Here is a 71,186-nt window from a genome sequence, read left to right as displayed (position 1 = left end):
TTGGAGTTTTGAATCTCGAGGTTCAAAATAAAGTTGTACTGCTCATAAACCTTCACAGGCTGAGTTCTGCTTCGGTACACTCCTACCAACACTCGTTGAAAAAGGGGCTTCAGTCCCGGTCCATTTGGACCTTCAGTCCCGGTTTCCAAACCGGGACCAACCAGGCAGGTCCCCCTTTAGTCTCGGTTCAAATGTGCACCGGATCCAAAGGGGGCTGCCACGTGGTGCGGCCAGCAGGCTCGTGGTCGAGGACCTTTGGTCCCGGTTCGAGATACGAACCGGGACTGGAGGGTCTCTGCCGCGGCAGACAAAATGACCGTTTCTCTGCCGCGGCAGAGGTTTAGGGTGGAGCAGCGTTTCTCTACCGCGGCAGAGAAACTGGCCGTTTCTCTGTCGCGGCAGAGTTTCAGGGTTTTATATTATTCATTCAATTCTGCAATGCATACATCATTCAAGAAACCACAAACATCGTCATGAATATATAGACATCGTCATGAAATACAGTACACGTAATGAATGTTTACAATATAAAGTCGGACATCTTTACTATATCTATCTCATATATGCCTAACGACGATGTCGATCAAGATCTATGAACTTCCGATAGTATTCTCCAGTTGGGGCAAGGGCCTCGTTAAGAAAGAATCCCGTGAGTTTCTCTTGAATTGCTCGTATGCGATCCTCCGTTATGAGAGTGTCCCGCAGACGTATCATCTATATTAAAAAAAAATCAATATATATGAATGGAACTCAATACAGTTGATGGTAATAAAATAAGATTAATTGTGAAAAATTGTTCACGTACACGAGTGGCGTGTATAGCCTCGTCCGGATCCCTGTGACAGGCCATCTGACGAATGAACTCGCAGACGTAGTATTATTCCCGGGTTCCTGCTTCAAACACTTTACGAAAAAATAGTTCGATCAAACTAATTAATAATCAAGCATCGTATTGAAAGAAAATATCAAAGAGATTCACGGACATAGCTATTCTGCTATTCTCGAACCGGTTCGAGAATACCCTTTCTGAACTTTCGGGTGTTTTCCTAGTGAACTTCTCGACGGAATACCAGAATTGCATGTTCGTGCAAACAGTATTTTCATAATGATTTTCAAACCGCTTATCGGATTGATGCGTATAATATACCGTTGGATTCGCACGGAAATTTCACAACTTTTTCGTATTCATTGTTTTCCCAAATTCTATATTGATTAAAACTAATTTGAAATATACAAAACGACGTTTTCGCGGATTTCTCTATTTATGTACAGTTTTGGGGTTCCAGTTTTCAAACCGTTTATCGGAATGATGCTTATGATATGCCGTTGGAAAGGTGCTGACTAGGCGCACCTTTTTCATGAAGAACACTTTTCTAAATTCTTTATAGTTTAAGAGCAGATTTGAAAATACGTGATTACGTTTTTCGAACTTCTCGGTTTTTCGAACTGTTTTTGGGCTTATTTCTGAACCACTTATCGGAATGTTCCAAATGAGATTGCGTTGAAAAGATATTGATTAGGCGAATCTTTTTCATGTTGAATGTTTTTCCAAATTCTAAATGGTTTTAGTTTAATTTCAGAAATACATAAAGTGAAGATAACGCCGACACAAGAACATTTTGAAATTGGCTCATCTAGATTGATTAGGTGTGGCATTGCGATATGTTGGATTATTAGTAGAGTTATATTAGTGCTAATTGTAGGTTGAGTTGGTCGATTTGCGCAATCGGTGGTTGTACGGACGATTTCTATGCGTATGATTTCCGTCCAGAAAAACAGAGTGCATGAGGTGCTCGAATATAGAAGTGAACTTCCTTATATCTATTAGTGAACTTCCGATCGCGGTATAAAAGTTTCAGGCATGTAATAAAATTATAGCGAACTTCTGTGGATGTGAACTTCTTCTCACCTGAATCTGAACTTCCCGACGGACTTCAATATTGTACAGGGCGAACTTCCGAAACTTTTTCATGTTCATTATTTTCCCAAATTATATAGTGTTTAAAACTAATTTTCAAATATACAAAACAATGTTTTCGCGAACTTCTCTGTTTTCGTGCAGTTTTGGGGGTTTAATTTTCAAACGGTTTATCGGATTGATGCATATTATATGTCGTTGGAAAGCTGTTGAATAGGCGCAACTTTTTCATGTAGAACATTTTTCCAAATTCTTTATAGTTTAAGAGCAGATTTGAAAATACGTGATTATATTTTCCGAACTTCTCTATTTTTCGTGTTGTTTTTTGTGCCTTATTTTCGAACCACCTGTTGGATTGTTTCAAATGCTATTTTGCTGAAAAGATATTGATTAGGCGCAACTTTTTCATATTGAAGTTTTTTAAAATTCTAAACAGTTTAAGTTTAATTTCAGAAATACGTGAAAGCGGACATAACGTCGACACGAGAAGATTTTGAAATAGGCTCATCTAGATTAATTAGTTCTGGGATTGCATTGTGTTGGAGTATTAATAGAGTTATATTAGTGCTAATTGTACGTGGCGCTGATCGATTTTCGCAATAAAAGGCCGCAGGAATGATTTCTATGTGTTTGATTTCCGCCTAGAAAAATAGAGTACATAAGCTGCTCGGCTATAGAAGTGAACTTCTTGATTTCTATTCGTGAACTTCCGATCGCGACATAAAAGTTGCAGGCACGTTTAAAATGAACTTCCTACATGTTGAAAATGAATTTTAGCCCCGAAACGAAGTTAAGTTTGATAAAAGCAATTTTTGGCATGTTCATGGCGAACTTCCTCTACGTTCAAAGTTCATATTTGACAAAAACTAAATTTTCAAACTTGTTTAAAGTGAGTTGTCGCTTGGTCCAAATTAAACTTTGCCCCGACCAAAGTGAATTTCGACAAAGAGTAAATTTTCATAATCATAAAGGTGAACTCCCACATGATACAAGGTGAACTTCCGTTCCGACAAAAGTTATTTTTTCTATCATGGCCGAAGTTAATTTTTTCCACACAGTAAAAAGTACATTGTCACATTTTCGCTCCAATCAAAGTAAATGCTGGCATGTGAAAGGTGAACTTCCACGCAGTACAAGGTGTACTATCAAAAAAAATGTGAACTTGAGGGGGACTGATTTTTCCAAATTCTTGTTGCATGAACGAGTGAACTTCCTCTTCTAGACGAATTGAAAATACGAAATAAAATAGTTAACCACTATAGTCTGCTGAACGAACTCTAGATAATAAAAGAAAATGTGAGTTTTCAAACAATTGAAGTGAATTTACACATAAATGTTCCACCGATACCAAACAAGTGTACTTTGCAAGCTTTTTGCATGTAAATAAACGAAGCATTTCCTAATGCCCTAGGAGACAAAACCATTGATGACCGGACCACCACCAGGGTTCATGGTAGTCCACCAGTCCATCCTTTTTTGCATGGAGCTGACATCCAACCGCTGCTACCTTGTCTTGGAAGTCCACCCCCCTGCTTCACATAAATGACAGAATTATAAGACATCAAATTTATTAGGCCAAAATTAGGCTACTTCAAACAAATAGAAAGGTGAACTGTAAAAAAAACTGTTTTGAGACCAGAAACTTGAGAGAATGTCCATGGTGTTAGAAAGTCGAAACATAACGTAAACTTTCTTTGTAAGCAAACTGAACTTCTACCTTGTTATAGCCAGAAACGCATCAACACGTACATACTAGTAAGACTGAATCCCCAGTCCAGGCATCGTGAACTACCCTGTATTGGAAGTAAATAACAAGTGCACTGTCTAAACTGAAACGAATGAACTTCCTAAAACTAACAAAGGTCCCAACTTTAGGCATGCTTACAAAATACACATCAATTAAATTCCCATTCATTCACCTGGAGACCAAGACTAGATGGACAAAAGAAGAGAACTCATGTAACTGAAGTAGTCAACAAAGGTGAACTTTCGTAACAATAAAAAGGTAATCCTTCGACCGCATATCAAAATTTATGAGATATGGGCTGCCCCAAAAGTCTCAACACCTGTATTTTCCAACAATAAAAGAAAACAGTTTGAATTTACGGGATTTTAAAACTGAACTTCGCGACGAGGACTAGTTTGAGAGGTCCTTCTTATATTACTCTCTCTCTATATATATATCTCTCTCTCTGTAGTAAACAAGAGAACACACATTAGGAACATGTTCTAGAAAAACTCACTTCAAAAGTAACAGAAAGGGGCGAGGATCTTAGAGAGACTAAGATAAAGAGAACAACCAATTTTTTAGAGAGAGGTTCAGGAGCCAAGCGCGACGCAGTTCCGTGCGCGACGACACTGCTAGTGGGCCTGCGGTCGTGCTTGTTAACTCCTGCAGCATTCGTTAGTAAACCATCAAGCGGTGAAGCAAGGCTGCTCGCTGTTGCTCGGTTGCTCTGTTGCTTATCCATCCAAATATCCCACATAAGCATCTTTTAATCTAATGAAGAGAAAGAAAAGTACCAACACTTAGCGTGGCATCAACAACATGAATTAGTTTAGTAGCTACAGTAGAAGCACCCACAACCAGACAGGCCTCACAATCCTATATTGACTCCTGCTGCTTGACAAATTGCTATTACTTACAACTTTTCGCACCAACAAATTAAGTTGATTACTGAAGAAACAAGTTAACTTCCAAAATTTGCCAAAAAATTTAATCTTACAAAAATGAACTTCGTGCAAGTACCAAGTGAGCTTCCGAACGAAGTTTAGGTGAAGTTAAAAAATATTTTCACGAAATGGGCTTCATATATGTATAAATAGAACTTCCGCGAAATTAAAGTTCAAGTACTCTTAGTGAATTAATATTCAGAATAGTACCTTGATCATATAGTAATCATAAGAGCTAGAAAGCTACCTCGAGAATCAGAATAGTACCCATGACCTGCGGGTGCTGCGCTTCAAGGTGGACTCCCGCCACGGCTCCTGGCGAACTCTAGCGATGAGCGCTAGTGAACTCCCCATAGGTGTCATAAGTGCACTGCCTGTAATTAATTTTAGAGATGATTTATTTGTAACATAAAATAAATAAACATTGCACAGCCCCGCAGGTAAAATGTCATCAAACATTATACTTAGTTCCTGAAATGCATGCTCTGCAACACATGTCTACACACTGAACTTCCTAACACGAAATTGTGGGTGCACTTTCTAGATAATTCAGAAGAAAACGTAATTCATTTTTGGAAAAAAAATGGACTCCAAATGTGTGCAAACTAAACTTCTGAACTGTTGGCAAATCAATTAGGGAAGCTAACCAGGAGGATCAATTAGCATAAAAAATGAGATATATTAACTTTGTACTACATACCCCACATCAGTTTAACAATAAGAGGCATGTCAGGTTGTTTACCGAGTGGACTTACTGAGTCGAACGAGTGAACTGGCCCAAAATAAACAAGTGTAGTACGGGTGAAAATTTTGCGAACTGACCAAAACAAACAAGGTCACTACCGTCTTTCGCGGCTAAAGTAAGTGAACGTCTAGAACATTAGATTCGAACTTCCGGAAAATAAAGAAGGCAAGAAAATGTGAAACTTTTTCACGCCAGCGAAGTGAATGTCCTGAATAGGATAGTTAAACTTTTCGCCTAACATTTAGACAAAATAAGAAAATGTCCCAGTGAACTGCAGTAACAAATAAAGTGTGCTCCTTAATTGAATTGTTTAACTTCACCTACCAATGTTTTTCTACTGAAACATCATATGTGAACAAAGTGAACATCCCAATGAAATAATAATTTCTCATTCAGACAAAGTGAACCTTCCGACAAAATAAATGAACTCCACATAGCAAATGTACTGCTTATTTTACAATCCATGGCTGCTCCGTTTGCTAAAGATTTAATTTGTAAAGCATAAAGTCATAAATTGAGTACCTCATCACCCAGATGCTTCAGCCCCTATATAGCTTGTTCCTTACAAAATAAATTAGTCCGGCCCTCATGCATGAAAAGGGGAATCAAAAAATGATAGTCAGTATCATACGCATAAAAACTAGGTTTGGCAATACTAGGGAATTCCTGTGCATGGGTACACTAAACTGGAATATTGAAATAGACCATGTACACTACAGAGGAGATTTACCATAGCATACTCATCCATATCGGACACTATTATAAATGGTGAATTAATCTGAAAGAAATTCAGTCATATATGGTCGAACATAATAGTTTGTAATTGCAAGCTACTTTGCACATATTATCATTGCTTCCAGAATAAATGAGATCAACACTTCAATCAGCAAATGCTACTGTGTTGACATCAGACTGAAATGTAAAATAACTCATAGCGGAAGCAAGCAAGGATTTTATTACAATGTTGCAATGAGAAGCAGGGGGAAAACCTTTGCTTCCCATGTACTACCTGTGTAGGTGTGGTTGAGGCTGCCAGCGGAGGAGGGCCAGACGCCCAGGTGACCAGTTCCCTAGCAGCGACGAGGGCACTGGGGCGAGGAGGCCTGGCGCAGGCTCCGCTGGACTACAGCAGTAGGCATTGCGAACCAAGTGAGCTTCCGAAAGAAGTTGAGGTGAACTTCCAAACTATTTTTTCCATAAAAATGGAGCTCACATATGTACAAATAGATCTTCCCTGAAATCAAAGTTTAAGAATTCTCCGAAATACACAAGTGTACTGCCCAAATCCGTCTAATAAAGTGAACTCACCTGTAAAAAGAAATGAAACCTCAGTTACAAACAAAGTCACACCCAAAGATCAACAGATTTTTTGAAACACAAATTTACTTGCCAAAAAAACTCCTAAAAAATGAACTTCAACGACCGATGTAGTGCACTTCTCGACAAATTTAAACTCGCACTTCAATAAACAAAAGAAACCAAACTTGCAGAATGTCATGATTTTGGAATCGTTTTTGGTTATTTCCGTTTCTTTGTTTGAGTGAACTGCAAGAAGAAATGAACCTCCCATGCGCCCAAAGCAAACTTCCAGTTGAGTTTCGGCGAGCTTCTAAAAAAAAATATATTCCGGCAAACGTCGATAAACCTCTAGACAAAAGTTTTTTTTTCTGTATGAGACAAAGTGCACTTCTGTGTTAACCAAACTCGAATTGTCTGAACCGACCAAGCAACTTCTTCACATAACCAACAATTTGTCAGAATAAGGGTGCACATGGTTCAACCGCATGAGAAGTGAAGTACACAAGAAAATGAAGTATACTTCATACGCCACAATGTTTGTTATTGAGAGTTAGGAAGTCCATGGTAGTGTAAAGCGGCAATGTTACTACCAATATAGTACTCGCAAGAACTAGCTTTGGATATAAAAAGCCATCGACCAACAATGAAAGCTTATAGTAAAGTAATAGGTGTTGCTTCACAAACAGAATTATATTCAGAAGATAAAAACAATCTGAGACCTTCGGGCAGGCAAAATGAACTCCCTGGAAACTCACACGATACAAGCATTTCCAAACCAAGACAAGACTAAAAAAAAATTACAGAGAACTTCGCAGTCTCTATTTGATGAACTGTTCAACTCTGCTATTATGCAGTTCTGAACTACACATTTTTCCGTTTGTGAACTTCAAAATTCAGTTAACAAAGAATTTCAAAATTGGAAAGACTAATTCACCAAGCAGGAATATCTAAAATGAAGTACCAGGAGATGTGAACTTCACCAAATAGGAAGCAGTCAAGGAACTGAAAAGGATTATTAGTGTTTGATCAGATACAGAAATCTCTGCAGGTATAACTGTTTTTAGTCCACTCGCAACTCCCAGTTTGACCCCATCTTAATGTAAATATGCGATGCATCCCCCCAAAATTAGAACAAGATCGAACTGCTTTTTCTGCTGATTCCACAGAATCAGAACTAGAAGAAACCAAGGGATTGAAAAGGACCATTAGCGTTCGATCAGGACCATACGTGTCCTTGATACCAATTACTGATGACTACCGATACAACAAAGAAATCTCTGCAGGTATAACTGCTTCTAGTCCATTCGCAACTCCCAGTGCCCTCCAAGCCGAACAAACCAAGCCAAAGAAAAAGAAACAGGCACATCCTATAACTAACTAACTAACGGATTCCATCGAAAAACCAACCAACTAACGGACGAAACGAAACGAAGCGAGATGAGACGAGACACTGACCAAGGGGTGGATAGGCCTGCCGTCCTCGCTCTGGTCTAGCCATACATGATCGAAAGGCACGCTGTGGTTGTTGACCATGATCTTGTACTGATCCTGCGGGCGCGGGGTGGTGGGATCGTGGAAGGTGACCCTGGGCTTGGCCCCCGGCGACTTGTCGTAGGCGCCGTAGGCGGCGGGCACCCTCGAGGACCCGGCGCCGGAACTGGAGCCGCCGTCTTGGGCAGCGGGCAACTTGCTCTTGTCCCCGCGAGCGCCCTGGGACCCGTCCTCCGCCGCGGCCCCCTCGCTCGGGGCCTTGGACCCGTCCATGGGGGAGCGGGTGAGCTGGTCGTCGAGGCCGCGCCGCGGGGATGGGCAAGGGTCTGGCGTCCCCTGCGCCAAAGGGGGCGGCGCCTCCGACATGTGGTGGGGGCAGTGGCGGCCGTGCGCGCGGCGCGTGGTGGGGCGGCGGCGGCCGGCGCGCGGCGCGTGGTGGGGCGGCGGCGGCCGGCGCGCGCGGCGCGTGGTGGGGTTGCGGCGGCCGGCGCGCGGCGCGTGGTGGGCGGCGGCGGCCGGCGCGCGGCGCGTGGTGGGGCGGCGGCAGCCGGGCGCACGGCGGGTGGTGGGGGTGGCGGTGGCCGTGGCGCGCGGCGGGTGGTGGGGCGGCGGCGGCGGGCGCACGGTGGGTGGTGGATGCGGCTGTCGCGGGCACGCATCGGGTGAGGAGCAGGCGGTGAGATGCGGGGTGGGGAGCGGAGTCGCGGAGACCGAGCAGAAGGTAGGTGGTGGGACTCGGGAGTGGTTGGAACTTTTTCTCGGGCGTTCACATGTGTCGATTTCGGGATAAGAAACTAAAGCGGGAATAGGGGGTTCGAGAATAAGTATTCTAGAACCACTCTTAAGGGGGTTCGAGAATAGTTGGGCTCTATATATATATATATATATATATATATATATATATATATATATATATATATATATATATATATATATATACTATTCTGAAACCGGTGCTCAGAATATTATTCTGAGCACCACCGGTTCTATAAGGGGGCGATTCGCGAGAAAAAACTAGAAACGAAATCGAACCACCTTATCCCCACCTCCCACGAAAGCTGGCACGACCCATCCTCTCCCCTCCCAAACTTCCGCGCCCCCACGAGCTCCCTGCACCGCGCAACGATGAACTCCCTCCGCCGCGCCGCTGGAGCTGCCGCCGCGCCCCCTGGTGTTGCCGCCGCCGCGCCCCTGGGCGCTCCCGGCGCTCCGCCTTCCCCACCGTCGGCAGTCCGCCCGCCCGTTTTCTCCTCCGCCGGAAGGTCCACCTTCCCCTTCGCGAGCACTCCTCCCCCTCCTACTTCGTGCTCAGCCGCCGTGGCACGCGACCCTCAGGCCGGAGCCCTTCCCCGCCCCAGGAGCTAGCCTCGACGGCCCCACCAGACCCCGTCGGCCTCGTCCTGTCCCCTGCCGCCACCAGCCGGCTCATGGCGCCTGCAGGAAAACCGCCGCCCCGACGAGCTCCCTCCGCCTGCAGGTCAACCGCCGCCGCCGCCGCTTGGAGGCCTTGTGCGTTGCCGCCTAGGAGGCCCCGCGCGCCGGCCTCCCTTTTGTCCACTGGTTCTTGAGAGAAAGGGCCGGCGCGACTGAAGTTGCAGACATGAAGTCTGAACTTGTTTGATTCACTCCGTGAAGAACGTGCTGGGGCTGCTTCTCTCTGCCTCGCTGCTGTAGTTGCTGCCCATCTCTCTGTAAAACTGCAGCTGCCTCTCTCTATCTCTGTAAAACTGCAGCTGCTACGCGTGCACTCCCTTTCTCTCAATCTGAACCGCTGCTGCTGCTCCTCTCTGTCTCTGCAGCGGCTCTCTCTTTCTCTCGCTCTATAAAGTGGCGTTTCAGCAAAAAGTAGGTAGTCGCTCTGCTTGATTTCTTTGCTATGGAAAAATAATTGCGTGATGGCTAGATTTGTACAAGTGTTTTTATAGCGTGGGCATCACATGCAGTACACTTATTTATATAGTGAAACTAACTTATTCTATTAAGAAATGAACTTAATTTAGGAGCAAAATCCTGAATTCATAGTCATGTACAAGCGTAAATTGGACAGTACACATATTTGATTTAGGCAGTTCATCCATCCGCCGTGGGCAGTACAAATAACAAATAAGAAATTATAGTCCAGCTTGCAGTGCATAAAAATGAATAAAGTTTTCAAATTGGTAACTACGGGAAGTACAAAGTGTGCAAAGAAAATCCCAAAGAAGTTAGAAAAAATATTAATGACCTATTAAAATTTAACATCGTGTGAGAAGTACAAGACATCGGGTTTAGGAAGTACACAAATTCGTTCTGAAAAGTACAAGACATCAAATTTAGTTCTTGGAAGTACATGATCTTCCCTTTGGCGCATAAAAAGTAGAAAAGTCATAAAATTATTTTTATCTCTCAGGAAGTACAAGCGACGTTGGGGAGTTCAAATATTAATATCCCTCTAAGAAGTATATATACGGTTTTCCATGTAGTGCATAGAAATAATAAAAATCATCAAAAGAAATCCCATGGGAAGTGCAAGCCATGGTTACAAGAAGTACAAGATGTGACTACGGGAAGTTCTTCGTGACGTGCAAGAGAAATGATGGGATATCGGAACTAGTTCACATAGAGATGTTGGGAAGTTCAAATATTAAGATCCACGAGGTAGCCATGATCAATGGTAAGAAGTATATGGTTTTCCATGAAGTGCATAAAAATAATAAAAATCATTTAATTATTCCAAAACACACATGTTTAATTATTGCAAAACACACTAGTATCGAAACATTTCCGGAAGTACAACCACGAGGGCCAAGAAGTATTGGGACATGTCGCGAGAAGTTCAGATGCGCGTGGTTATGTTGCACATTTTGTGTGGTGAAAATTATAGCTCTGCTTTACTGAACACTTTCATGAAATCGCACCAAGAAGTACAACCGCATTTCCCGATAAGTACAAGGTCATGTTGAGGGAAGTTCAGTGCTATGTTTTTATGGGGCGGAAATCTATTGTCCAAATCTTATCGGTTTGATCACCAACCACTTCAATCATTGTCACCAAAAGCTTTATATGATAGAGTATTTGTCTAATTTTATTACCTACAACATTTTACAACCAATGTAGAAAACCAATGTAGAAAAAACAAAATAATCTTGTTATCCAGGAGGAAGTTCACCTACTTGATGCTGAGAAGTACAAGTATTCGACACGAGCAGTACACCTGCTTAATATATGAAGTACAAGAAAACCGAGAAAATCCAAATGTACAAAAAAATATAATCCGATCATCCGCGAGGAAGTTCAAATGCTAGACACAGATAAGTACAACCATTTAACACGAGCAGTACAAGTAGTTATTATAGGAAGTAAAAGAAAACCAACAAAATCCAAATCTAGAAAAAACATAAAAAAATCCCGTCATCCGTGAGGAAGTTCAAATAGTTGATGCGGAGAAGTGCAACCATTCAACACGAGCAGTCCACCCGCTTAATATAGGAAGTACAAGAAAACCGACAAAATCCAAATGTACAAAAAACAAAAATAATCCCGTCACCCGCGACGAAGTTCATATACTTCAAAACGAGAAGCACAACCATTCGGCACGAGCAGTACACCCACTTAATATAGAAAAGTACAATAAAACCGACAAAGTCCAAATGTAGAAAAAAAAAAATAATCCCATCATCTGCGAGGAAGTACGTGCAGTATTCCGAGAAGTACAGGCGGAGACAACAAGAAGTACAAGCGGTAATTACATGAATTAAAAGTGTTCAAAGAAAAATACTCCCACCTATGTTCACATAGGAAAAACAATAATAATCCCATCACCCGTAAAGAAGTTCATATACTTGACAATGAGAAGTACAACCATTCAACACGAGCAATACACCCACTTAATATAGGAAGTATAAGAAACCCGGCAAAGTCCAAATGTAGAAAAAACAAAATAATCCTGTCATCTGCAAAGAAGTACGAGCAGTGATTCTGAAAAGTACAAGCGGAGACAACAGTAAGTACAAGCGGTAATTACATGAAGAAAATACCCCCACATAAGTTCACATAGCAACATTGTGAAGTTCAAATATTAAGATCCGGGAAGTGGAGAATCTCTTAAAATAGAATATAGGGACAATCTAACAATATCATGTTGAAGCACACATGCTAGTTTTTGTAAAAGACACTGGTATCAAAATATTTCCAGGAAGTACAACCACGAAGGCCAAGCAGTACAAGGACATGTCGTGGGAAGTTCAGATGCGCGTGGTTGTGCTGAGCATTTTGTGTGGCCATGGACCTCAAACGAACACCGTATGAGAAACTTAGAGTCATTTTACTGAACACTTTCGTGAAACAGCGCCGAGAAGTACAACCGTATTTCCCTAGAAGTGCAAGTTCGTGTCAAGGGAAGTTCAACGCTCTGTTTTTACGGGGCGGAAATCTATTATTCAAATCTCATCGATTTGATCACCAACCACTTCAATCATTGTCACCAAAAGCTTTATATGTTAGAGTATATGTCTAATTTCATTACCTACAACATTTTACAACAAATAAATGGATCTAATCTATTAAATTCAAATTGTAATCCCACAAAATATACCGGAAACATGATTTCAAAACTTCTAAAATTACTTTCAAATCGTTTGGAGTTGGCAAAAATGGTAGATACGAAAAAGATGCGCCATTTTGAGACCTTTCCAACCGTATATCATTTCCATTGTTTAAATATACCGCATGGAAATCGCGGGGAAAATCATTCGGTTACCGTCACATAAAAAAGGCGGACAGTAATTCGTGTTATTCTATTAAACTGTAAGGAATTAGAGAAAACAATTGGAATAAGAAAGTTGCGCCTAGTCCATAGCTTTCCAACGCCATATCATTTGCATTATTCCGATATACGGTTGAAACAAATCATCCAAATTAATGTCCGCTTGTTTTTTGAGTACGTCCGAATTTCGGTATTTTCAAAATTGTTCAAAAACTGTGAGGATTTTGAAAAAACATAAAACACGAAAAAGTTGTGCAATTTCATTATCTTTCCAACGGTATATCATTTGCACAGTTTCGATAAGCGATTCAAAAACTGAACTAAAAGTTCGTTTTCTGGCCATATAGAAGCGTTTTCGTATTTTTAAAATTAAATTTAAACCGTGCAAAATCTGTGAAAAGTGTGAACATGAAAAAGTTGCGGTTTTTCATTATCTATCCAACGGTATATCATTTGCATAGTTCTGACAAATGGTTGAGAAACACGAAGTAGAATCAGTAGCTCTGAAGAAAACGGGAAGTTCAGGTAAGTTACCCGGAACAGTATTGATGAACCATTTCCAAGCCCTGCCCGGCGAAGAAAAAAATAAGTAAATGAGTTATTGATTAGTTGATGATATCGTCGAATGAAAACAGATGAAGATGCTGATACAAAATTGATTGAAGTTACCTCTGGAGCATGGCAGCCATGTTCGCCCATTCCGCATATTCTTTATGTTTTGAGTCTATGAAAAGAACGACTCCTTTATTAAGCTCAATGATTAGGAGAATAAAGTGGAAGCTGCACAAGCATAGATCAATGATTAAGAGAATAAAAGTGGAAGTTGCACAAGTATAATGTATGTTATAACACTCACTTGAAGTTGTAAGGAAAGAATATATCCCCTTTATTTGCTTGCTTCTGTAAAAACATTAGCATGTTGTCCTCTGTGTCCTTGACTCCTTGGCGTACTGTTGAACCGTAACTTCATGAATGGTGTTTGGGTCAATGAACCCGATGTCATAGAGCTTGCCTCTTTTGGATTCGAGCTTCTTCATTCTGCATAATATATAGCGTACAAAAAGAATATAGTGAGGATAATTGTTGGTGCAAATGAATGAGTTGAGCTACAGACTTAATTATTACATAAATAAATCACTTAAGGCAGTAGCAACTGATGATAGATTTGTCGAGGGCGTCTTGATTGAATAACTGAAATAGTTCTTCTAACTCAAGGTTTATCTCCTCCTTGCCCCGAAAGTAATGCTCATCTCTAAGATACACCGTGAGGTAGCGATCACCCCTTCGACAGGCTTGCAAGTACCATTCATGCAACATTCGCATCTGAGTCCCTAGACGCACGAGCTGGCCAGGTTTGACGAGATCATGTTCGTATCTATACTTGTTACCGATGACTTCAGCCGTAGGAAAGTAATCTTCGTAGGGAACATCTGCTCCATGTCCTCTAGCTTCCCGTTCGATCATTGATGCCGTCTTTGGATCATCATAGGAATGCACGACGAAGTTGGGTACCGACTGATTATCCTGTTGTCCAATCTGGGAAATTTTTCTCTCTTTTCTCGCTCTAGAGGACTTTCCAAGAGAGCGGTCGTAATCACTTGACAACTCAGCTTTCTTTGCTCTCGTCTCGGCAAAGTGCTTCACTGTATGCGGTGGTATAAACATCTTTGGAGGAGGCTTCTTCGGCGTCAAAAACGCCTTCAGCTGGGCGTCTGCGATTGCGTCGGTTTGATTATCAGTCTTATCATATGGTAACAACTCTGGAGTCTTGGACCTCTTCGGAGCTGAGGATCTCTTCGGAGCTGTAGGAGGTGCCGCGGTTTGATTATCACTTATCCTATATATATATAGGATAAATACTTCCTACTCTGGGTGTAACTACACCCACGTCTCATATACTACCATACGGAAGTATATCACGTCTCCTGGGTGTAACTATATATATATATAGTACTACTTACAGGGTAATCTTTAAATGTAAGCCCCGGTTTCCATTTACCCGGAACAGTATTGATGAACCATTTCCAAGCCCTGCCCGGCGAAGAAAAAAATAAGTAAATGAGTTATTGATTAGTTGATGATATCATCGAATGAAAACAGATGAAGATGCTGATGCAAAATTGATTGAAGTTACCTCTGGAGCATGGCAGCCATGTTGGCCCATTCCGCATATTCTTTATGTTTTGAGTCTATGAAAAGAACGACTCCTTTCTTAAGCTCAATGATTAGGAGAATAAAGTGGAAGCTGCACAAGCATAGATCAATGATTAAGAGAATAAAAGTGGAAGTTGCACAAGTATAATGTATGTTATAACACTCACTTGAAGTTGTAAGGAAAGAATATATTCCCTTTATTTGCTTGCTTCTGTAAAAACATTAGCATGTTGTCCTCTGTGTCCTTGACTCCTTGGCGTACTGTTGAACCGTAACTTCATGAATGGTGTTTGGGTCAATGAACCCGATGTCATAGAGCTTGCCTCTTTTGGATTCGAGCTTCTTCATTCTGCATAATATATAGCGTACAAAAAGAATATAGTGAGGATAATTGTTGGTGCAAATGAATGAGTTGAGCTACAGACTTAATTATTACATAAATAAATCACTTAAGGCAGTAGCAACTGATGATAGATTTGTCGAGGGCGTCTTGATTGAATAACTGAAATAGTTCTTCTAACTCAAGGTTTATCTCCTCCTTCCCCTGAAAGTAATGCTCATCTCTAAGATACACCGTGAGGTAGCGATCACCCCTTCGACAGGCTTGCAAGTACCATTCATGCAACATTCGCATCTGAGTCCCTAGACGCGCGAGCTGGCCAGGTTTGACGAGATCATGTTCGTATCTATACTTGTTACCGATGACTTCAGCCGTGGGAAAGTAATCTTCGTAGGGAACATCTGCTCCATGTCCTCTAGCTTCCCGTTCGATCATTGATGCCGTCTTTGGATCATCATAGGAATGCACGACGAAGTTGGGTACCGACTGATTATCCTGTTGTCCAAGCTGGGAAATTTTTCTCTCTTTTCTCGCTCTAGAGGACTTTCCAAGAGAGCGGTCGTAATCACTTGACAACTCAGCTTTCTTTGCTCTCGTCTCGGCAAAGTGCTTCACTGTATGCGGTGGTATAAACATCTTTGGAGGAGGCTTCTTCGGCGTCAAAAACGCCTTCAGCTGGGCGTCTGCGATTGCGTCAGTTTGATTATCAGTCTTATCATATGGTAACAACTCTGGAGTCTTGGACCTCTTCGGAGCTGAGGATCTCTTCGGAGCTGTAAGAGGTGCCGTGGTTAGCTTCCTCTTTTGCTTAGGTGGAGGCGGCGGAGTCTCCTGACGAGGAGGAGGAGGCGGCGGAGTATTCTCACGTGGAGAAGACAGCGAAGCCCGAGGAGACTGCTCATGCACAGGAGAATCATCACGCGGAGGAGACTGCGCAGGCGACGGAGGAGGCAGAGAACGATATGGAGGTGGCCTGCTTGGTGGCTTCTCACCTGGAAACACAATGTTCTCCTTCCACCATTGAACGGTGGTTCTACGGGCTTCTCCCAGTTCTTTGATTTCCCCATCTTCACCTGCAGGTTGCTCAAGGACCAACTACTCATAATCTCTCATCACTTCATCCACCATCACAACAGCAAAGTCGTCTTGGACTAGACGGTAATGGTAAGTCCTTGTAGGTCAGAGAATGCCGACCGCCGCCTTGAAGGATAGGTTGAAACATTTAACATACAGCTCACAAGGACATCTCTCAGTGAGTGGAAGCCACACTGCTCTTCCGGTGTTGAGATTGCAGCGGGACGATAGCATCGAGCAATGCAGGATCTACATGTTTCCCCTGAGCCATCTGGGATGTAAGTACTTGGGTTACTAGGGCAACTTGGGCTTTCATGGCGCTCATAGAATCCTCTAAGGACACTATGCGGTCTGTTTCCATTGCCTTTCTCCTCTCATGGCTTTTATCAGGAAATCTCTTCCTTTCCGCAGGAAAGCCATACTTCCACAGAACGGAGCCTTCTGTGCCCCGTGTTCCTCCGTCGTGTTCTTTGTTCCCAAGTGCGTGTGTCAGCTCATCGTTCTCTCTTTCGGGCTGGAACACTTCCCTGTTTCTGGGTCCAACTTTCCCCAATCCTGTAGAACCACTCATTCGACCGTTCGGTCCAACCGTGTGTCCCTAATCTGATCCCTTTCCTGATCAGTTCCGCCTCAACTGCCTGCCACTTAGGACGGTTAGCCCTGTATCCACCTGGACCCATAACTTGGTGATATTTCTTCAACGCATCATTTGCCTTATTTGTTGCCGACCTTTTCTTAAATTCTTCCGACTCCGTGTTGTACTTCACGAATTCGCCCCAGTGATTTTTTACCTTCTCAATGCCCGGAGTCTTCTTTTTCTTGATAAGGCCGTGCAATATTTTCTTGTGGTGCTTGAATAGTTCGTCCATCTTCTTCAAAGCAAAGTCATGGACTGCCTTCTCCATCTTTGCCTTTTCATCGGCATCCCCCTCTGGAGGTACTATGTTGAAATATGCCATGAGCTTGGTCAGAATGCTTCTTTTGGCTACATCATCGATATAAAGACCTTAAGATGCTTCCTCTGCAGACAACTCTAGCCCCTTCGGCTTGTGCCATTCTCGAACGGTGATTGGGATGCAGTCCCTAACAAGCACTCCGCATTGACTTATAATTTTTTTTGTAGACTTCTCGGGAGCAGTCGGTCGGCCACTTTGATCGATTTCGAGGATGTCGTGCCTAACACCGTTGGCCAACGATTTGGCCGGGCCTCGCTTCGACTTTACAGAAGAATTGCTCGATCTGAAGGGCTAAAAAGAAATAATTCATCGTTAATATATATATTAGTTAATGCATCTAGTCAGCAACGACTTAATTTATATAACTCGGTGATAACTACGGTTCCATCACCGGAGCCATTATGATATTATTCCTCACCGGAGCCATTATGATGTTCTTCCTCACCGGAGCCATATTCTCTTCGGTCAATATTCTCCGCTCCCTCACCGGAGTCATTCAAAAAAGTTGCGGTGACATCGTCACCGCCATCATCCGGAATACCGTCGTCGCCATCATCCAGAGTACCGTTGGCTATGAGGTTATCCATGAATTCTTCTTGGGCTTCGTCTCTGTGTCTCTCCATTCTTTCTACAACGACTTGCAAGTTATAGGAACCATCATATGATCAAATTAAGAATAATGTAGAAAACTGAAATTGGAGTTACATATATAGTTATTAATTAAGGATCGATAATGTAGTGCTGAAAGTAGATAGTGCAGTTACATGCATACATAGCTGGAGTCCATGTTTATAATTTAACCCTAATACATCACTACTAGAACCTCTCAACGGCGCCGACCGAGTCCTGAGCCGCGCCGGCTGAACACCCAAAGCCACAGAACAATAACAGGATCATAGCTAATGTGAGATCCCTGCATAACTGCCCATCCGCCCGTATACCTAGTGTCTAGAGCATACATGTAACGGCGAACGTGCTCGTCCTCCTCTCTAATGCGTTGAGCTACCACCTCCTACGGGGCCGGCACCCTCTGAAACAACCGTGGCCCACACGACCTCTACCAGAGAATATCCGGGTCGACGACGGGACCCGGATTCCGCACCAAGGTGCGCGCCCCGGAAGCTAAGACCTCCCGATGCCAGTCCCGAACCTCTCCCATCAGCAGCATCTGCTCCAGAATGGACCCTCCACGGCACGGTGGCTGGCGCAACATCGTAGCTATGAAACCAAATCTTTTATATATGTACTAACATAAATAAAAAATCATAATATTGTGCTAAATAAAATAATTTCACTATTTTTTTACTAACAACTATTTCTAACATATAATTTCACTACTTTTTGTTCTAACAATTATTTCTAAGTCGGCGCCTAGGAAGCATGGCGACTAGGAAGCATGCCGTCTTGGCTGCGCTCACGCGGGCTCGCTGTCGGCGCCTCCATCGACCCAAACTAAAGTGGATCGCGAGGAGGGACAGCCCGCCTCGCGAGGAGGACGACGCTAACAATTATTTGCTAAGAGCATCTCCACCGGTGCCCCCCCAAATATGCGCCGGCAGGGGCGCCGACACTACCGTATGGGAGGCGCCGGCACAACATCCTCTATTCGGTTTCTCAAGAAGAGCATGTTGATGTGGATTTTATTAAAAACAACAATTTCAACAACAATGCTTATATGAATAATTTTGGTAGCAACAATTATATGCCATATCCTTCTAATAATGGTAATACTTATGGAAATTCTTATGGTAGTTCCTACAACAACAATAAAAGTGCACCCTCTGATCTTGAAGTCATGCTCAAGGAATTTATTAGTAAACAAATTGCTTTCAATAAAACTGTTGAGAAAAAGCTTGGAAAAATTGATATTCTTGCTTCTAAAGTTGATAGCCTTACTCATGATGTTGATTTTCTCAAATTAAAAGTGTTGCCTCATGATGTTAAAGAAAGTAAAACTTTGAATGCCATTCAAGTTAAAAATTGCTGAAAATGTTAGGATGTTGGCGGAATTGCATGCTAGGTGGGAAAGAGAAGATGAAATTGCTAGAAACAATAATTTGACTAAAGTTTATACTATCACCACCACCAGTGGTAATGAAGTTTAAAATGCTAGCCACTCTCTTACTATTAATAATAAAGTAAATGGTGTAGGAAAAGTCTCCGCTCCTTCTACAAAATTTCCTAAAACAACTGAAACTGCTCCTGATAAGTGTGCTGAAATTTTTCGGAGTACGGGAGACAAGAGTCCTTTTACCTTTGATAATAATGAATTTGATTTTGATGATTGCAATATATCTGAAGTAATTAAGTTCTTAAAAAATCTTGCTAGAAGTCCTAATGCTAGTACTATAAATATGGCTTTTACAAAGCACATTACAAATGCCCTTATGCAAATGAGAGAGGGGAAATTAATACGCGAAGCCTCTATTACTAAAACGTTAGAAGATGGCTGGGAGCCCATCATTAAGATGAAAATATATGTCTTTGATTGCAATGCTTTATGTGATCTTGGTGCAAGTATTTCTGTTATGCCTAAAAAAATCTATGATATGCCTGAATTATCACCGTTGGAAAAATATTATTTGAATGTTCATCTTGTTGATATTGCTGAAAAGAAACCTTTGGGGAAAGTTGATAATGTTATTATTATGGTTAACAATAACCTGGTCCCCGTTGATTTTGTTGTTTTGGATATTGAATGCAATGCTTCTTGTCCAATTATATTGGGAAGACCATTTTTTAGAACAATTGGTGCTGCTATTGATATGAGAGATGAGATTATTAATATCAATTCCCACTCAAGAAAGGTATTGGAATACTTCCCTAGAAAAAGAAAAAAGTCATCTTATGACTCTATTATTAGAATAAATTATGATGTTGATGCTTCTTCACTTGATAATACTTGATGCTCGCATTTTTCTGCGCCTAGTTGAAAGGCGTTAAAGAAAAGCGCTTATGGGAGACAACCCATGTTTTATTTACAGTAATTTTTCTTTTTTTTTGAGTCTTGAAAGTTATTACTCTGTAATAACCTCTCCTTATCATTTTTATTTCGTTTTTGTGCCAACAATAGCCTCTAATAGGAAGAAAGTAATGTTTGGGGAAGTTGCTGTCCTGAAAATAGATTCTTTTCTGTTACCATAAAAATTCGTAAAAATAGCCAGAGCGTAATTTTGAGCTGTTATTGTATATGAATATGCCCCAGATTATTATATAACTTTCTTTAGTTGACCACCTTTTGAGATAAGCAAAAGAGTATTTTCATGATCTTTACATGCTGTTCTGTTTTGATAGATTTTTGCACTATTTGCATTTGCCCCTTAAATCTCTTTATTTTTGAGTTTTTTTGATCAAAAATATTTTTAAAAGCTTGCTACAGTGGCTTATACTTTAATTGATGTTTGAAATATGTTAGTACTAAAACCAAGTGGATTTATTTATTTTGATTGTACTAATGCTGCTAATGAAGAATTGTGTTAAGTTTTGTGTGAAGGAAGTTTTCAAGTGTAGGGAAAGAAGAATGATGTGATGATATGAAGAATGGACAAAAACTCAAGCTTGAGGATTCCACTGCACCCCAAGACATATTCAAGAGGTACACGCGTCAAAGCTTGGGGATGCCCAAGGTATCCCCTCTTCATCAACAAAGCAATAAGTCATCTCTCTATGCGCTATATTTTTATTGCTTCATACGCTATGTGTTGTTCTTGGAGCGTCTTTATTTTTTCGTTTAGTTTTGTTTTGTTTGCTGTAGCATATGTTGGATCCCGGCACATTTGTTTTGGAGACAGACCCACTCCTTTTTAATTGCATAGAACACTCTAGTTTGCGCTGTTATTGTCCTGCGAGTGTTCTAATTTTCTGGTACTGTGTTTAACTCTTGTTCTTTCACTTAAATTTTGTTTAGAGAACGTTAGTATTCTTTATTTGTGTATGATTAGCTCTCTGGTCCATAATGTATTTCATCTCTGAGAGTTATTTCAAATAAGTTGATTGGTGTTGGATAGGAGTAAAATATGTCATGACTATAGTGATGCAAAAGGAAGCTTGTCTAGACTGTGGCATAGACTTTGGCATGTCATGTTGGATGTTATTGTCAACACCCGGATTTTTAAGTCCAAATGCCTATTATGCCATACATCGCAATCCCAGGAATATTGTTTTTGCGAGACATAATAGATTGATATCACAACACATCATTCATTACATACCATAATCGTCTTACAAATAGAGGATCACATGATCTAGTCTTACAACATAGTGGATCTAGAGATCCAATTACAAAACACATAGCGGAAGCGAAGTAGCGGTTGTGGTCCATCTGTTTCACAGGCAACTGTTGACGTCAGGAGTAGTCCTAGTTATCGTAGACGTCCTGCTGTCCATCTTCATGGTTCTGGTACTCCTCTTCATAGTCTGGCCATTTGAATTGCCAGGGACAAAGCCATGAGTAGGAGCACTATGCATAGCACATGATGTAATAAAAGTTTTTGTTGGTTCTCATTTTTGGAAATAGGGAAATTCATCTCCTCTTTGTTCGAAAATTTGGGATGTTACAAACCCTTCCCCCTTAAACAAATCTCGTCCCGAGATTTTAAGAAAAGTTAGGTTCCTAAGAGAGATTGGGAATTTGGATTAACATGAAAACATACTTGGCATGGCCTGAGGTGCTTCCTGTGCTTCTGTTGCATTCATGTGGTAGAGGCGGCCGTTGCGGTTGTTCGGGTTCCTTTTAGCTGCGAAACGGCGCTGTTGCTGGGCAGGTGCAGCAGTATTGGGGGCAGTCTTGGCTAACCTTTTGGGACACTCATTGGAGTAGTGACCCACAGTTCCACATTCATAACAAGTGATGGTTGACTTGTCCTTGGGGGTAACGGGAACGGCGTTGCTTCTAGTCCTTGGGGCAGTATTGGGGTTTTTGTTGTTACTATTGGGGTGGTTGTTGTTGTTGTTGTTGTGGTTGCTGTTGTTGTTGTTGTGGCCTCCGGGCTTCGGGTGTCCTCCATTATTGGTGGAGTAGTTTGGGCGGTATGTCTGAGCAGGGGGCTTGTTGTGTCTTGGGGTAAATCCTCCAGAGGAGTTGTTGCGGTACTTCTCGGCATTGTTGGGTCCATTCTGGTTCATCATTCTCCCAGGAATATTGTTTTTGCGAGACATAATAGATTGATATCACAACACATCATTCATTACATACCATAATCGTCTTACAAATAGAGGATCACATGATCTAGTCTTACAACATAGTGGATCTAGAGATCCAATTACAAAACACATAGCGGAAGCGAAGTATCGGTTGTGGTCCATCTGTTCCGTCCACAGGCAACTGTTGACGTCAGGAGTAGTCCTAGTTATCGTAGACATCCTGCTGTCCATCTTCATGGTTCTGGTACTCCTCTTCATAGTCTGGCCATTTGAATAGCCAGGGACAAAGCCATGAGTACTTTAAAGTACTCGCAAACTAATACTAATGTAATTACTATCAACTATGGTAAGGGGGTGCTAAGCTCTAGGTTCATTTGCATAAAGCTAGTTTTATTTCATAAGCAATTTGGTAATAAAAGACTATCAATTGTCTAACTAAACTCAAGTGGGAACATTAGTGTCATTCCCACAACTCTGTTGTGATCAATTCAAATTCACCTTTCAAGTTCAAGTCACAAGTCACCAGTCATGTGTCACATTTTGAAAATGGTCTGATGACGGAACAGTATGGCCTTTCCAATCGTCCATAACCGTGGACACGACTATTCGAATAGTTTTACACTCTGCAGAGGTCGCACACTTTTGACACAACATTTGCAATAATCCGTCAGGGTTAACTGGCCCAGATTTATCACACTCCGTGTGCGGACTACCAACCATAACCTTTCACTTACATACCCTAGTATAGGCACCTCTCCCCATGAGCTTGGCCTCCCAGTGAAGACAAACCGTCAGCCTGGGAACTGCACAGGGCTTGGGTAGGACATTCACCTCATTTCACGTCATTTCACATCAGTTCACATTTCAATGGAGGCAGCCTCGGCATAACCCCTATGACGCTTGTTTAGAGGGAACCCATACTAAATCACATAAATTTCCAGTTAAGCCCTTACCCATGTTGGGTATTGTGGGGGTACTTTCAAATTGGAATGGTATCGCATCCGAACCCAACCATCCGTTTTTCGTAAAATTCACCAAGTCATTCACAAGTCACATTCATCTTCAAAATCTTTCAATAGAATGACTCATCATTCCAAGGTTTTCAAAGTCATTGGTTTTCACATGTTCCCATCTAGAGTAGTCACTTTTAGTTTTAGCACTAGCAACTAGTCATGAGGGGTGATAATTAGCTTGTATTGCTCTAGGCTAAATTTGATGCTCTTGTACCACTATATATCTAGACCAAGTGAATCATGAATCAAAAGGTAAGCTTTGATAAACCAAAGTCAAAAACTTGTAAGGTAAAAACTTGGGATAGGATCCTTAAGCATAAAGTAAGATGTAATGGTGCCTTGCTCTTGTAGAGCTTTGCACTTGGGTAACTTGCAAGAATATTAGCTTGCCAAAAATATAGCTTGCATTAGTCTAGCTTGCCTTGGTTGGTGTAGTGATCAAAGTTCTCTTCTTCTTCTTCTTCTTCAAGATAGACATCCTCTTCTTGGTAGTCTCCGGTACTAGCGTCTATAAACGAATACGAGGGTAACAATCACCAATCAATACTTAAGGGGACTACTTAGCCTTAATGGCTCACTCAAGATGATCTATCATCATCACAATCATTACTTAACAACAACTAGGTTTTTCCATTTAGTGGTAGGAAATAATTTCCTCTCATTGAATATTTATTATGGTTTCTATTTATTATCCTTGAGAAATAATTTACTCTCATTGAATCTTGTTAGGATTTAATCTCCTCAACTAATAAGGTATGAGTACATGTTGACCAAGGTCAACACTTCATATTTATCATTTGGGGAAAATGATTTAAATGAGATACTTCACCTCATGCAATTTAAATACTACTATGGACATGATTTAATATTCTCAAATAATAACATATGGGGTCATGAGGACTAATGTCATCACCTCTCATTGAATTACTTAAAGAAATGATTTAAATGAGATGCTACATCTCATAGAATTTAAATACTAGTTTTTGAAATAATTTAAATGCACTAGAAATGGTCACATAGCCACTATTTGAATCTAGCCCATGATCATATAAAGCAACCATGTCATATTTTTACATAAACAATTAGAATATTTGAAATGTGAATTATGAGAATTTGAATCACCTCAAAATTCATCATGGTTGATTTTTAATAATTATTTGAAGTTTGAAAACCTACTGCCTTGTTATTTTTATCACATCCATTCTATAAAGAATCTAGGGTTGAGACCATTGGGGTTCGATAGATAATTTCACAAGCTTTCCAAATATATAAATTTCATCAAATTTGGATCAGTGTATTTGAAGTTATTCAATTTTTATCAAAGCACTATTATTGAAATTCACTAAAACAAATTAATTCGAATTTGAAATAAATGGGCTAGGCGGGAAAGCTTAACGGGCCAAAGGGGGAAAAAGGGATGGGCCAGCCCAACTACGCGCAGGTGCGCCGTGGGCTGCCTGACATTGAGGGCCCCAGCTGTCAGCCTGTCTTAAAACCCGAAATGGTATGGTTCAATGTGGATCGCTGGATTAGAGTGGGAACGCGAGGCGTCGTCGTCTCCGGTGAGAGGAGACCTTACTGGCGGTGACGGTGGGGGGTGGGAGAGCTCACCGGCGCTCCGGCGATGGTCGGCGGGGTGCAGGAGGAGGTTGTCGAGGACAAGGAAGCTCCTGGTACCGGCGGCGTAGACGGAGGTGGCTCCAATCAACGGCGGCGTCTGCAGCGGCTCCACGGGACTCCGGCGTGCAATTGGGTGGCTACCGGCGACAGTGTGGAGGAGCAAGGGTGCGAGGATGATCAGGGAGGAGAGGAGGGCGAGCTGGTGTGAAGATTGGAGGCCCGGGAGTTCTCCTTTTATAGGGGCGAGGAGGTCTGCGGGGGTGCACGTCGGGTCGATCATGGCGACGGCGAAGGGGCAAGGCGAGGTGGGCGTGCGGTTGCCTACATCATGGTGGTGCTCGAGAGCTTGCTGGCGCAGAAAAAGAAGGAGGGGACAGCTCGGGATGCTGCAGGTTCTGCGGCGGTGCTGGCGGCGATCTCTGCAAAGGGGCGACGGCGACAGGGCTCCCGCGTGCATTCGAGCATGTCTACGGGGTAGCTGGTGGCGCGGTGAAGCTCGATGCAGAGGGAGAGGCGTAGGGGTGGACGGAGGAGACGGGACTTGGCGGCGCACTAGCGCGTCCAGTGCGTGTCTGGGCGTGTCCTGGCATGGTCTAGGCGCGTCTGGGCGCGTACGGGCGTGTCGCGTTCCAGGCGCTGGCGTGCGCGTCTTCACCCAGGGATGGTTCAAGCGTGCTGGAGGGAGTGTGGGCTAGCCAGGAGACATGGTGGTGTGGACCAGAGAGAGAGGGAAAAGATGAGTGGCATGAGAGGGGCATGGTGTTCGGCATGGATGAAAAGGGAGCGTGTCTCCACTGAAAAAGGGGTTGCAAAGTCTTGGCTTGATGCAGAGGAAGTACCAGGGTGTTGATGATCACAAAGCAAAAGAGGTTTAGGCAAGAATCTGTTGGATAAAAGCATGTATGTGCAAATTTGATTCCTGCCTGCCATGTGTTCGACCAAATGGCCGCATGAACATTTTGTTTGAATTTTGCAATTCTTTTTGGTGAGGTTGATTCAAATAATATTTGGAGTAGAATGGTGGTGGTGGTGTGAAAAATTGAATTGGTTTGTGAAATTTCAAAATGTATAGAATCTAGAATCTGATTCAATGTCACCACTTTGCTTGATGATATTTTGAAATCTAGAAAGAATTTGCAGAGGTGTTCTTTACCAAAGTTGTTCACCTTGATGAGGTCTTGGATGAGGTGCAAAGAGTTGCAAAAGTATAGTTTAGAAATCTCTTAGTACAAGGACTCAAAGTGGGTAACATTTTATTATGGGTAGATTTGACCATTATCACATGTCACTTGAATTTGAATTTTTCTTTGATTTGATTTGAGTTTCTTTGGTTAGAAAGTGATTCTTATTAGTTTAGAAACATTTCCAAACCATTGAAACAATTCCAAAAGGCCTAGTTCAAATATTTGCAAAAATGACCATAAACACATATGTGGTGCTATTTGCATTTTTCTTATTCTTCTCTTTTGTTTCACCTTTGATTTTGTTGGTAAGTGATAGGTTGGGTTTGTTGAGGTCTTTCAAATCATCCAACAAGGTAGAACATGGCCTAGTTCATTATTTGCAAAGATAGCCATAGGCTTACATATGCCTTTTCTTATTTAATTTCTTTTTATTTTGTTTTATCTTGGAGAGTGAAAAGAAAGCAAATTTAGGGTTTTAGGAACATTTGATAAGCATACCATCAACTATCATGGCAATAGCACAAGAATTAAGTAGGAGCACTATGCATAGCACATGATGTAATAAAAGTTTTTGTTGGTTCTCATTTTTGGAAATAGGGAAATTCATTTTCTCTTTGTTCGAAAATTTGGGATGTTACAGTTATTCTTGCCATATTCTTAGTATTTATTGTTGTAACATGACTTGTTTCAAATGGCTGAGAGTGCATAATGTATCATTGAAATAATCATATGATGTTTCTATCATAAAAGCATAATATTGTGGTATTCTCCTTTGATGCTTTATTGGGTTGACTTGGCGCATGCTTACACCATGTTATGACTATAACCAGTCAACTAAAGCCTCTATGATCATTTAGTTTTTGACTTGTGATATCACTTTATGCTTTGATTGATAATGTTTTATCGCTATGCATGATTATGGCCATTATTGCTCTCTTAGTTGGTCGCTCCCAGTCTTTTGATAGCCTTCGTCTGCGCTGAGTACCATCTCTACTCGTGCATCCAACCACCATGAAACAAATTTTGCCAATTGTGTCCACCATATCTACCTAGTAGCATTATTACTATTCTAAGTAATTCATCATGTTTTTATCTTCCAAATTAAATTTTGGCATGAGAAAATTAGTCAGTAAAGCTCTCACGAACTTGATGGTATATTTAATTTTTTGCACTTAATAAATTTGATCATTGTGCCTATCTTATGAAGTTTATGTGTTTGCAAATTGCGAGTTGGGAGTTAGTAGAACCATGCTTTTATGGGGAACACTTTCGACATTGCACTTATGTTTAGTTGATGTCATTTTATTTTGTTTATGGATGCCTAGCGGTGCGAAATTAAATGGAAACTTATAAGTCCATGGAGTTTGTATATGAGTTAGAGAAACACCTGGGCCGCTAATCTAAGTCATGCATCATTCATGGTGGAAATTTACAGCTAAACCATAGTGAGCATTCTATGAAGCATTTGCAATAAAAAGCTATACCCATAGTTAATAAAAAATTGCTGAGGTGCTCACTGTCTGTTTGTCTTGTTATTTTGGCGGTTCTCAATGATACATGTATACTTACAATGACAAGAACTTATTTGGGACCTAAGTTGAGTAGCATGAGGTTTAGGTACTCGCATTCAAGGGGCATGAGATTTTCAACTTGTGATTTGCAAGCATATAGCTTATTTTTGACTCACATTAACTCTAACCATTCAAGATGCTTATGATAGGGGCAATGAGAGCTCAAAGCTAATAAGTACCATACTTTTTGGAAGGTTTATAAAACTTGTTTGTCATGCTTACTCTGCAAAGAGTCTCTCTTTTTACTATTGTGTTGAGTCTTCACCTTCTACTTTATGCACCAATTAAGAGATCATAGTTGTCATTTTTAGTGCAATATGCATAGTCCCAAAATTATTATTGATTGATTCATGATTGTGCTATTGCTTGTTCTTAAATTACTTGTATCTAGTCACCCTCTGAACTTTGAATGTGTCCTAGCATTTATGTTTCGCTATTCCATAAAGGACATGTTAGTACCACTTTGTTATGTTTACTTTCAACGCACTATTATTCATGATCCTTTCTTTGAGTTACTTCTCATGTTATAACATACTTGCAAAGTTCTATTGAATTATATCTATCATGCCTATGTTAGAGTACTTAGATCACAACTCACAATGCTTTACATGCTTGATCAAGATTGTGTTGGCTTCATGTCACCTCAAAAATTATTTTGTTATAACTTACCTACTCGAGGACGAGCAGGAGTTAAGCTTGGGGATGCTTGATACGCCTCAAACGTATCTATAATTTTTTGCTTACACTTCGTTGCACTTTTACATGATTTACGGCACTAACCTATTAACAAGATGCCACAGTGCCAGTTTCCTATTTTCTGTTGTTTTTGTATTTCAGAAAAGTTGTACAGGAAATATTCTCGGAATTGGACGAAACAAAAGCCGAAGTCAATATTTTACGGAAACGAAGATGAAGTCCAGAGGAGGATCGAAGAGGCACAGCAGGGCGGCCAGACCTACCCTAGGCGTGGCCTGGACCTGGCCCGCGCCTAGGGGTAGTCTGGGCCCACCAGGCACCCCACCGACCTAAATCCTCCACCTATTTATATATCTTCTCGGGAAAACCCTGGATACCCGAGCCTCCATCCACGAAAAGTTTCATCGCGACCGCCATCGCAGAACCCATCTCGGGGGGTTTTGAAGATCTTCCCGGCACCCTGCCAGAGGGGGAAATCATCGCCGGAGGCATCTACATCGCCATGCCCGCCTCTGAAGTGATGCGTGAGTATTTCATCCCTGGACTATGGGTCCATAGCAGTAGCTAGATGATTGTATTCTCCACTTTGTGCTTCATGTATCGATCTTGTGAGATGCCCTACATGATCAAGATCATCTTTATGTAATCCTATATGTTTGGTTTGCTGATATCCGATGAATATTGTATAGTATGTTGAGATTGATTATATATTCATGTCATATGTTATTTGTGATCTTGCATGCTCTCCGTTGCTAGTAGAAACTCTAGCCAAGTGGATACTTGTGAGTTCAAGAGGGGGTATTTATGCTCGATAGTAGGTTCATGCCTCTAATTTTCTGGGAGAGTGACTTTATAACTTCTAAGATTGTAGATGCGCTGTTACTACTAGGGAGAAAACAACAATGTTTTATCCGAGTGTAATTATATTGTTTATTTTACACATATTGCCTAATGCGATAATTTGTTGCTTGCAACTTAATACTGAAAGGGGTGCGGACGCTAACCTGAAGGTGGATTATTAGTCATATACACATTTGGACTATGGTCTATGTATTATGTTGTAATTCCCATATCAAATCTTATGCTGTGTTTGGATGCACAGAATCTACCCATAGAATTGAATTAGACTGAAATTCCAAATCTAAGGTGGAAAGGAAATGGCCTCAATTTCAATTCTGCTGTTTGGGTGTACAAGGTATTTGTTGTTGGAATCAGAGGGTGGCCCCGAATTCTAATTCATGTTTGGATGCAACATCAAATTGGAATTGGAAAGGGGCAGGGAGAGGGTCAGTCAACCAGGGAGAAGCCACCGCTCGGGCCACCGCTCCCCTGCCGCCGATATTACCGCCAGGGAGAGTTGTCCGGCGCCGCTCCCCTACTGCCGCCGCTCTAGGGTTAGGGGAGCCCGCCGCCGTTCCCTTACCGGCCAGGGAGGGGCAACAACCCGCCGCCATTCCCCTACAGGACAGGGAGAGGCCGCCCGACGCCGTTCCCCTACCGGCCAGGGAGAGCTTTCCGGCGCCGCTCCCCTACTGTCGCCGCTCTAGGGTTAGGGGAGCCCGCCGCCGTTCGAGGAGGGACGAGATGGGAAGATGGGGAGAGGAGGGCCTGGGAAAAGAGAGGGCGGTGTGGCTTACCGGAGCTGGAGACGCCGCCGCCGGGCGGAGAAGGCTGAGCTCCCGTCGCTCGCGGGCGGAGTAGGCCGAGCTCCTTTTTCTATCGCTCGTGTTGACGAAGGGGTATGCGCGATTCCACGCCTTTCCGAGGCTGGGAGCTCGGAAACCTTCCAAGTGAAACGGTGCGCTCGCGCGGGCCGCTCGGAATTTGCCCATCATTTCTGGGCCTCAATTCTAAGGCCACCCAAACAGCTGAATTTGACGAATTTGCTCCAAATTCCAATTCCATGGCTAGATTATGTGCATCCAAACACAGCATTATAGTAATCATCTTGTCATGTATTGAGCGATATTCTATCAATTGCCCAACTGTAATTTGTTCACCCAACATGCTATTTCTTTATGGAGAGACACCTCTAGTGAACTGTGGACCCCGGTCCTATTTCCTTTACTGATAAATTCAACTGCAATCATGTTCTGTTTACTTTCTACAAACATCTCCTTCCATTGAATACGTCTAATCCTTTGTGTTCAACAAACCAGTGAGATTGACAACCTCACTGCAAGTTGGGGCAAAGTACTTTGGTTGTGTTGTGTGCAGGTTCCACGTTGTTGCTGACGCCGGTAGTGCGCCCTGCCACTAGTCAGCCAGCAACACCTTCAGAAGTCACGCATTTCTCCTACTGGTCGATTAAACATTAGTTTCTTACTGAGGAAAAACTTGCTACTGTGCTCATCATACCTTCCTCTTGGGGTTCCCCAATAGTGTGAAGTTGGCGTAACGATAAGCACCATCAGAAACCTGTGGATTCTCATTTTTGGAATGGCCTTATGGCGACGAAGAAGCATTTCTACCCCTATGGTTCTTTATCTATTAAGGATGGATGTGAGATAAGGTTTTAGGAGGATAAATGGTTTGGAATACCACACTTCGGGAACCATATCCAACTCTATATAATATTGTGCGTCACAAATCCGATACTTTAGGCCCTACTTGCATCTTGGAATGCATTGCCTCAAGATTTGGCTTTCATCCAATTGACGCAAGGGACCACGGAGTTTCGGTGGAACCTAAATAAGAATGGCAAAATCTTTGTGGATTCCATGTATAGAGCGCTGATCCAGCCTATTGAGCCGGTAGTTAATAATAAGAAGATTCAGAAAATTAAGATACCGCTGAAGATTAAGATTTTTGCATGGTATCTTCGTAGCCGGGCTATTCTCACTAAGGACAACCTTGCTAAAAACAATTCGTAAGGAGTAAAAAGTGAGTTCTTTGCCATCAAGATGAGACAATATAACACTTATTCTTCCAATGCCTATTTGCTATATGTATATGGTCAATCATCCAAATAAGTTATACCTTAATTTATACCCGCCACGTAGCGTTGCTAATATTTTTGGCAATTGGTTTAATGGAGTGGACCATAATTTCAAAATACTCATTGGGGTGGGAGTGCTTGCCGTAATTTAGCCTCTTTGGCTATCTAGAAGTGAAGATTTTTTAACGATAAAATCTCTTCTCTTATACAGTTATCTACCAGCGCACCACTTCGCCTTGTTCATGGTATTCTCTTCAGCGTATGGAGAATCCCGACCTCTTTATGGAGGTGTCTATATGGTTGTAGGACACATCGAAGGAATTTATTTTCCAATATGGATGGCAAAGTATCTCATGATTGGACCTCCACCTCCTTAGGCACCGATATAGTTTCACAGATGATTACTTGTATTGAGACCTTTTTGGTTTATTTGTTTGCACGTTGAATAGCTGCGGTGTGCATATCATTTATGCAGAGGTCAGATATAATACTTAAACCTTTTAAGTAATAAAGTGCCTTTTATCGAGATAAAAAATCCAAATGGCTGAACCTTTTTTCTACAACAAGGATCTAGGAGCTTTATATCATGCTCACAATCTCTCTCTCTCTCTCTCTCTCTCTCTCTCTCTCTCTCTAAATGATCACGGCCACCACAATCAAACATTTAATTGTAATCATAATGATGCCAATGATTTAGTCAAGTACCACTTATTTGACCAAACATCTTTTTTTTCGAAATCATCCCAGCATTTGACCAATAAATGTTTAGCATAATAAAACAGATTTGTATTCAGCAAACTTACAACGCTGATTCTCGGTGGCGTGACGTTGTGGTAGCCATTCTGTTAGATCAATCTACGTGCAAAAAAGCAAAAAAGAAGACACAAATTATTAATGCGAAATAAAAAATGCCAGGTACACAAATGAGGAGAAAACAAGTACTACTACGTGTACACAAAAGCTTGTTTTTTTTTTTTTTTTTTTTTTTTTTTTGATAAAGGGAATATATTAATATAAAAAAGATACCAATTACACCCAGCCTCTGCAACAACGCACCACCCTAATGGCACTACGGATGCACACAGCCAAAAAAAAGAAAAAGAAAACTAAGAAACAAAAGTCCCGCTACAGTATCTCGGGCCTAACAACAACAATACATCCACCGCCAAGACAACACCTGAAATACAGACTCTCCAAAAACGACGCCTCCAAGAAGGGAACAGTGCTCTAACACCGTCGTCGCCCGATCAAAAAGCTTGTTTTCTGGACTAGAATTGGTGTATATATAGTCTAAGGTTTCGTATTGACGAGTTCAAAACTAGATCATACATAGACTTGTCTAGACACAACTTTTCGGTCTGTTTTCTTACCTGAACCAGAATATAAGTTTGTAACCAACTCCAGTATTAATACCATGGCAATTTCATCAATCTTCGGGTGGCAATATTGAAGACGATTTTTTTTTTAAATACAGGGGTTTAGTTTTAAAGATCTTAAGACAAAGCCAACATTAAACTTATATCTTAAATCGGGTTCATGGTTTAATGGAAGATACCCAAAATATTTAGAAGTTCAGTTTGGAAATGGAACAAAGAACTCGGAAGCTATCAGGCTGAGCAGGCTAGGCGCGCGCACGTTCGCGCGCGATCGTCCTCAAGAAATAGAGAACGACAGCTTGCTACCCGGTTGACAAAGTAGACACAATTCAATTTATAGCAGCTGGGCAGCCAGCGTTTCACTATAACTAGTCCTCTTGTGGCTTTGACTTTTCCATCAGCGTTCCAAGTTCTGCCATGGAGCTCACTCTTGTGTTCTCCCTTCTTTTCCTCTCATGTCTCCTCGGCGTGAGCTCGGACTCTCGCTACTTCACCTCGATGTTTACCCTCGGCGACTCCTACATCGACGCCGGCAACTTCGTCATCATGGCTGCTCCGGTGTTTCCTGTGTTGCATGACAAGCCTCCTTACGGCATGACCTTCTTCGGCCACCCCACTGGTCGCCTTAGCGATGGGAGAGTCACCATCGATTTCATCGGTAAGTGGAGCCATCTGATTCCTCGCACCACACGATTAACTTGAGCATATACATTTTTACTAAAGTTTGAGTACATGTACTGTTTTTGTTCCGAACCAACGATTCTCCTTCCCATTGCTGTAGCCGAACAGTTTGGCCTTCCACTTCTGCAAGCCTCCTTGCTGAATAGCCCAGACATCTCCAAAGGCGTTAATTTTGCCGTCGGTGGTGCGACGGCGATCGATGTTGACTTCTATGAGAGGAACAAGCTGGTTCCGTTCAAGCTTCTGAACAATTCTCTGAATGTGCAGCTTGGCTGGTTTGAGGAGCTCAAGCCATCGATTTGCAACAACACGGAAGGTACGTGACATCCTCTGCCGTATAGTTGTTATTGTGCTTAATTTCAAGCACGCATTGAGCAACGCGTCAGTACAGGGGGCAGAGATTGCTTCGGTAAGGCCCTCTTCTTCGTTGGGGAGTTTGGAGTGAACGACTACAGCTTTGTATGGGGTGCTGGGAAGACCGAAGACGAAGTGAAATCTTATGTACCAAAAGTTGTGAAAAATATTGTCATGGCCGTGGAGGTATATATTTTCTCTCCATACTTCTGCATTACTTCTTTCCTCCATCTACATTTTTTATTGTTTATTTCGTGTGGACATTCAGAGATTTCGTCTCCAATTTATATGATTTTTCTACATGCTACGCCATTTGTTCCAAAATAATTGAATTTCTAGTTTTTTTTAAGTCAAACTTCTCTAACTTTGACCAGATTAATAGGAAAAATTATCAATATATACAATGTCAAATCTATATAATATAAAAATATGTTGTATAATAAATGTAATAAATTTAATTGGTGCTTTAGATGTAGATATGTTTTCTATAAACTTTAATTGGATTTGACTTAAGGATAAACTAGAAATTTAATTTTTTTTGAAACAAATGAAGTATTAAAAAATCATATTACCTGACATCTTAATCATGTGTTATTATTACTATTTATTTACTCTCCCGCTCCTGCTATCCACGGGACCACAGAGATCCAGCCAATTATAACATGAGAATATTTTCTTAACCTTGTATGTTGTACAGTTCGGGTCTAACGGTTGAAAATGCATTGTTAGCCCCAAGTTCCTCTGCAACATCGCACACTTAGAGGTTCAAAAGGTGCATGTTCTGCACATTGTGGCATCTCAGATTAATTTGTAGTAGTCAAAACGGAATAATACAATTTTGGAAAATGAAGGAAACATTTCCTTTGCACGGAGGTAAGGAACTAATTAGAGTTATTTTTTATTTTTGCCAAAGCCTTGGTGTTCTTCTTCAAAATAGATTTTTCACAAACATGGAAGGTAAGGTGTACACTTAAATTGAGGACAAATTGAGATATCATGCATAATGGATCATAATTAGGTTGCATACAGAACTTAGGTTCCAAAAAACAAAAAAATCAAAACAGTCCCGAGAAGCACATGCTCCCGCCTCCAAAGAAGGCCTTCTAAATGTCAAAAATATCTGAAAATTTTACCGGATGTACATGTCATATGTTCACACATGAAGTTTCAAAGAAAGACATTTTTTTAACATGTGTAAAAAAGACAAATTTAGTGCTCCAAAAGAGTAATGCTACATCTACAAGCTGCTTTAAGAGATCCCAATTACCGACTCACGTAGATAGGAGGCAGGTACAACCATAAGATCATGGAAAGGAAACAAATTGACACCAAGCCCAGTTTCGACGCCCTTCCGTAAGACTTCTCGTACAAAACAATCTCATCGGTCTAACATTATTGGCTCAAAAAAGCTTTTTACAACACTTTTTTGGCTGTTTTTTGCTAGGACATAGACCTATCTTTTCTGCTGAGGATTGTTCTCCCGATCTTTCACGATGCACCTTGATGATCCATAGGACCGATAGATCTTGAACTCCCTTGACAGATTCAAGGATACCCAATCACACATGATTACTCTTGACGACTCAAGAACTCACACATCTTTATTGATAGATAACTAGACGAACGTCCGAGACGCCGTCATGAAGCCAACCCTGCAAGGCTGGTCTTCAGCTTCAGGATTACAAGATTTAATTCAACCAAAGCTAAACCTAACCATAGCCGCACCACCACATTATATGGGGGAGATGGTGGCCGGCTAGCCCCTATTGGGCTGGAGCGCCCCACTATGGGTCTACCCTAGTTTGACTCAGACAGGCCCAAGTCAAACAGACACTTTAAAAACCCTAGATGGCCCACCACATGACATGGCTACATTATTCTCTAATAATAATACTACGATACCTCGTATCAATGGTTGTCCTAGTGTACCAAGCTGCATGGATATCCATATCATTTTCTTTCACCAAAGTTTGCATACATGTAAAAGACATAAACATGTATACTAAAAAAAATATTTTGTTAGGATTTCTTAAGGATATTTTAATAACTTATTGTTCCATCGGGATCATATGCTCATGGGACCAAAAGGTCACCCTATATTCCATATTTAATGTTTGATATTTTGTAAAGTAAATATAATTTACACTAATGTATCATAAGTTTTTTCCCCAGGAATTTCATCTTTGTTTAAATTTTAGATCTAGTAATATAAAAAATGGTGTCACTACATTACCTATAGTTTGTATCAATTACTCCACTGTTACACGTCATAAACATAAACCTAATTAGTTATTGAAAATACTATTTATAATTCTAGATTTCAATATAGTCTACAATACATATCTCAAGAGAATGGCATCAGTGACTTGAAAAAATGGTTGAAGTAGTTATATTTGCACCGCAGAGGCTTGTCACCGATGGCGCAATATATGTGGTCGTGCCAGGCAATCCACCAAATGGGTGCTCACCTGCTCTTCTCACCATCCGCTCGAGCCTCAACCAGACAGAGAAATACGACCACCTTGGCTGCCTAAGCGATATCAACCGCGTGACTATGTACCATAACATCAAGCTCCGTGCGGCGGTCGGTGCCCTCAGGGACAAGTACCCCCATGCCAAGATCATCTTCGCTGATTTCTACAAACCAATTATCTCAATCCTCCAAAACCCCGATCATTTCGGTAAGAACAACTCCAGATATCCATCGCTCACTAGCTGGCACTCGACTTGGCCTTCTTTTATAAGTAGAATCACTGAGTTTTGAAATATGCAGGAGTTTCCAGCGCGAACGCTCTTCAGGCTTGCTGTGGAGGCAGCGGCAAGTACAATTGGAATGCCAGCGCCGTATGCGGCATGCCAGAGGCGACCGCCTGCAAAGACCCATCCGCGTTCGTAAGCTGGGACGGGGTTCACTACACGGAGGCCACCTACCGGTACATCGCCAACGGGTGGCTCCGCGGTCCTTTCGCAGATCCACCCATACTCACTGTTATTCCCCATTAATTTTAAACAAAATCGTGAGAAACAATGTCATGACAGGGACTGTAATGAGTGTACGAATATGATCAACTACTTCTGGAAGGAATAAAAAAATTCTAACTTCAGTAGAATTGAGTGATATTTTAGTTGAATCGATTTATCTTTAGTCCCATTGTTTTACTTGACTCTTAAGCCATAGATAATGCATGAGTAGAACAAAATAAAAGCACAACAGGGCAAAGAGTAGAATCACTCAAACAGACGGACGATCATGCGTGCACATATCAAGCCTCGGTGTATAGGTAAGCCGCGAGCTTCGGATCCACGACGGCTTCCAGCGGAAACTTGCGCGGCTTGGATATCCCGCCCCGGTCGATCCGTACCTCAAGATTGGGGTCGCTGGCTATCTCCAGCAGCACGTCGAGCCTATCCTTTGCGACGAAGCTTTCCCCCTCGAGGCGTCGTCGCCCGTCATGCTCCTCTACGACATGTTTGAGGAACCGATGGAACGTTTTGCCGTGCTTCTTCATCCTCTTGATGTACCCCTGCAGGTCCATCCAGTAGAGCCACAAGATGGAATCACCGACGTTAAGCACTCTGTTGAGCAGAAACCACTCGTCGACCATCCACTTCAACTCTTCCAATGCCGTCCCATCCGCAGCCTCATTGTGTATGTACTTCTTGATCAACACCATGCATGCGCGTGAGCACGTTGACGTTCAAGGTGAATGGGTAGTCCTTGATGACCACGGCGCGTTGGGCGGCCACATGCTGATCGCCCAGGAGCGCACACATCTCCTCTCCACGGATGTACTTGTATGACTCGAGCCGCTTGGCGCTGAAAAGCTCGGTGAGGCACATCTTGCACGCGTTGGCGCTGTAGGGGGGCCAAGTGATGGCAGTTGGTGCCAGACTGCCAGTAGAGCCCGGAGTGGTTCCTGGGCAGCAAAATTGACATTAATTGGATTGCTTGCGGGCTCTTGGTATGCCTTTCAATTAAGCATGTGTCGCCTCCTTTTCCAGAAGTGTTGATTCACCAGACCCACCAATTCACGTCAGCGATCCGCGACATCGTTATAGTAGCATCCTCTTGACTTAGACTTTTTTTTTTTTTGAAACGAGGCAAAAGCTTTGCCTTTTCATTGATATAGGAGAAAAAGAGTTGGCCCGTTTATGAGGAAAACTGGCCCAAAAACCGTACAACACGACACCACACGCCAGCCCCGAGGCTGCGCTCCACACGGGGACGACCAACCAGGTCGACACCAGGCGGAGGCGAAAAGACCGGAGCCACCGCTCCAACTACCACACCGACCCCGAGGCCGCGTCCCACCTGGCCGAAGACTAACCCGCCTCCACCGAACCGCCAAAACACTCCACAAACCCCTCTGTCCAGTGGACGTCCAAAGCGAGGCCCCAAGAGGCAAAGCGACACCAGAGCGCCGCCCTCGCCCGATCCCGTGAGGGATCTAGGGTTTCCCCCGGAGAGCCCGGGCGGAGATCAAGAGACATGATTGGCTTCAGGCAATCATGTACTGAGAGAAATGATAACGGTTGCTGGCCAATCAAGTACTGAGAGAAATGATTGGCTTCAGGCAACGGATCTCGTCCTCTTGACTTAGACTTGTGATTGGTTGAAATGTTACGTTGAGGAACACCTGGTTTAGAAAATCCTCTCTAGAGATAAGGTGGACCAACGCAGGAAGCAAAATGGCGCGATGCAAGCGTGGAACAAGATCCACCGCCTAAGAGACGCGCAATGAACCATTGAGAAACACCTCGGTTTATAAAATCCTCTTTAAAGATAATGTGGGTCGACATAGAAACAAGCATGACGATACACGAGCAGAGGACGAGATCCGTTGCCTGAAGCCAATCATTTCTCTCAGTACTTGATTGGCCAGCAACCGTTTTTTTATAATGAACGCTTTATTACTTATAAAGAAGCAATTACACCAAGATGCACGTAACCGTTCAAAAAGTCACAAAAGTCGGGAGTGCTAAAAAAGGTGAATTACATGTCTGAAATATCAGACATGAGCAATTAGCAATTATTAAACGCCTAATTTGAAGGCGGTGGCCCAATCCGTAGATTATGCCGCAACCCATGTAGGGAAAAAGTATCCCTCACCGTGTCCTCCAACCGTGTACAGACCTCCGTAAATAGGTCGCGGTTCTTCACCTTCTGCAGCGCAGACTATAAACGGAGCGTAGCGGTACATCTGTAGATAACCTGCAAAAGAGAACAATTTTTATCATTAAAAACTTTATCATTTCTACACAGCCATATCGACCATATAATGGCAAGCGTCCCACCCTAATAAAACGTTCTAAATCTATGATCGATACAACAACCGCATATAAAGACTAGCATTATTGTATTGTATCACAAAACAACCTATCAGGATAACAATAGTCTAATGAGGTGAGACCATGGGTGAGACTCATTTCACTTACCGAATTGCTGAACACCAAGGTATTACCATTGAGTTGTAGATTTCTTTACAAATCCCCATTATTCACTTGACTATTACGCCACAGATGATACCTGACATCAACACAATCTATAAAATCACTCAAACAGATGACCGATCACACGTCCACAAACATATCAAGCCTCGCTGTAGAGGTTGGCCGCGAGCTTGGGCTCCACGACGGCCTGAAGAGGAAACTTGCGCGGTGTGGACATTCCGAATGTCTCCTCCATGCTGAGTGTAAAATAGCGTGTTGTGTTGTATGTAGTTTTGGTTATGGACTCTCCTATATCTCCGTGTATAGTTTGGAGAGGTTTTGGGAAGTCCTAACCGAACGATCTTACCTTGTAAATTGTCGGTGCGTTTGGCACCTATATTAACACGTACGCGGCCTGAGGCAAAGGGTACGCTTAACCCTAGCAGTTTTCATATGGTATCAGAGCCATCTTCTTCCTAAAACACATCTACAATCTGGTCGTGATCCATGGCGGCGTCGTCAAGCTCTCTCGCCGGCAACTCCCTTAGCCGTGATGTGTCAGAGAAGCTCATGCCGGACAACTTCCTGGTATGGAAGGCTGTGGTTCTACCTGCGGTTCGCGGTGCCCGTCTGTTTGGGTACCTCGATGGATCTGTCAAAGCACCACCGGAGAAGATCATCGTTGAGAAGCTCATCGATGGGAAGAAGGTGGAAGAAGAGGAAGAGAACGCCCTTTATGCGGCGTGGATAGAGAAGGATCAGCAGGTTCTGGCCTATCTCCTCAACTCAATTTCTCGAGAAGTGTTGATACAGCTTACTGAACATCAGACAACACATGAGACCTGGAAGGCGATCCAGGTAATGTTTGCCTCGCAATCTCGCGCACGAGTTCAAAATCTCCGTCGACAGTTGAACGAGCTGAAGAAGAGGGAGATGAGCGCACCGGTATACATCGGCAAGTTAAAGGCTATTGTTGATGAACTGGCTATGGCCGGGAAAAAGCTGGATGACGATGATGTCATCGATGCAGTTGTTCATGGACTGGACGCGGAGTATAATCCGCTTGTAGAGGCGATCAACGCCCGAATTGCATCTACTGGAATCAGTCTAAGTGAGGTCTACTCCATGTTGCTCTCGATGGAAGCCCGGATTGCATCGCAAAACGAGGATGGTGGTACTGGCTTCTCTGCTAACCTGGCCTCCCGTGGTGGTGGCAGCGGTGGCTCTGGTCACCGAGGCGGATATGGAGGAAATCGTGGAGGCTACGGCTCCAATCGTGGTGGCTATCAGGGCTACAGTGGTGGTCGCGATGGACAAAGGGGGCGTGGAGGTTACAATGGTGGAGGAAACAACTCGCACCAACAGCAAGACAATCGCCCCAGGTATACTGGTCCGCCGTGTCAGATCTGTAGCAAGCCGGGTCATCCAGCCTACAAGTGCTTTAAAAGGTTCAATAGAAACTTTGTCACACCCGAGCCACAAGTAAATGTTGCAACGACTGGCTCGCATGGAGGAGACCCACACTGGTACATTGACACAGGCGCAACTGATCATATCACGGGGGAGCTTGAGAAACTAGCTGTCCGTGACCGCTACAATGGCAATGAACAAGTCCATACAGCTAGTGGACAAGGTATGGCAATTCAACATATTGGTCATGCAACTTTTCATACTCCTGATCGTTCCATACATCTTAAAAATGTTTTACATGTTCCTCAAGCAACTAAGAGTCTTATCTCTGCATCCAAACTTGTCTCTGATAATGATTCCTATGTTGAAATTCACCCTCGTTTCTTTGCTATTAAGGATCAAGCTTCGGGGAGAACTCTTCTTCACGGCGCGAGTAGGAATGGCCTCTACCCTCTTCATGATGCATCTCCACCAAATACCAAACAAGTCCTTAGCACAAGTGCTTCATCCGCTCGGTGGCATGCACGCCTTGGTCATCCTTCTTCGGCTATAGTTCAGCAAATCCTTAGTAGCAATAATATTCCATGTTCCAGTAAACATGATGAGTCAGTTTGTGATGCGTGTCAAAAAGGCAAGATGCATCAATTGCCTTATCCTAGATCTTCTAGTGTGTCTAGTGCTCCTTTGGAGCTTATTTTCTCAGATGTTTGGGGTCCTGCTCCTATTTCTGTTGGTCGCTATAAGTACTATGTGAGTTTTATTGATGATTTCAGCAAATTTACATGGATTTACTTGCTCAAAACTAAGTCTGATGTGTTTCAGAAATTTCGAGAGTTTCAACAACATGTGGAACGTCTGTTTGATCGAAAAATTCTAGCTCTACAATCTGATTGGGGTGGAGAGTATCAAAAACTCAACTCCTTTTTCTCCCGGATTGGGATTTCCCATCATGTGTCTTGCCCTTATGCTCATCAGCAAAATGGGTCTGCGGAGCGCAGGCATCGTCACATAGTAGAGGTTGGTCTTTGCCTCCTAGCTCATGCGTCTATGCCTCTTAAATACTGGGACGAGGCTTTCCTTACTGCTGTCTATCTTATCAATCGTCTGCCTAGTAAAGTTATCCAACACAAGACACCCTCTGAAATCCTGTTTAAAACAACCCCAGACTACTCTTTTCTTCGTACTTTTGGATGTGCTGTCTGGCCAAATCTTCGTCCCTATAATCAACACAAACTTCAGTTCCGTTCCAAACAGTGTGCCTTCCTTGGTTATAGTGGCCTTCACAAAGGATACAAATGCTTAGATATCTCCACTGGTCGTCTGTATATCTCTCGTGATGTCACCTTTGATGAGTCTGTTTTTCCTTTTGCCCAGCTTCGTCCAAATGCAGGAGCCTTGCTTAAAGCTGAACTTCTCCTTTTGCCCTCTGTTTTGCGCAACCCCTCAATTTTGGATCAGGAGAATGAACTGCGGCATGATCATATGTCTGTTTCTGCTAATTTTTCTCTTGATGACAGTATGCAGGAGGTTTCTGTTGCAGGAAATCCGGGCAGCAATCCCAGAGTAGATGCACCTGAACATTCCCTGGAGATTCCGACCGGATCAGCGTCGGGATCCGTGCCCTCGCAGTCTGAACCACACGACTCCGCGTCGTCTGGTGCGCCCTCCTCTCCAAGCCAACCACGTGGTGCCTCCTCCACCATGGGTTCGCCCGCGCCAGGGTCCCCGCTCCTCTCCCGTGCGGAGGTGGCCGACAGTCCGTCGTCTAGCGCCAGTTCCCGCCCAGCCGAGGATCCCGAGGCTGGCCTGTCCTCTGCTGCTCCCGATCCCGAGAGATCTTTGCAGCTGGGATCTTCTGTGCCTCCTCCGTCTACAACAGTTTCTGTGCCTGTACAACGAGTTCGTACACGTTCTCAGAGTGGTATTGTTCAACCGAAAGCACTCCCTGATGGTTTTATTCGCTGGAGTAATTTTTGTGCTACTGGTGAACCTGAAAATCTTCAAGAGGCACTTAGTCATTCTCAGTGGAAGGCAGCCATGGATGAGGAGTTTTCTGCACTTATGCACAATCATACTTGGCACTTGGTTCCACCTCCGTCTAGCAGTAATGTTATTGACTGCAAATGGGTCTACAAAGTTAAACACCATGCTGATGGGTCTCTTGATCGTTACAAAGCACGTTTGGTTGCTAAGGGTTTTAAACAGCGATATGGGATTGACTATGAAGACACCTTCAGTCCTGTCGTTAAGGCTGCTACTATTCGTCTTATTTTGTCCTTTGCTGTTTCTCAAAATTGGGTCAAGCACCAATTAGATGTGAAGAATGCGTTCCTTCATGGCGTTCTGGAAGAAGAGGTCTTTATGAGGCAACCTCCTGGTTATGAGAGTTCTGAACATCCTGATTATGTGTGCAAACTTGATAAAGCACTCTATGGACTTAAGCAAGCTCCTCGTGCATGGTACTCTCGATTGTCCTCTAAGCTTCATGCTCTTGGTTTTAAGGCTTCTAGAGCTGATATCTCATTATTCTTTTATCACAAGCATGGAGTTACAATATTTATGCTGGTTTATGTGGATGATATTATTGTTGTCAGTTCCTCTAGTGCTGCTGTTACAGCTCTTCTTCATGATCTGCGCATGGACTTTGCTCTCAAGGATCTTGGATCTCTTCACTATTTTCTTGGCATTGCAGTTAAGCATTTGCCTAATGGTGTCTTGTTGACTCAAGAACAATATATTTCGGATATTTTGCAGCGTGTTGGCATGGGGGAGTGTAAGGCTGTTACCACCCCGCTTTCTACATCCGAAAAACTGTCTATAACTGAAGGTGATCCTCTTACTGCTGAAGATGCAACTCGGTATCGAAGTATAGTAGGTGCTCTTCAGTATGTGACTTTAACTCGCCCAGATATCTCCTTTTCTGTTAACAAGGTGTGTCAGTTTCTACATGCTCCTACATCTCTTCATTGGGCAGCTGTGAAAAGGATACTTCGATATTTAAAGCACACTATGTCTCTTGGACTGAAGCTTGTTAAGTCAGAATCAACGTTAGTGAGTGCTTTTTCAGATGCAGACTGGGCAGGTTGCATAGATGACAGGAGATCTACTGGAGGTTTTGCTGTTTTCTTTGGTAGTAATCTTATATCTTGGAGTGCTCGAAAGCAAGCTACAGTGTCTAGGTCAAGTACTGAAGCTGAGTACAAATCTTTGGCAGATGCAACTGCTGAAGTAATATGGGTACAGGTCTTGTTGACAGAATTGGGAATAAGACATCCAAAGGCAGCATCGTTGTGGTGTGATAATCTGGGAGCTACATACTTATCAGCTAATCCAGTGTTCCATGCTAGGACAAAGCATATAGAGGTAGACTATCACTTTGTTCGAGAAAGAGTTGCTAATAAGCAATTGAATATTAGGTTTATTCCTACAGGTGATCAAGTTGCTGATGGATTCACTAAGCCATTGTCAGTTCGACGGTTAGAGGCATTTCGTAACAATCTCAACTTAGATAAGTTTAGATTGAGGGAGGGTGTAAAATAGCGTGTTGTGTTGTATGTAGTTTTTGTTATGGACTCTCCTATATCTCCGTGTATAGTTTGGAGAGGTTTTGGGAAGTCCTAACCGAACGATCTTACCTTGTAAATTGTCGGTGCGTTTGGCACCTATATTAACACGTACGCGGCCTGAGGCAAAGGGTACGCTTAACCCTAGCAGTTTTCATACTGAGCTCCTCCGTTGCCACGCCGTCGGGAAGCCTCCAAGTAAAACCGTGCAGCAGGTTTGCGAGGCTCACCTGGATCACCTTCATCCCGAGGCTGTATCCAGGACACATGCGCCGGCCGGACCCAAAAGGCAGCAGCTCGAAGTTCTGCCCCTTGATGTCGATCTTGCTGCCGAGGAATCGATCCGGCACGAACTCCTCCGGCGCATCCCACAGCGTTGGATCGCGGGCGATGGAGCACACGCTAACAAGAACGCGTGTGCCAACGGGAATGTCGTAGCCACCAACGGACGCGTCCATGCGGGATAGGCGAGGCACCAACATCGGCGAGGTCGGGTGCAGTCGTAGAGTCTCTTTCACAATGGCCTCCACATAGGGGAGACTCGGAATGTCCTCCTCATCAACCCAACGGTCTCGCCCCACCACGCGATCCAGCTCCCCCGAGGCCTTTGCGAACACCTCCGGTTTCTTGAGGATCTCCGACATTGCCCACTCAACCGTAATGGCCGAGCTCTCGGTGCCACCGGCCATGAGGTCCTGGATGCGATTAGGTAGTTTTGTGTAAATTATGGTTCAGGAATTCAACATCGGCACGGCCGGAAAATGTTGCCACTCAACTTCTGGAGCATCTCTATCATAGGAAAAGTTCCTTTACTGAATAAGGTTTTAACTGAAACAGGGACAGACATGTACCTGAATAAAAGCTTTGATCCCATCCTGGTCGATCCGTACCTCGAGATTGGGGTCACTGGCTATCTCTAGCAGCACGTCAACCATGTCATTTGCAACGAAGCTCTCCCCCTCGAGGCGTCGTCGCTGGTCGTGCTCTTCCACGACATGTTCGAGGAACCGGTCGAACGTCTTGCTGAGCTTCTTCATCCTCTTGATGTACCCCTGCAGGTCCATCCAGTCAAGCCACGGGATTGAGTCGCCGATGTTGAGCACGCCGTTGAGCACGAACCACTCGTCGACCATCCACTTGAACTCCTCGAGCGTCGTCCCGTGCTCAGTAGCCTCCTTGTGCAGGTACTTCTTGCCCATAACCATGCGCGTAATCACGTTGAGGTTCAAAGTGAATAGGTAGTCCTTGAGGACCACTGCGCGCCCGGCGGCCTCGTGCAGTTCGCACAGGAGCGCGCGCATCTCCTCTCTGCGGATGTACTCATATGACTCTAGCCGCTTGGTGCTGAAAAGCTCGGTGAGACACAATTTACGCGCCTGGCGCCAATAGGCCCCATAGGGGGACCAAGTGATGTCGCTGTAGTTGTATGTTGTGTACTTGCCCGCAGCCGTCTTGGGCCGGTCGATGAACACGGAGTCATGGGTCTTTAGGAAGAACTTGGCCATCTCGACCGACGAGCCAACGACGACTGGGAACGAACCGAATCGAAGGTACATGAGAGGACCGTACCTCTTCGAGAGTGCGTGGATGGAGCGGTGCGGGAGCGCGCCCATGAGTTTGAGGTTGCCGATGATCGGCCATGGCTTAGGTCCCGGCGGGAGCCTGTATGCGCGACGGCCACGACGGAGAATGGTTGCTAGTAGGAGCACGGTTGCAAGCACGACCACGAGGAAGGGCGTCCATGGTGATAGCTCCATTAATTTGACTTGGGAGCGGTGCCTGAGCGGTGCCGTGGGTATCTGACGTCCACTTAATTATTGAGTGGCTGGCTAGAGGCGGCTAACTGCTAACAGGACAAGACGGTGCAATTTAAGCGGCTGGCTAAGTGAATTGCGGACTGGTCACAATGAAGTCAGCTTATTTGGGTTGCAAAAAGGAGAAAAGGAGAAATTGAGGACTACTACTAGGCAAAACAGAGAAAAACATGGTTAAATAAGATGCTGCAGAATTTTCACGAGATAACAGCAAAAAAAATGACTGCAATCACATCACCGCTGTCTAAGCAACATCAACCCCGGCTAGGCCCTTGCATTATTTGTTCAGCAGAAGTATTTTCTTGCCCATCTTTTGTAGGGCTGAATTGTTTAAGGCGGACGGAGATGCTATCGGGCTTGTTAGGGAGGCACTGCCGAGCACAATTGAAATGCCAACGCTCAACGACATACTGGGGGTGACCCCTCAGTTTTCGTGAACTTAGACATGGTTCACTACGGCGGTCAGTTACTGGTATATCACCGTTCCTTTCTTCGATTCAGCCATACTCACTGTCCTCCGCGACTAATTTGATCAAAAGACTTGCAAAACATAATTACAAGTAACATAAGAAGTAGTAGGCTGCACCACGCGCATGCAGGAATTAATCAGAGTTCAAAATATTTGGTTGCATCACAGTTGTGATGTTTAATGGCTTTAGTGCTATATCACGATGCATCCTAATATGTTAACTCGCTTGTTTCTCATGTGTGTTCTCAAAACCCCCTTCCACCGAAGGCGCGAAAGAGAGGTCCCGTCTTTGTTTGATACAACCCATTTCCGCCTCCGTTGGCTCCCTTCCACTATCGGCCATGCTATCGTGGGGGTTAGAGGAAATCGAGGGTTGCGCCGTTGGCCGATGGCTGCGATTGCCTCCATGCAAACGAAGGCGACAACAGCGTGCGTCACTTATGTCCAAGTGCAGGTGGAGGTAAGTTTCTTCCCATCTAATTCATTAAATTTTAATTTTCTTGTTTTTTATATGCGGGTGTGGCTAGATACCTGCGATTTTCTTCTTTTCTTTCTTCCATTAACTAAATAAGATGACACTCTCGCTACAACTGGCTTAGTTACTTGAATATGCTATCGGTGAATTGGGTAACCCTTTAGGTTGGAATTTAGCGCTAATGAGATAAAATATAGAAGATGTTAGCCCAAGCGTACTTGAAATTTTGGTAGCATAAGAACTTTTTTTGAAATTGTCTGCAGAGAAAAAGCTGCATCTGCAGTACACTGGTTTGTTATGTTCAAAATAGAAATGGGATAGCCTAAATACTCCTGTTGTTGTTATTCCTTTTCTAGCTATAAACTGAAGTGTCAATGTGTGTTTAGAATGGTCATTTTGCGTCGATTTCGATAGAAAGATAATGATTTATGTATATGTTTAGTTTATCTGTAGGATTAGAAGGGGTGGTAGTCCTTCATGAGACGATACACGAAATGCATAGGAAAAAACTTGATGGGGTAATTTTCAAATTGACTTTGAAAAGGCATATGAGAAGGTGAAATGCCCTTTTTTGCAACAAGTTCTTCGCGTGAAGGGTTTTGACCCAATTTGGTGCGACATAATAAAACATTATGTACAAGGCGGGAGTGTGGGAATTAGGGTAAATGATGAGACCGGTCATAATTTCCAAACTAGGAAAGGCTTGCGGTAGGAAGATCCTTTGTCCCCGATCCTTTTTTATATTGTCGCCGATATGTTAGCTATTCCTATTGCTCGTGCCAAAGAGGATGGAAAAATTGGGAGTTTGATACCACATTTAATTGACGGGGGAATTTCTATACTTTAATATGCGAATGATACGATTTTATTTATGAAACATGATACTGCTAACTTAGGTATTAATATGAAACTCATCCTATCCATTTTGAACAGCTATCGGGACTAAAAAATAATTTCCATAAGACTGAAATTTACTGTTTTGGTAAGGCCAAAGATATGGAGCATCAATATAGAAATATTTTTGGGTGTGAATTTGGATCATTGTCTTTTAATACTTGGGTATTCCTATACATTATAGGATACTCCGAAATGCAGAATGAAACCCTGTTAAGAATCGTTTTGCTTCTAAGCTAGGTTGTTGGCGTAGCAAAATGCTTTCTTATGGTGATAGACTTGTCCTGATCAATTTTGTTCCTACAAGTTTGCCTATGTTTATGCTCTCCTTTTTGGAAATCCTAATTGGGGTAAGAAAGAGGTTAGATTATTATCGCTCAATTTTTTCTAGCAATCTGATGAAAATAAGAAGAAATATAGACTTTCAAAATGGAATATTTTATGCAGACCCAAGGATCAAGGTGGATTAGGAATTGAGGTACTTGAGTTAAATAATAAATGTTTACTTAGTAAATGGCTGTTTAAACTCCTTTCGGAGGAGGGAATGTGGCAACAATTGTTACGCAATAAATACCTCAAAAATAAAACCCTGGGACAAGTGGAAGTTAAACCTAATGAATCACCCTTCTGAAAAGGTCTTATGCTTGTTAAGAATGAATTTTTCAAGCGGGGTTTTTTCAAAGTTGGTAATTGGATGAGTGTAAGGTTCTGAGAAGAAGTTTGGATGGGGGATGTGCCTTTGTCTCAATAGTACTGACATTGTATAATATTGTTCAACATAAAAAAATTCTAGTATCAACGGTATTTGCTACTGTGCCTTTGAATATCTCTTTTAGAAGAGGTCTGAATGCCAACAAATGGTTGCAATGGTTGAATATCTGTCAGCGGCTAATGACAATCCATTTGTCCACCGAACTTGATATGTTTGTTTGGAAATTCACGGATTCGGGTTTATTTTCAGTCAAGTCTATGTATCTTGATTTGACGAATGGACATACTATTTTTCTTCGTAAATATCTGTAGAAATTATAGATCCGTTTGAAAATTAAGATATTTATGTGGTTCCTTAGTAATAAGGTGCTCCTTATTAAGGATAACTTAGCTAAACCAAAGTGGAATGGATGTCAAAAATGTTGTTTTTGTGATTCTACTGAAACCGTTAATCATTTGTTCATTGGCTGCCCATTTGCAAAAATTATATGTCGTATGGTTTATATTCCTTGTAACATTCCTCCACCACCTAATATTACTAATATGTTTGGTAAATGGCTTAATGGTGTGCGAAAGAACGATAAAGAGAAGATTCGTATTGGCGTTTCTGCACTTTGTTGGTCTATTTGGAGAGCTAGGAATGATATTATATTTAACAAACAAACTGGAACTAATTTGCGCGCGCTGCTCATTGGATTCAACAATGGGTTTTCCTTCTCCCACCGGAGTAGCGGGAGGATATGGTTACTGGATGCAACCGGATGCTGGTGGTTGCGCTCAAGACTTCTTTTTCCAGGGTACTGGATGGCGGCATCTTAATAGAATAGCAAATGGATAGCCTTTCTATGTGTCGCAGCTTCTAATGGTTGATTCATGTATCAACCTTAGCTTATCCTTGATTGTAATAATGGTACCTGTGTGAACTTATACTTTGGTTTAATAAAGCAAAGTTGTGTGCATCTATTGATGCAGGGCTGGGGCTATGCTCCCTTATCTAAAAAAAATTACTGGTACCTGGCGCAGCAAGTTTGGTTGGATAGCAGAAAATCCTAGAAAAAAATCTTAATTGAAAAAGTATGTCATAACTGGCTTTCCTGGATAGAGTTCATACTTCAGCGAGCAAGCAATATTGTGTGTAGTACGTACAGCTAACCAACCATATTTCGAGGAACGCTTTTAAAAGTAGTTGTTTTGGAATTTAATTCTGACAAAAGCATGGAGAAATAGTGAAGTTCTTAAAACTATTATGTTGTGTGATTCAAGTTCTTACAGCTAGTAAACTAAAGTTCCAAACATGTTACAAACCGGAAATTAGAATCCATATGCAACTGAACACCTAAATTATTGTATTCCTCCAGTTTATGTTTAGCTGATGCATTTTCAAATGTTGCATTAACTGCAAGGTGAAGAATAAAAGGCTAGCTAAAGTACACCTCCAAAATATGATACTCCTGATGTCATAAATGAAATTCAGATGCGTCCTTTATGTCATCTAAACACATTCTTGTTGTAATTCGAAGAGTATATGTTCCCCACTAACTATGAATAAAGAGAGTGTATTTTCTGTTAGAGAGAAAATATATATTCATTTTTTTATGGGAAAAAAGTCAGTTCACAACTCTTGGGTCATGGCACTTAACATGACCAGCACCTCGTATTACACAGAATAATCCAGTAGTAGAACAATAATATCCAGTGCAACCCAAACCTGAAATGAAGAAATTGATGCCTTTTGATCACTAAGGGTAATAATAAAGGTAAATTCATCAAAAAAATATGCTACAATTAATTACGCCAGCATCCAACATAGGCCAATTTAGTAGCAAAGATGCAATTAAAAAAAAAACTTTATAGCAAAACTGTAATGCACCACAATGATCAAATAGTGGAAAAAAAGATCTGACCTTGCATTAATGTAACATGTTCTCTGAATTCACTGATTCAGAGCTTTGACAACAGATGTTCTTTCTGCAGAAAGAACAAAACAACAAATAAAACATTCTATGGAGAATAAACACAGGAACTGAGGAAGTGTGTAATATCGTACATAGAAAACTGAAGCCTTGCAGATTAACATAATAGTGTTGTTATTGGCTCTGGAGATGACACATGTTACTATAAAATACAAATATGAATTGTTCTAAAACCACTAAGATTGAAATGAGGGTTCATTGGCTTGGTCAGAAACATATCTCCATCATGCAAGGAAAAGAAAACAGGGGCGGACAATTGAACCACTCTCAGTGAAGTCTCCCCTCTTTCACCCCAAGTAACTATGTTCAAATACAAAAAGCTTTCTCCCCCATCAATACTGATCTCTGTTAGCTTGTGCCAATCATATATCAAAGATCACAGTGTAACTAAAAAAGAGAAAGAGAACATAAGGATGTGGCAAGCTACAGAGTATACGATTTTCCGTTTATTCCACTTGACTCTAGCTACGCTACACGTGAACAACATGATGACCAGAATAATACAACAAAAAGTGCAAAAACAAAAGTATTAATAACGAACTAGTAAGTATCAAGGTTCAAACACTCTCCGTCATATTGAGTGGAAACTAGGTGTTTGTCTTCTTATTTTCTAAGTTGGTATTATGAGTTTAAATGAGACTTCTTGCATTTTGGGACGTTCAACATCAAAGATGGGTTTCGAGTGAGATAGTAAGATAATATTTGAACCATGGGACACTATCTGATGAGGTGGACAAACCAAAATGGAAACGGACTAAGAATGGCCAGTTCAGTAAAGAGCCTGTACAAATAGCTGTGTAGAAATGGGTTGGACAGATCTTTCAAATATTTGTGGAAAAGCAAAATTTCCTTGAAAATCAAAGTGTGGCTATTGTTGATTTGGCACAATGCTATAGCCACAAAAGATAACCTGTTGAAAAGGAATTGGACGGGGGATCCTCTTTGCCAATTTTGCTCCACACATGAAACCATTTTGCATCTTTTCTTTTCTTGCCCTGCAACTAAGTATGTCTGGAGCTTGGTGGGGATGGCTGTGGGTGCTCCCACCCGTCCTGGATCGTTTGCTCAGTTCTTCTGGTGGATGCCACAGTTCTCTCGTGCGAGTCGCAACGTCCAGATCGCCGGCATGGCAGCCATTTGTTGGGCGATTTAGAAAACGCGTAACAGCTCTTGTTTTGAGCGAAATTTAAAAAAAAATCTTGTTGATCTAATTTGTCTTGCTGCTGCCTTTATAAAATATTGGGCATGTCTTCATTCAGATGCTGACGCTGCACAACTCCAGCAAGGTGCGGACGCTCTCCTCAATCTGGTCATGGGTGCTGGAGTTGGTGTTGAAGGAGGTACAATGGTTGCTGATGCTCATCGTTTGACAAATCAAGCTGGTGAAAATATGGAGTGATGCACAAGATGGTGCTGATGATATGGACACCTGATGCCTGAACAAAGACCCTGCTCCCGGTGTTGTTGTCATGCTTTTGATACAAAAATCTTGTAGTATGTTGGTGCTGGAAAAACTTGTTCCTTCTGAGAGCGTGCGCGAGGTGGTTCCTGACCTTGTGCTGTAGTTGGGTAGCTTGGTGGTTTTGATGTAAATATAACCGACAAAAAACGGCTGACGATGTGTTTTCGTTATCACTGATAATGAAAATTCGATCCATGTGGGGATTCTCTTGGAAAAAAGGTAAGATAATATTTGGCTTGCGAACACGACAGTCAGCCAGCAAAATACATATCTTTTTAATATAGCAAGTGTAGAAGGCACCTGGATGGTTTCATTCATGGATTAAAATTGGCTAAATATAGCTTTTTGTCGGGTCTTGGTTTCCAAAAATTTGACATCATGGAACAACCTTTGCGATCATCTTCGGATATCTATCTACAAGACTATAAAGATGCCTTTAGAATTTAGATGGATTTTCACCGAAGTGGGCAATATTCCGTCAATTCGATCTGTACACCATTGTTACCGTCTTCAGCAAGATCGAAATATTTAGTATCGGTACCATCTTCTTATACATGTTTAACCTTAGCACGTTGAGGCCACTTCAACCATTCCATTTATCTAAGGTGGTTACTTTATCATTCGCATCTTTCGCCTAAGTTTAGAATCGTAGATCCGGGGTTGCGGTCTAGAATGCCAATAATAGTAACGTGCTATTTTATTTATATAGATGCTGCTTTGGATACGTGCCTAACCTCTACGAAAACTGAGGGAGATGATAATACAAAATGATCCTGAATTAGCACAATCTACTATAGAGCTACAGTGTAGTACAATTTTCCGTTTATTCCACTTGACTCTACGCTACACATGAACAACATAACACATGACCGGAATAATACAAGAAAAAAGTGCAAAAAAAAAGTATTAATAACGAACTAATAAGTACTTGAGTCACACGTATGCAACCGTGTTCATTCGTAGAGGTGAGCTGGGAGCTTGGGCTCTACAACAGCCTCAAGCGGGAACTTGCGCGGAGTGGACAGACCGAAGATCTCCTCCATGTTCAGCTCCACGCCATGTGGGAGCTTCCACTCGAAACCGTGCAGCAGGTTTGCCAAGCTCACCTGAATCACTTTAAGTCCCAGACTATACCCGGGGCACATCCTGCGTCCCGACCCGAACGGCAGCAGCTCATAGTCCTGCCCCTTGACGTCGAGCCTGCTGCCGAGGAACCGCTCCGGCATGAACTCCTCCGGCGCGTCCCACAGCTCTGGGTCACGCCCGATGGTCCACACGCTGACGAGCACCCTCGTGCCGGCAGGGATGTCGTAGCCACCGATGGAGGTGTCCTCGCGGGAGAGGCGGGGCACCAGCATCGGTGCCACCGGGTGTAGCCGCATCGTCTCCTTCACGATGGCGTCCATGTAGGGGAGGCTCGGCATGTCCTTCTCGGTGACCCAACGGCCTCGACCGACGACGCGGTCCAGCTCCTCGGTCGCCTTGGCGAACACCTCGGGCTTCTTCAGGAGCTCCGAGAGAGCCCATTCCACCGTCACCGCTGAGCTTTCTGTGCCGCCAGCAATGAGATCCTGCACGTGCAAGGGTTAATATGAGAATGTTGCATCCTCGTGATCTTAAACTGAGCAAACATTTAGCAGCTGATGTAACCGTTGTGATTACGTAATTAACTGCGTGCACAGGGCCACATGTCTACTGTCTACAACTGAACTTTAGTGTGTTGCACGCACTTGCTTCCGAAATTAAATCATTTTGGTACAGTTTTTTTGGTGGAACTTCTTCACATATTTAGTACCTATCACTGCACTCGGTGGGGCGTACCTATCAGCAACAAGCCCGTTAGATTTTTCCCAGATTTGAGTGTTCAGATAAGTGGAAGCGGTTCTCACTGAAATTATTGGAGGCTGACACCCATAGCAAACGATGTACTAAGAGTGACAAGACATCTATAAATCAGGCACAATCCAAATATTCTTGTTCCTTTTTCTGCTTTGAACGATGATGCGTAGTACTACTGATTTTGTTTTCACTCTGGCCAACTACTGCAACTTTTAGTTCATTGTTAGGGAAGGAAAGCACTGACCTGAGTGAAAGCTTTGACGCCCTCCCTGTTGAGCTTGACCTCAAGATCGGGGTTGCTGGCGAACTGCAGCAGCACGTCCACCATGTCCTTGGCCAAGAAGCTCTCACCGTCCCGGCGGCGCTGCTCGCTGTGCTCGTCCACGACATGCTCCAGGAAGCGGTCGAACATCTTGCTGAGCTTCTTCATCCTCTTAATGTAACCCTGCAAGTCCATCCAGTCGAGGCACGGGATGGAGTCGCCGATGTTGAGCACGCCGTTGAGGAGGAAGAGCTCGTCGATCATCCACTTGAACTCGTCGGGCGTGGTGATCACCGAGCCGCTCTCGTCCCTCACCTCCTTCTCGAGGTACTTCTTGCCCATGACCATGCGCGTGATCACGTTGAGGCTCACGGTCGACAGGTAGTCCTTGATCACCAGGGTGCGGCCGGCGCCGGCAGCGGTGGCGCCGCGATGCAGGTCGCGGAGGAGGGCGAGCACCTCCTCGCTGCGGATGTACTCGTAGGACTGGAGGCGCCTGGCGCTGAAGAGCTCGGTGAGGCACATCTTGCGGGCCTGGCGCCAGTAGGCGCCGTAGGGGGACCAGGTGATGTCGCTGTAGTTGTAGGTGGTGTGCTTGCCGGCGGCGAACTTGGGGCGGTCGGTGAATACCACGTCGTGGGTCTTGAGGAAGAACTTGGCCATCTCGACGGAGGAGCCGACGACGCAAGGGAAGGAGCCGAACTGGAGCTGCATGAGCGGGCCGTACTGCTTGGAGAGCGCGTGGATGGAGCGGTGCGGGAGCGCGCCGATGAGGTTGAGGTTGCCGATGATCGGCCACGCCTTGGGACCCGGCGGGAGGTTGTACTTGAGGCTGCTGCGACGGCGGAGGACGGCCTTGAGAAAGATCACCGTGGCTAGCACGACGGCGAGGAAGGACGCCCACTGAGGAAGCTCCATTGGGATGGAGGATTCGGCTGGCTTGCCAAGCAGGTGCGTTGATGATCGATGGGTGATGTCTTGTGCTGACTCTTGAGCTGTTGAGATGGTGCTACACCTGCGTGCCAGCTACTTATAGATTTCAAATTGGAAGCTTAGATGTGACTTGGTTGGAAAGGACGGGGAAATTGGAAAAGGACTCGGGAAATTTTGACTAACATATTAAAAAAATAACGAGACCAAAGGGAAGGAACCTTGGCTTATTTTTAGAGAAGAACAAGAAACTGTTGGATATTCATATTCATACCCATGGGATTTGAACTCGGCCACTGAGCTATACTACCATGATATAGTACTGTCTCCGTCTATAAAAAATTATAACTTTGGATAAATTTGGATGTATCTACATACTAAAATGAGTTTAGATACATCTAAATTTTAACAAAGTTGAGACACCCTTATAAAGAAGAAGGGACTCTGCAGGAGATATAAATAAACAGTGCGGCCGTGCCAGATCATCCTATCATGATAGTAGTATAAGTTATAGCAAAGCTCACTTGAACAAGTACTTCCCCCGTCCCAATGGGGTGGCAGCCCTTGTTTCTTTGATCACTAAATTGATCAGTTTAACATTTGTCGATTATTAAAAATTACTACCATTAAACTATTTATGAAAATACGAATTTAATTACATAACATGCATAACATATAATCAATGTTTGGTTGGTCAAACTTAAATCTCGGAAAACATGTATGCTACCACCATTGGGACTGATGGAGTATAAGATTTAGAGCACCTCAAGCAGACTTTTAAAATTGAAGGTTCCAACAGAAAATGTCACTATTAGGAGTTAGAGATTAAATGCAAAACATGATTTTTCCACCCTGAGTGCGAGATCTTTCCTATCGTGTCTATCAGTCTAGATTACCCGGATGTTTTTCTTAGATTTCTGATGAGTTAATCTTTTTTGAAAAGTAAAAAAAGATGGAGTAAACCTGTTTTTTTTTCAAAACTAGTTCTCTCTTCATTGGCGTGTAGAAAAGGAAGAAACAAATCAATCAAATTATAAGAGGCCTCATAAAGCGCTTCATTAGGGGCTAAACTTCCATTAGTCCATATTTCTAGAAAAAAAGCATCTCATGTTTTTCATTTCCATTCCCACAAGAAAAAAAAATACTATAATTCACATTTCGATGAGGCATGGATACAACATCTATAGGATAACTTCCATCTTGATAATTTTTTATGACCTTACAGTCAGGAGATCTTCCTATGCCCTCATCATCGCAGTTGGCGTTCTCCGCCGTGGCGGTGGGCCATGTTTTCTAGGGTGGCCGGGGATTTACACGGCGGCACCCTATGTGGCAGTGTGAGGAAATTCCGGGATATATTAGGTGTGATGCTAGCATACAAAGAGAAGTATGAGGTGGTAGATGGACATACCGACTCATTTGTCCTTGTGTATTGAAAATACTGGGATTTAAGATTATTGAAATATGATAAAAGAGTTCCCTATACTTGTTATTCCCCCACGAGGTGGAGGTAGATTATAAACTAGGAGAAATGAGTCCATGGTTGCCAGATCTAGCGCGAACGAGGCTTCAGCAAGCCCAATTCGTTGTCATCGACGAAGCCAGGTCAGCCATGAACGGTATGTGGTTAGTTTTTATGTAGTTTTCTAGTGCTGCATACCTCCTCCGTTCTCTTTTAGTCTACATCTTGAAAAAATGCATTTATTAATAGTACCTTGACGCTTGATTAGTCTGAGAGGAAACAAAAAGCACCAACTCTGAACCCAAAGAAACAAACAAACAAACAAACAAACAAACAAAAAAATATTTTGATTTTTTTCTCAGGGTTTTTGCCACAGCCGATGGGATTTACTGCGACAAATGGGGATTTGTTGCATACCGTTATTTGTTGATGCATTGGTTTCAAAATGTTGTGATGTTTTTTAACTAGTGCCCCCTGCTGTTGGCGCTGTCCTTTTTTTTGGAAGCCTCCTAGATGATGCTCTTAGGTCTCAAAAACATGCTCAAGCAAACCGATCCATGTGGCACTACATATGTCGTTTTTTTTTTGAAACAGCACTACATATATGGTTTATTTGTATCTCTGCCGATTATTCAGATCCACGTCATTTCCGTATTCTGTTTTTCATGAGACGCAACCATGCATTTTCATAGCACCCAGACACGGGTACTGGAGTATGGACATGCATGATCGTTATAAAATTGCGTCTGTAGTATGAACTGTTGAATGTAGATGGGCTGCAGCCCAATAAGGCAGCCCATGTGGTCTACAATTTCTGAAATCTCAAGGCCCATCACGTTGGCAGCTTGGGACAGCCTTAGGGGACAAAGTTTAGTCCCACATTGCTAGTTGGGAGTGAGTTGGAGTGGTATATAAGGGCTGCTGTTCTAGTCATTCCAAGTGAGTGAGAATAGAAAGAGCCCTCGCGCACTCCTCCTCCTCGGCCCGGCACGGCACGGCACGGCACGCACGCACGCACGTCGCGTTTCGTGACTCGAGTTCGAGTTCGAGACACACTCAAGGAAGCCTAAATTTTTGCTTGGTGCACCAACTGTGTTGGGTACGTGTCGGTCTGCATGTGCATGCTCGCCGCGTGTCCCTGGCTTCCTACGCGTGTCAACGCGGTCGGGTCGGCTTCCTCCCAGGCTATACAAGGAGACGATCAGATCTGGAAACAGTGCTCTTAGATCTCTCTCTCTCTCGTGAAGTTTCTTTTGCTGTGCTACTCTCTAGTCTTCCCCATCCCGGCGACTGCGTGCACAGCCGTCCGGGAGAGCAGGCCTCCGAAACTCCGTCCGTTGAGATCCTGCACCGGGAGACGGGCGATAAGGTTTTTGGGGAGCGTCTCGGCGCGACTGCTCGCTGCTGTTCGTGTTCATCTTCGCCGGTCCGTCTGCTTCATCAACGACTACGACTACACCATGGGCGACATCAACAACTCCCATGGTGGTGGTGGTGCTACTGCTGGTGCGACCGTCCCGGTCGCGATGTACGTGATTTCCCTCTCCTACCTTGCACTGCTACTTATTCCATGTTCAGATCTGATGCATGTGTTTAGTCTGATGTGTATGGTTAAGTATGCTTGTGCATCTGTAATGTTGCTTTCGGTAATTAAACTCACACGGAAATTGCCTAATAATCCAACAATCCAAAAACCTTATGTGCTTAGGCAATTTTCACCGTCTGGTTTTTCTGCTGCGCTCAAACCGAGCCCGTTTACGGGTTCTCATTTCAAGAGATGGCAGAGTAAGACCCTCTTGTGGCTCACTTCTATGGGCGTGCACCGGGTTGCGGAAGGTACTCCTAGAGGTCCGCTTACTCCTGAAGAGGATAAAGCGTTCGGGGATGCCACCGTAATCTTTGTGGGTGCCGTTCTAAGTGTGCTTGGAGACAAGTTGGTTGATGCTTATCTGCACATACGAAATGGGAAGGAACTGTGGGATGCACTGGACGCTAAGTTTGGTGTTGCCGATGCCGGAGGTGAACTGTATGCTATGGAGCAGTTCAATGACTACAGAATGGTTGAGAACCGATCTGTAGTAGAACAGGCTCATGAGATACAGATCATGGCAAAGGAACTCGAGCTCCTCAAGTGTGTGCTGCCGGACAAGTTTGTCGCGGCATGCATTGTCGCTAAGCTTCCTCCTTCATGGAGGAACTTTGCCACTTCCCTGAAACATCAGAGGCATGAGTTTTCTGTTGAGAATATCATGGGCTCTCTGGATGTTGAAGAGAAGGCGAGGGCAAAAGACAAACACACTGGAGGAACCGATGGACGTTCTGCTGCCAATATGGTGCAGAAAAATGCCCACAAGTCCAAAGGAAAGAACAAGGGAGTCTCCCAGACTACCAACTTCAAGAAGAAGGGGAAAACGGAGAAGAAAGATCCTTGCTGGGTGTGTGGCGATACAGGCCATTGGGCTAATCGCTGTCCACAACGCAAAGGAAAGAAATGTCAGGCTGGAACTCAAATTCTGTCAGCATGGTCATTGGCAACACAGAGGAAGGAACTACAGGGTATGGTAATATGTTACCTACTGTTCTTTCGGTGTTTCAGCCCACGGAATGGTGGGTTGATACAGGTGCCAATGTTCATGTATGTGCTGACATCTCCATGTTTACCTCTTATCAGGCCCGAGGTTCCTCAGTAATGATGGGGAATGGGTTACATGCTACTGTTCGTGGTGTTGGCACGGTAGATCTGAAGTTTACTTCGGGAAAGATCGTGCAACTGAGGAACGTGCTGCATGTCCCTTCTATCAAGAAGAATCTCGTTAGCGGCTCCCGTCTTATGAAAGATGGGTTTAAGTTGGTGTTTGAATCCAATAAAGTTGTACTGTCCAAGTATGGAACTTTTGTTGGAAAGGGATATGAATGTGAGGGAATGTTTCGCTTCTCTCTAGAAGACTTCTGCGATAATGTTGTGAACCATGTAAGCACTAGTGTTAATGAAACTAATGTTTGGCATTCACGACTTTGTCATGTTAATTTCGGTTGTATGACGCGGCTTGCTGATATGAGTTTAATTCCGAAATTCACCTTTGTCAAAGGCTCTAAGTGCCATGCTTGTGTGCAAGCAAAGCAGCCTCGCAAGCCTCACAAGCCTGCGAAGGAAAGAAACTTGGCACCACTAGAGCTCATACATTCAGATCTATGTGAGATGAATGGTGAGTTGACAAGAGGTGGAAAGAAATATTTCATGACTTTGATTGATGATTCCACTAGATACTGTTATGTGTATCTACTGAAAACTAAAGATGAGGCTCTTGATTTCTTTAAAATCTATAAGGCTGAAGTTGAGAATCAACTTGAAAGAAAGATAAAAAGGGTTCGGTCCGATCGTGGTGGAGAGTACTTTTCTAATGAGTTCAATTTATTCATGCGGAACATGGTATAATCCATGAGAGGACGCCTCCCAATTCCCCACAATCCAATGGGATTGCGGAAAGGAAAAACCGTACTCTAACAGATTTGGTTAACGCCATGTTAGATGTTTTGGGTTTATCCAAGGAATGGTGGGGGGAGGCTATATTGACTTCGTGTCATGTCCTAAACCGTGTTCCAACCAAGAATAAAGAGATTACCCCTTATGAGGAGTGGGAAAAGAAAAGACCAACACTCTCCTACCTACGAACTTGGGGCTGTTTGGCAAAAGTGAATTTGCCAATCACCAAAAAGCGAAAGCTTGGACCAAAAACCGTGGATTGTGTCTTTCTTGGCTATGCTGCCCACAGCATTGCTTATAGATTTCTTGTGGTGAAATCTGGAGTGGACGACATGAATGTTGGCACCATCTTTGAATCAAGAGATGCTACATTCTTTGAGGATATATTCCCTATGAGAGATATGCATGGCATGTCTAGTTGGGAATCTGATCCAATACATGAAACTCCTATGGAGTCTGATGAGGAATCTGATGATGAAAGTTCAGATTCTGACGAAGATGACAATGAAGCTCCCACAAGGAGTAAGAGACAAAGGACTGCAAAGTCTTTTGGTAATGATTTCATTGTATATCTTGTGGATGATACTCCCACTACCATTTCAGAAGCTCTCGCATCTCCTGATGCAGACTACTGGAAGGAAGCGGTTCAAAGCGAGATGGATTCCATCTTGGCTAATGGAACGTGGGAGTTATCTGAGCGTCCTTATGGGTGCAAACCTGTAGGATGTAAATGGGTATTTAAGAAGAAGCTTCGAGCTGATGGTACTATTGAGAAGTACAAAGCTCGGCTTGTAGCCAAAGGCTATACCCAAAAGGAAGGCGAAGATTTCTTCGATACCTACTCACCTGTAGCGAGATTGACCACAATTCGAGTACTACTGTCATTGGCTGCCTCACATGGTCTTCTCGTTCATCAAATGGACGTTAAGACGGCTTTCCTAAATGGAGAGTTGGACGAGGAAATTTACATGGAACAGCCTGATGGTTTTGTACTACAAGGTCAAGAAAGAAAGGTGTGTAAATTAAAGAAATCTTTGTATGGTCTTAAACAAGCACCCAAACAATGGCATGAGAAGTTTGAAAGAACTTTGACATCTGTGGGCTTTGTTGTTAATGAAGCCGACAAATGTGTCTACTACCGCCATGGTGGGGGTGAGGGAGTTGTCCTATGCTTGTATGTGGATGACATACTAATTTTTGGGACAAGTCTCAAAGTGATTGAGGAGGTAAAAACCTTCTTATCTCAATGTTTCGAGATGAAAGATCTTGGAGAAGCTGATGTTATACTGAACATCAAGCTTTTGAGAGATGAGAATAATGGGATTACACTTGTGCAATCTCATTATGTTGAGAAGGTGTTGAACAGATTTGGCTATGCTGATTGCAAATCTTCTCTCACACCTTATGATCCTAGTGTCTTGCTTCGAAAGAATGAAAAGGCAACTAGAGATCAATTGAGATACTCTCAAATCATTGGTTCACTCATGTATTTAGCTTGCGCTACGAGGCCTGATATCTCGTTTGCTGTGTGCAAACTTAGCCGGTTTGTGGCCAACCCGGGAGATGATCATTGGCATGCTCTTGAGAGAGTGATGCGCTATCTAAAAGGAACCATGAGTTATGGAATTCATTATACCGGGTATCCAAGAGGACTTGAAGGGTATAGTGATTCCAATTGGATTTCTGATGCTAAAATCAAAGCCACAAGTGGATATGTTTTCACTCTTGGTGGTGGCGCTGTTTCCTGGAAGTCTTGCAAGCAGACCATCTTAACGAGGTCAACTATGGAAGCAGAACTCACAGCATTAGATACAGCTACTGTTGAAGCGGAATGGCTTCGTGAGCTCTTGATGGACTTGCCTATGGTTGAAAAACCAATACCGGCCATCCTCATGAACTGTGATAATCAAACTGTGATTGTCAAAGTGAAAAGTTCTAAGGATAATATGAAAAGTTCCAAACATATCAAGAGGAGACTGAAGTCTGTCAGAAAACTGAGAAACTCCGGAGTGATAGCATTGGATTATGTCCAAAGTGCTAAAAATCTGGCAGATCCTTTCACAAAAGGACTATCAAGAAATATGATAGACCTTGCATCGATGGAGATGGGTTTGAGACCCACTTGAGTTGCCGAGGGGGTAACCCAACCTATGTGATCGGAAATTCCGTGAAGTAGGACCTGGGAAAACAAACCGGAGCAACTGAGTTGAGAGAAAATTTAAAACTCCCACTCCGCTGCAGATGCAATTCTCTCATAGCTACTGTAAGGCAGGTTGACAATGTCTTAATGTGTTCTGAGCGGCTCTTGATGAGCGAAGATGCCGTCCTACAGGGCGATCTTTTGAAGAACACACCTATATGAGTGACACTACTGGTCATAGTGTGGGAGATTTGGGTGAATCTCTAGTAATCTCATGAAAGGCCGAGGAGTATGACTTATAAGCTCCACCCGAGGGGAAGGCTAAGGTAGCCTAGTACCGTGCCGGCATTGAGCGAAACTTGCTGCACAAAGACTGACAATTCAAGGCATAGTCCATTGTTCAGTTGTAGTCAAGCGTAGCACCTTGCCTAAGTGGAAGTTCAACTTAACAGTCTCCACCAAAGTGCAGGTATATCAAACAGTGAATGGAACTAATGTGCCATCTGATGTGCATATGAGATCTGGTGGGGGATTGTTGAATGTAGATGGGCTGCAGCCCAATAAGGCAGCCCATGTGGTCTACAATTCCTGAAATCTCAAGGCCCATCACGTTGGCAGCTTGGGACAGCCTTGGGGGACAAAGTTTAGTCTCACATTGCTAGTTGGGAGTGAGTTGGAGTGGTATATAAGGGCTGCTGTTCTAGTCATTCCAAGTGAGTGAGAATAGAAAGAGCCCTCGCGCACTCCTCCTCCTCCGCCCGCCCGTCTCGGCCCGGCACGGCACGTCACGTCACGACACGTCACGCACGCACGTCGCGTTTCGTGACTCGAGTTCGAGTTCGAGACACACTCAAGGAAGCCTAAATTTTTGCTTGGTGCACCAACTGTGTTGGGTACGTGTCGGCCTGCATGTGCATGCTCGCCGCGTGTCCCTGGCTTCCTACGCGTGTCAACGCGGTCGGGTCGGCTTCCTCCCAGGCTATACAAGGAGACGATCAGATCTGGAAACAGTGCTCTTAGATCTCTCTCTCTCGTGAAGTTCCTTTTGCTGTGCTACTCTCTAGTCTTCCCCATCCCGGCGACTGCGTGCACAGCCGTCCGGGAGAGCAGGCCTCCGAAACTCCGTCCGTTGAGATCCTGCACCGGGAGACGGGCGATAAGGTTTTTGGGGAGCGTCTCGGCGCGACTGCTCGCTGCTGTTCGTGTTCATCTTCGCCGGTCCGTCTGCTTCATCAATGACTACGACTACACCATGGGCGACATCAACAACTCCCATGGTGGTGGTGGTGCTACTGCTGGTGCGACCTTCCCGGTCGCGATGTACGTGATTTCCCTCTCCTACCTTGCACTGCTACTTATTCCATGTTCAGATCTGATGCATGTGTTTAGTCTGATGTGTATGGTTAAGTATGTTTGTGCATCTGTAATGTTGCTTTCGGTAATTAAACTCACACGGAAATTGCCTAATAATCCAACATGAACCGTCTGCCACAAAGTTTTTTTTTGGTTCTGCATTCGCCTACGTCTCTTTCTGTGACAGTGAGCATGCACAGGCACGGAAGAGTGGCGCAAATTAGCAAGATATGTGACGCCGATGGCCACACACGGCGAGTGAAATCGTTCATGAAAACGAAATATGAGGGCACTGACAAATTCCACTGCACACACACGTTTACCTCAACATCTTCCTGGTTCAAGCATCGATCTGCTGCCTGCCACTTGGTACAATTTCTTATTGCTTATCCATGGCAACATTTCATAATTTTATATCCAACGCAATTAGCGAAACCGATTCGGCCGTGATGTGAACTCGTGCATCGATAATGGCGGGCAGTGGTTAGCGCGATAATGGCAATCAGCTGCGCTGCGGATTAATGCATCCTGAGTAGACGCGTCTCTGCCAACTCTGAATTTTCGTTGCAATTAGCAGCAAACCGCACAGAACCCTGGGGCGAAGTGTGATGTGAGCTAGCAGAAGACCGACTTGACTCTGACTATGAAATCCGGAGCAGGTACGGTGAAGATATCCCAAATCCTGACGCGAGATGGCACCGAGACCAGCAAGTGGTTAGCATAAGAAATTGCCGCTCAGTGTCGGGTACGTCCAGGCGCGTGTGGACCTGATGACCGACCTCTGTAATGGCGTCTACACTACACCTGCACGCAAGTCGCGAGGAGAATTGCTCGGACAGGAGTGAGAAAACACACGGCCCCCGACACGGTACCGCTGACCTTGAACTGATTATTGATCGTTTGATCGTATGATAGTGGAGGACTGACCATGGACTGACCGGGACCTCTCCGTTTCGAGATGGCGACACCGTCTTCTTTCCATTTTCCGTGTATTTTCTCATCCTTTCGGGACCGACCTCCGGGCTCCGGCCAATCAGTCTTGCACGCACGACCGTGCAGCTGAAGATTTCCATCTGACAGCTTTCACCGAGGTATCATCGCGATGTCAAAATTGTAGAAGCGACGGCAATGAGAGAGAGAGCAAATAGCTCAATCGGTTTCTCTAGAGACGATTGAAGCATGCAGGGCCAAGCGAGTTGGTGGAGCGGTTTGTCTGCCATCTTTGCGGACTGCGTAGACAAGGTGTCGCCAATTACGTGTGTCCTGTTTAAGCACTGTCCAAGTGAAGCAATTCAGATATCTCACAACATTGCTAGACTTTGTTGTCTGAATAATAGTTCTCGTAACTTGGCCGATGAACCCCCTAGCTGTCTTTTAAATAAACTTATAAATCATGTAACTATTTTTTATGATTAACAGATATAGCAACAAGAGTCCCGTTGTTTTCAGAAAAACAAATAAAGCCATCTTCTATAAATCATAACTCCCAAAAAAATCAGTTTTGTGGAGGCTTCATCACCGGGTGGGAGGGAGGGGCACTTAGGAAGGACATCAGATTCAAATCATTTTCCAAAACAATTCAAAGGTATTGGTGACTCTCCCTTTAGCATATTTTTAATATCCGTAAAAGTACATAAAGCCAAATGGGCCATGTTTATCGGTCCATCTATCACCTGATCACTTATCTTTTCACATTAGTACGCCTCATAGTATATCTGCCGCCGTTGGGCAACACAAATCGGGACTAACTAACGGGCAACCTTATGTCGCTCACACTCACCGGTCGTCGTCACACCCGTAGCTTGGTTTGCTCATAGCGGCACCACTCAAGATGCGGGAGGCTAGACATAGGGGTGCAAGGAGGTTGTGTGGGCGCGTGGACGCCCGTCTGTGCAGTAATGAAACAACAGGGAAGGAGGCGGCGGCAAGGTGGTGAAACTTCACGTGGGTTTTCTCCCCCAATAATGCCCCAATAGTGACAATTTTCTAAGTTATAAGGTCTTAAAGACACAATAGAGATGCTCTGAATCTAATACTCTCTTTGTTCCAAATTAGTTAACACGACTTTTTTTCAATTTATTCATGTTTATTATTGGTAATAAATTATATTTACTCCACTAAGCTCTGCGAAATTGTACTACCTTCAAAAGATGATCACCCATGTTCGCACCATTTTTTATGTGAATAAATATCATATATTATATATATTTAATGTACTTCCTCTGTCCCAAAATATAAGACATATAAGATTAGTTAAAATCAAACCGTACTAAATTTGACCAAATACTTATGGAAAAGTGTCAACGTCAACAGTTTTACATAAATATATTGATAAAATATACTTTATGCTAAATCTATTGATATTGATTTTATATTTTATATGTTTGTAGTTTTTGTATAAATTTATGAAATTTAGAATATATTGACTTTTAGCTAAGCTTATATGCCTTGTATTTTGGGACCGGGGTAGCAAATATACATAGCAGAGATGTTTATACCGCCGACTAAAATAGGAGCAGGTAGTATGTGTGTCCAGTTGGGAGCTCTGTGTAGGGTCATTTTGTTGCGATCGAGTCCAGCCAGGTTAACTACTATGGGGTGCTAATATTCAACCGAGTTTGTTGTTCTTCTCTAATCTCTGACCTCAAAAAATAAGCCAAGGTTTCCTCCCCTGTGGTCTTGTCTACCAGTTTTTTAGATTTTTAGTATGTTCGTCAAGTTTTCCCAAGTCTTTTTCCGATTTCCCCGTCCTTTCCCACCAAGTCATGGCTGAGTTTCGCATGCCCTCTTCTTCCACCTCGACATCTATAAGTAGCCGGCTCTGTGATGCAGCATCATCTCACCAGACACCAGCCACAGCTCAAGCCTCAAGACATCACTCGGCCATACCCACTTGCTACTTGTCCCAATGGAGCTTCCTCAGTGGGCGTCCTTCCTGGGCGTCGTACTCGCCACGGTTCTCTTCCTCAACGCCGTCCTCCGCCGCCGAAGCAGCCGCAAGTACAACCTCCCGCCGGGTCCCAAGGCGTGGCCGATCATCGGCAACCTCAACCTCATCGGCGCGCTCCCGCACCGCTCTATCCACGCGCTCTCCAAGCAGTACGGTCCACTCATGCAGCTCCAGTTCGGCTCCTTCCCCTGCGTCGTCGGCTCCTCTGTCGAGATGGCCAAGTTCTTCCTCAAGACCCACGACGTCGTTTTCACCGACCGCCCCAAGTTCGCTGCCGGCAAGCACACCACCTACAACTACAGCGACATCACCTGGTCCCCCTACGGCGCCTACTGGCGCCAAGCGCGCAAGATGTGCCTCACCGAGCTCTTCAGTGCCAGGCGCCTCCAGTCGTACGAGTACATCCGCAGCGAGGAGGTTCTCGCCCTCCTCCGCGACCTGCATAGCGGCTCCATTGCCGCCGGCGCCGGACGCGCCCTGGTGATAAAGGACTACCTGTCCACCGTCAGCCTCAACGTGATCACGCGCATGGTGATGGGCAAGAAGTACCTCGAGAAGGAGGTGAGGGACGAAAGCGGCGCGGTGATCACCACGCCCGACGAGTTCAAGTGGATGATCGACGAGCTCTTCCTCCTCAACGGCGTGCTCAACATCGGCGACTCCATCCCGTGCCTCGACTGGATGGACTTGCAGGGGTACATTAAGAGGATGAAGAAGCTCAGCAAGATGTTCGACCGCTTCCTGGAGCACGTGGTGGACGAGCACAGCGAGCAGCGCCGCCGCGACGGCGAGAGCTTCGTGGCAAAGGACATGGTCGACGTGCTGCTCCAGTTCGCCAGCAACCCCGACCTCGAGGTCAAGCTCAACAGGGAGGGCGTCAAGGCTTTCACTCAGGTCAGTGCTTTCTTTCCCAATCAACTAATTATGTTTCTTCCCCGCTCGTTTGCCACCGAAATCTTCTTTAGTATCATCCTTCAGAGCTGACTTAAAGATGTAGTCTTGTCGCTATCAGTCTGGGCCACTGATATCCACTTATCTGAACTCTGAAATCTGGAGAGGTTTGCCTATGGGTGTAGAGTCGATAATCGCAGTAAGAACCACACTGATATCCACTTATCTGAACTCGGAAATCTGTAGAATATAATGGGCTCATTGTTGCTGATAAGTAGTACGTCCCGCCAAGTGCAGAGACAGGAATACTTAATTTGTAAAGAGTTCCACCCAGAAACAGCAAAGAGCATGTCAAAAAAAAAAAAAAAAGAGAAACAGCAAAGAGATGATATTTTTTGGTACAGAACGGCAACACACTAAGTAGCGAGAGTGCACACAGTTATTCACATCAGCTGTTCTGTTCACCGTTTCCTCAGTTACAGATCACAAGCGCAATATTCTCATATTAACCGTCACACCGTGTCACCTGCAGGATCTTATTGCTGGGGGAACAGAAAGCTCGGCGGTGACGGTGGAATGGGCCCTCTCAGAGCTCCTGAAGAAGCCCGAGGTGTTTGCCAAGGCGACTGAGGAGCTGGACCGCGTCGTCGGCCGAGACCGTTGGGTCACCGAGAAGGACATGCCGAGCCTCCCCTACATGGATGCCATCGTGAAAGAGACGATGCGACTGCACCCGGTGGCGCCGATGCTGGTACCCCGCCTCTCCCGCGAGGACACGTCCATCGGCGGCTACGACATCCCCGCCGGCACCCGGGTACTTGTCAGCGTGTGGTCCATCGGCCGCGACCCGGAGCTATGGGACGCGCCGGAGGAGTTCATGCCGGAGCGGTTCATCGGCAGCAGGCTCGATGTTAAGGGGCAGGATTACGAGCTGCTGCCGTTCGGGTCGGGGCGCAGGATGTGTCCCGGATACAGCCTGGGCTTGAAGGTGATCCAGGTGAGCCTGGCGAACCTACTGCACGGGTTCGAGTGGAAGCTCCCCGACGGCGTGGAGCTGAACATGGAGGAGATCTTCGGGCTGTCAACGCCGCGCAAGTTCCCGCTGGAGGCCGTCGTGGAGCCCAAGCTCCCGGCTCACCTATATGCCGAGGCTTGATAATAGACGGACGAACGATCCATCTGTGTTGAGTGATTATTTCTGCCTGTCTAGTTATTTCCTGTATTTATTTATCTTGGCTCGTATCGTTAGTTGCTTAGAATAAAGTGAAATAATGGGGATTTGACCATCAAAAAATAATGGAGATTTGTAAAGATAAATGTAACTCTATAAGAAGCCTGGTAATGCATACTAACTATACAATTCAGTAAGTCAATGCCTCGGCTTTTGCCATATCGTCTTTATCGTGGTTTAATAAAAGACAAATTTGTAGCTACGTATAGGGTAAGATATTTATTATAAATTTGTCTTTCTTTATAGCTCAAAATACAACATATTTTCTTCCAAAATTCCTTCCATACCTTCGGAATGTTTATATGTATATGTGGGTATTTAATTTAAATATTTTTGAATTCAAAAATTAAGATTTTTAAAAATCAGGAACACTGGTACTCATGTGCAAAAGACACTTTTCAGCTAGGGTGGGGCTATAGTAAATTGGGTTGGGCCTTTTTATATTTGTTTTCTTATTTTCTATAGGTGATAATGGGCTGGGCCGAATCATATCTGGGCATTTCTTGGGTCGGGCAAAAAAAAAAGCCCGACACATAAAGATTAGACCCAAGCCTGGCCCCTGCCTGACCAAATTCATTATTTTTGAGGTCGGGCCAACACAAAGCCCGATGGCCCGCAACTGATCGTTTCCCATGAAGTTTCGCAGCAAACGACAGATCTAGTCTTTGTTGCGGCAGATGGTGAGGAGGAAGGGATGAGGGATGGCGAGGAAGCCCGATTGTCTGTGATGGGGGCCAAAGGAGGCATGGCAGTGGATGGCGAGGAAGACGCTGGGAGGAGAGGAGCCGAGGAGAGAGCAGAGAGTGCGGTGTGTGGGAGAGTGCGGCACCAGGGAGGGGAGCAAGGAGAGAGTGAGGCGCGTCTGGGAGTTGTCGTGCGTGGGAGGGGGATTAGGGCACCCACGTTGGATCGTGGTTGGTTGAAGGATAGGTGGCCGTGTTGGGCCAAGTTTCGGGCCAAAAATAAAATGCAGGTCCAACCCGAGATGCTCTTCGGGCTGCTTTTTCAGGCTAGGCCGGGTCAGGACGTTTGGGCCGGGCCGTTCAGCCTGGGCTGCCCATGCCCAGGTGTAGGCCAAATCTTAGGGTGAGGCCTTACACCTAGATTCCTCTGCCACTGATCCGATCAACCTCCTGGGCACACGCCCATCCCCGCAATGGTTTTCTACTCGGCTATTGTGTCATCTATGTAACATCCTATCACTTGGGACTAAATGAGGGGTAGAACTAGAATTTTGTGCATGTACATTCATGCATATTGAGGGGAAGTTTATCGTGTTTAAAATTAAACCTTGAAGTGATCAGAATTCCATTCCACTAGTGACTAGGGTTAACTCCTTAGTGGATTGTAATATATTTCAGTATGACCTTTGTTGAAGCTATGTGTTTGGAGGGAAACAATATGAATTCAACTCGAATTTGAAAATTAGAAGTTCAAATTTAAATTTCAAATAAAGAAAAGAAAAGATTGGATTTGAAATTATAAATTTCTAATTACATCTAATACAATAACTACTAATACAAGAATAGAGAAAATACAACTTTATTAGTATAAAGTTGTAGGGATTCGTAGCATAGAAAATAAAAAAAAAATCCTACCGCAAGAAGGAATAAAAAGCCAAGATCTAATCTAGTAGATGGTAGCAACGAGATGAAGATCAACATACCCTCGAAGATCGCTAAGCGTTAAAGAGATAAATCTCGTGGTTGATGTAATCGATCACTTGCCTCTTTCAAAAGCGCGTAGAATATCTTGACGTTGCCACAATCGGGCAGCACCTCCGCACTTGGTCACATGTACGGTGTTGATGACGATGTCCTTCTCCCCATTCCAGCGGGCAGCGGATGTAGTAGATCCTCCTCGGAATCCTGCCAGCACGACGGCGTGATGATGGTGGTGGTGGAGATCTCCGGCAGGGCTTCATCGTAAGCATTGCGGGAGAGAGAGAGGAGGGAGTAGCTAGGGTTTGGGAGAGGGGGGCACTTGGGGCGCCGGCCTTGGGAACCCTGGGTGGTGCGGCTGGCTTTTTGTTTGGTTGGCCCCCTCCCCTCCCCTTCTCATTATATAGGTGGATTCCCTTGGGTTTTGCCCAAAACCACTTTGGAGTTCAACTCCAAAACTTACCATAATGGGGAAACCTAGGTCAAGTGGGATTGCTCCTTTTCATTTCTCCTTGGCCGGCCAAGGTGGTGGAGTCCACCATGGACTCCACCTTCCCTCTTGTTTGGCCGGTTAGGGTTGGTGGAGTCCATCCGGAACTCCACCTTCCATAGTGATTTATTCCAGATGTTTCTAGAACTTTCTAGTACCTTCCATAAATGCATCGGATCATTTCCAAACTTGGAATATGACTTCCTATAAATGAATCTTATTCTACGGACCATTCTGAAACTCCTCGTGACGTCCTGGATCCAATCCGAGACTCCAAACAATATTCGTACTTCATTCCATATTCCATATCTACTTAAAACGAC

The 71,186-nt window shown here is 43.7% G+C and overlaps 4 protein-coding genes across 5 annotated transcripts; 2 read left to right on the top strand and 2 right to left on the bottom strand.

Moving 5' to 3' along the window:
- The first annotated feature begins 33,299 nt into the window (after window positions 1-33,299).
- Window positions 33,300-37,036, top strand: LOC127301409 (GDSL esterase/lipase At1g28580). The gene is made up of 5 exons (XM_051331639.2): window positions 33,300-33,592; window positions 33,716-33,931; window positions 34,007-34,155; window positions 36,374-36,650; window positions 36,743-37,036. The coding sequence occupies exons 1-5, from the start codon at window positions 33,352-33,354 to the stop codon at window positions 36,970-36,972; spliced, it is 1,113 nt and encodes a 370-aa protein (XP_051187599.1). The 5' UTR covers window positions 33,300-33,351; the 3' UTR covers window positions 36,973-37,036.
- A 2,331-nt stretch (window positions 37,037-39,367) lies between these two features.
- Window positions 39,368-46,192, bottom strand: LOC127301408 (trimethyltridecatetraene synthase-like). Of its 2 annotated transcripts, XM_051331638.2 has the most exons (3): window positions 45,224-46,179; window positions 44,522-45,067; window positions 39,368-39,646 (listed from the first exon to the last, which is right to left on the bottom strand). In XM_051331638.2, exons 1-3 carry the CDS (start codon window positions 46,127-46,129, stop codon window positions 39,560-39,562), a joined length of 1,539 nt encoding a protein of 512 aa, XP_051187598.1. In that variant the 5' UTR covers window positions 46,130-46,179; the 3' UTR covers window positions 39,368-39,559. The 2 variants fall into 2 exon arrangements, with proteins under 2 accessions (XP_051187598.1, XP_051187597.1); XM_051331637.1 differs by lacking the exon at window positions 39,368-39,646 and having other exon boundaries at window positions 44,462-45,067; window positions 45,224-46,192.
- A 6,731-nt stretch (window positions 46,193-52,923) lies between these two features.
- LOC127301410 (trimethyltridecatetraene synthase) lies at window positions 52,924-55,272 on the bottom strand. Its single transcript, XM_051331640.2, has 2 exons — window positions 54,254-55,272; window positions 52,924-53,741 (listed from the first exon to the last, which is right to left on the bottom strand). Exons 1-2 carry the CDS (start codon window positions 55,187-55,189, stop codon window positions 53,124-53,126), a joined length of 1,554 nt encoding a protein of 517 aa, XP_051187600.1. The 5' UTR covers window positions 55,190-55,272; the 3' UTR covers window positions 52,924-53,123.
- Window positions 55,273-66,462: 11,190 nt separating this feature from the next.
- On the top strand, window positions 66,463-68,849 carry LOC127301411 (trimethyltridecatetraene synthase-like). The gene is made up of 2 exons (XM_051331641.1): window positions 66,463-67,484; window positions 68,014-68,849. Exons 1-2 carry the CDS (start codon window positions 66,549-66,551, stop codon window positions 68,635-68,637), a joined length of 1,560 nt encoding a protein of 519 aa, XP_051187601.1. The 5' UTR covers window positions 66,463-66,548; the 3' UTR covers window positions 68,638-68,849.
- Window positions 68,850-71,186: the final 2,337 nt, after the last annotated feature.

Source organism: Lolium perenne, chromosome 5 (genome assembly GCF_019359855.2).
Source record: "Lolium perenne isolate Kyuss_39 chromosome 5, Kyuss_2.0, whole genome shotgun sequence".
NCBI classification, from domain to species: Eukaryota; Viridiplantae; Streptophyta; class Magnoliopsida; order Poales; family Poaceae; genus Lolium; species Lolium perenne.
This window is presented reverse-complemented; position numbering and strand designations above follow the sequence as displayed.

Excerpts from the sequence above, each read along its gene's own strand:
- LOC127301409 (XM_051331639.2), top strand. The coding sequence starts at position 33,352 with ATGGAGCTCACTCTTGTGTTCTCCCTTCTTTTCCTCTCATGTCTCCTC. Across the intron at positions 33,593-33,715 it reads AGTCACCATCGATTTCATCG|CCGAACAGTTTGGCCTTCCA; the intron begins GTAAGTGGAGCC and ends CCATTGCTGTAG. Across the intron at positions 33,932-34,006 it reads GATTTGCAACAACACGGAAG|GGGGCAGAGATTGCTTCGGT; the intron begins GTACGTGACATC and ends GCGTCAGTACAG.
- LOC127301408 (XM_051331638.2), bottom strand. The coding sequence starts at position 46,129 with ATGGAGCTATCACCATGGACGCCCTTCCTCGTGGTCGTGCTTGCAACC. Across the intron at positions 45,068-45,223 it reads GGATCAAAGCTTTTATTCAG|GACCTCATGGCCGGTGGCAC; the intron begins GTACATGTCTGT and ends AATCGCATCCAG. Across the intron at positions 39,647-44,521 it reads AGGAGCTCAGTATGAAAACT|ACATTCGGAATGTCCACACC; the intron begins GCTAGGGTTAAG and ends AGCATGGAGGAG.
- LOC127301410 (XM_051331640.2), bottom strand. The coding sequence starts at position 55,189 with ATGGAGCTTCCTCAGTGGGCGTCCTTCCTCGCCGTCGTGCTAGCCACG. Across the intron at positions 53,742-54,253 it reads GCGTCAAAGCTTTCACTCAG|GATCTCATTGCTGGCGGCAC; the intron begins GTCAGTGCTTTC and ends TTGCACGTGCAG.
- LOC127301411 (XM_051331641.1), top strand. The coding sequence starts at position 66,549 with ATGGAGCTTCCTCAGTGGGCGTCCTTCCTGGGCGTCGTACTCGCCACG. Across the intron at positions 67,485-68,013 it reads GCGTCAAGGCTTTCACTCAG|GATCTTATTGCTGGGGGAAC; the intron begins GTCAGTGCTTTC and ends TGTCACCTGCAG.